The 63,606-nt window shown below is 37.1% G+C and overlaps 4 protein-coding genes and 1 non-coding gene across 5 annotated transcripts; 4 read left to right on the top strand and 1 right to left on the bottom strand.

The window, feature by feature from the left end:
- The first annotated feature begins 5,882 nt into the window (after window positions 1-5,882).
- On the top strand, window positions 5,883-14,073 carry LOC107777979 (putative protein S-acyltransferase 1). Its single transcript, XM_016598156.2, has 6 exons — window positions 5,883-6,393; window positions 7,146-7,340; window positions 7,525-7,833; window positions 8,738-8,959; window positions 12,511-13,170; window positions 13,652-14,073. The coding sequence occupies exons 1-6, from the start codon at window positions 6,337-6,339 to the stop codon at window positions 13,655-13,657; spliced, it is 1,449 nt and encodes a 482-aa protein (XP_016453642.1). The 5' UTR covers window positions 5,883-6,336; the 3' UTR covers window positions 13,658-14,073.
- A 905-nt stretch (window positions 14,074-14,978) lies between these two features.
- LOC107777980 (magnesium-protoporphyrin IX monomethyl ester [oxidative] cyclase, chloroplastic) lies at window positions 14,979-17,923 on the top strand. Its single transcript, XM_016598157.2, has 5 exons — window positions 14,979-15,500; window positions 16,220-16,284; window positions 16,386-16,713; window positions 16,845-16,943; window positions 17,478-17,923. The coding sequence occupies exons 1-5, from the start codon at window positions 15,042-15,044 to the stop codon at window positions 17,739-17,741; spliced, it is 1,215 nt and encodes a 404-aa protein (XP_016453643.1). The 5' UTR covers window positions 14,979-15,041; the 3' UTR covers window positions 17,742-17,923.
- Window positions 17,924-28,793: 10,870 nt separating this feature from the next.
- Window positions 28,794-29,955, top strand: LOC142178205 (uncharacterized). Its single transcript, XM_075247531.1, has 3 exons — window positions 28,794-29,258; window positions 29,400-29,759; window positions 29,836-29,955. Exons 1-3 carry the CDS (start codon window positions 28,794-28,796, stop codon window positions 29,953-29,955), a joined length of 945 nt encoding a protein of 314 aa, XP_075103632.1.
- A 3,189-nt stretch (window positions 29,956-33,144) lies between these two features.
- On the top strand, window positions 33,145-44,809 carry LOC107832196 (proteasome subunit alpha type-3). The gene is made up of 9 exons (XM_075248323.1): window positions 33,145-33,434; window positions 33,533-33,616; window positions 39,229-39,302; window positions 40,987-41,073; window positions 41,216-41,300; window positions 41,441-41,487; window positions 42,723-42,788; window positions 43,764-43,854; window positions 44,445-44,809. The coding sequence occupies exons 1-9, from the start codon at window positions 33,291-33,293 to the stop codon at window positions 44,514-44,516; spliced, it is 750 nt and encodes a 249-aa protein (XP_075104424.1). The 5' UTR covers window positions 33,145-33,290; the 3' UTR covers window positions 44,517-44,809.
- On the bottom strand, window positions 34,659-36,122 carry LOC107764725 (uncharacterized). The gene is made up of 3 exons (XR_012706861.1): window positions 35,477-36,122; window positions 35,277-35,392; window positions 34,659-35,187 (listed from the first exon to the last, which is right to left on the bottom strand). It is a non-coding gene; the product is annotated as an uncharacterized LOC107764725 (transcript).
- Window positions 44,810-63,606: the final 18,797 nt, after the last annotated feature.

Raw genomic sequence — 63,606 nt, 5'->3', positions numbered from 1 at the left:
CTAATGCCACTTAACAAAAAGGCTACTTAAGAATACTACAATATTTCTAGGGAAAATTTATCATCCAAACCCAATTTGACTATTTCTATAACCGAGAATTAACCAAGTTTAGAGTTGCAGCCGGACAAAATCACTATAAATTACGATATTTCATTTAGGACTAAACATAATAAAGAATTTGTTATAAAATAAAAACTGTAAAGTAAATAAATCGAAGACAAGTATAGAGAGAGTGATTGATATATTATTCAATTTCAAATTGATGTACATAATGAACAAAAATCTCCTCTATTTATAAAAGAAAGGAAGCAGTTGTGAGACTTTTCAGGAAGCAGCTGCAAGACTTTTCAGGATGCAGCTGCGAGGCTTTTCTTGAGCTGCTTGTAAGTTGTCTGTATGAGCTGCTCGCAACCTGCCGGTTTAACAAGAAGCTGCTGCAAGTCATTTCATTGAGTTGCTTGCAACCTGCCTGCATCAGCTACTTGTAGAAAAGCTTCAATGAAGTACTAAATGGATAGTCTTCTTCGGGAAGAGTATCTACAATGACGTAATAAATAGACATCCACAATAATATTTTCATAACACTCCCTCTTGGATGTTCATTATTAAGTGCCTCGTTAAAACCTTACTAGGAAAAACCCAAAAAATAAAAAAATTCTAGTCAAGAAAAAAGAGTACACTAATAATATACATTGCAATGTGCCTCATTAAAAACCTTACCAGGAAAACCCAATGGGAAAAAAGAGTATAGTGCATACTTTACTCTCCCTGATAAAGACGTTATTTCAAATAACTAAGTCTCCGCATTCCAATCTTCTATAGCATCTACTTGAAGGTTGTGGTTGGCAAAGACTTGGTGAACAAATCTGTCTGATGTTAGTTGAACGGATTTGTTGCACATCAATCTCACCATTTTTCTGAAGATCATGTATGTAGAATAATTTTGGTGAAATGTGTTTCGTTCTATCTCCTTTTATAAATTCTCTCTTCGATTGGGCTATGCATGCATCATTATCTTCATATAAAATTGCGGGTCTTCTATCACATTCCAAACCACATTTTTCTCGAATGAAATAAATCACTGATCTCAACTATACGCATTCCCTACTTGCTCCACATGTAAACAAGTAGCTGGTTTGGGATCGAGCTTTATAGGGATCAAATATATAACTTGTATCTGCATAACCAACAAGATCTGCACTATCTTTGTTTGCATAAAGCAAACTCATATTAAGAATCCCCTTTAAATATCGCAATATATGCTTAGTCCAGTTCCAATATCTCCATGTAGGAGAAGAACTATATCTTGCTAGTAAATAAACATAAAATATTATGTGAGGCCCTGTAGCATTAGAAGAATACATAAGCGCACCAATTGCACTAAGATAGGATATATTAAGACCAAGGAGTTCCTCATCCTCTTCTGGAAGTCGGAACGGATCTTTATTCACTTCAAATGATCAAATAATCATTGGTGTACTCAATGTGTGTGCTTTGTCCATATAAAAATATTTTAAGACCCTTTCTGTATAGGCAGATTGATGGATAAAGATTACATATGCTAAATGTTCAATTTGCATACCAAGACAAAGTTTTATCTTTCCAAGATCTTTCATCTCAAATTCTTTCTTAAATTATTCAATTACCTTTTGGAGCTCTTCTGGAGTTCCAACAAAATGTATGTCATCAACATAAATAACAAGTATAACAAATTTAGATGACATTTTTATTATAAAAATACATGGACAAATGACATCACTTACGTAACCTTCTTTCTGCAAATATTCACTGAGGCGATTATACCAATGCGCTCAGATTCCTTTAAACCGTACAAAGACCTTTGTAATCTGATCGAGTATATTTCTCGAGACTTTGAACTATATGCTTCGGGCATTTTAAATCCTTCAGGGATTTTTATAGAAATTTAAACAAATAAGGCATATAGGTTATGACTTGCATTTAAATGGCATGACATCTTCAGGTATCTGGACTGCAGGTCCGATCCTCACAATCTTTTACAATTTTTTGCACTATATTGTATCAAATATATCGTCGACGATCATTTTGTATCGGTTCGCAAGCGACATAACTTGTTGAGATCTCTTCACTTTCTTTATTTCAGGTACCTGAACTTCTTCTGGAGTTTCATGAAATGTTATGTCGTGAGCTCTTCTAGAGCTTATTTCCTCCTTATTATGATCATTTTGATCATTTGCTCCTATCCTTTTCAAGGATTGTTACCTTTGGAATCGATTGGTCTACCACGCTTCATGCGTACAGTAAACTCTATCCTTCAGGGACTTCAATTTTAATAGGAGCATTTGCAGCTGAAATGTGATATTTTATTTTGGATCAACAAATGCTTCTAGCATTTGACTTGAATTATCTTCTGAATGAGGATCACACTAATGATATAATTCGATTAATATAACATATTTTTTAACTGCTTATTCCATCTCCCTAATGTTAGAAAAACTAACATATATCCCAAATCTTTTTTGGGAAACCTATCTTTGTGCTTTGTGGTAGAGAAATTAATTATATACCACGCATCAAAAGTTATTAGATAGTAAAAATATTTAATTTCTGATCCTAAACCAATTATGAAGGGAGGACTTATCATATATTGTTGGTCCGATGCATACAAGTGCTGCTGCATGAAATTTAGAAAATCTTAGACCTAACACATGAATCTTTATTCTCATAAGCAATACTTTAGCTATTAATAGGAGGTATTCAATGCTAACCAGCTTGGATATAAACCAGCGTTATCAAGATGAACTGTCTTGATTTCATAATCTGAAAATTATGCTCTTAATTGAGAAAAGCAATTTCAAATACCAAACTGCAAGTTGACAATAATCGCGCATGTAACCATCTCATGTATGTATCTATAAGTGGTTCACATGATAGGTGAATGGGCCCATATTCACCTTTTATATATTTTAGAATTAGGGGTCTTAGTCCCAACTTTAGCTAGTATAATCATATTATTATGAGAACAAGCAACACAAGAAAATTCTTGAAGAATCTTCTAGTTCTTCAATATATACTTATCAGAATTCTCAATTAGCTCATCATATTTAAACCAGATGGCAAATAAAAACATCTAGTTTATTATGGCATGTGTTATCTTTTAGTAAACTTCTGGTTTACTATGGCATAAACTTTTATATCAGTAAACTTCTGATTTACGGTGGCTGTTTTGTATAAGTAAATTTCTAATTTACTGTAGCTACTTTTGCCTCAGTAAAAATTTTTGGTTTACTATGACTGCTATATAATATAGTACAAATTGAAGAATAAGGCGGGTAACTTCTCACATACATATTTATCCCTTATGATTGTGAAAATATGAAGATTTTCAATCTTTCAATCACTTGTAGTCTTAGTATGATTGTCATTTGTATTAGTAAACTTCGGGTTTATCATATCATATGTTTTGACCACAATAATGACAAATAAGCTATTCGGGAGCCTTCACTTTATTGTCCATAATCAAATATTATTCAGACACTACTTGTCTCATGTGTCTTCCAGACAAACAGTTAGCTCTTCAGGAGCTTTTGCTAAATTTTGTACTACCAAATATTGCTCAAATACTTCTGGTGTCATGAGAGAAAATCATAATCAAATGAACAATATAAAGCCAATTTTAAATTTATAAATGACAAAAATTAAGAATTTTAATATTTCTACTACTAACTTGGTGACAAATATCTCCTTCAAGGAGAAATACCATTAACATCTGAATATTTTATATCAATGCGGCAACCACATAGTCATTGCATCCTTTAAGGAAAGATACACGAGTTGTTATTTACTTCAGGAAACTCAATAACTAACCATAATATATTAATGTGGTTGTGGTAGAAAACAAGAATGCTTTTGCCTTAGAATGATACTTAATAAAATTATTCATGATGTTTTACGTACAACAATTACGTGCGGCAATGATCTTTATGCCACAAAAATAATATTTATATCCTCTGTTATTCTAGCTCTTCAGGAGGTGAGTTGTGATATTTTTTCATTCACTCTAGGGAATAAAAATGTGCTTAAAAAGTAACTTTGAATAGCTCATTTTTTTGTTTAAGCACAGAAAGACACAATTTCATAATATTTTCCTGCTTCAGGAGAAAAAAATTCAATTGTTTTACTACTTCAAGAGCAAATTTAAAATACGAAATATTGAGTACATATTCTTTCAATCATATTACCTCTTCTAGAGGTGAATCGTAATATATTTACCTTAAGAGCGCATTCATATTTACAAGCTTTATTAATATTGTCACATTCACTTTCGGGAATGGATTAATATTATCAAAAGTTCTCTTCCTTCCGGAGATGGAACATAATTATCTGGACGTGCAATAACCACATTAAATTGTGATGGCGTATGGCATCTTTTAATATATTTGCTACTTTAGGAGCAAATTGAGGTATGTATGTAATATAGAGAAATTTTCTCTAACTTATCTTCATTGTAACCATAGCAAGCCTAAATTATCACGTCTGGTGGTCATACGCATATACCACTTCTAGTGACAAAATTTAGTTACAATGAGATATACGAAACACAACCACTTCTGATGGTTGTATATTTCTTGCAAACTCTGCTGGAGTTTAAGTGAATCTAACAATGTTATCCACTTTGTAATCATTTATTAAGATAATTAGGATGAAAATAAAAACTAAAATAAGTATTGTATACGTAGCACATAATCAAGCAATCAATGATAAAGATATTAAACCAAATATAAGCAAAAGGCTCAAATTACTTAACACAAATTTGGCCACTTCAGACATAAGTGATATCTACAATACTACTGGTAAGAAAAAAAATTCACCACCTTAAGAATATAATCTACCTTATGATGCTCAGAATGAACAAGATCTAACCACAGACGTAAGAGCGTTGCCTTACATCGGAGATGAACACTGAAATAGAAATTAAATTCGAAGTAAGTGCTCAAAATGACAGAGTTCGTGCTGACAACGTGTTATAAAATAAAAACTATAAAGTAAATAAACCGAAGACAAATATATAGAGAGGGATTGATATATTATTCAATTTCAAACTAATGTACGCAATGAACTGAAATCTCCTCTATTTATAGAAGAAAAGAAGCAGTTGCGAGGCTTTTTAGAAAGCAGCTGCAAGGCTTTTCAGGAAGAAGCTGGGAGACGTTTCTTGAGTTGCTTGTAAGCTGTCTGTATGAGCTACTCGCAACCTGCCTGTTTAACAAGAAGGTGCTGCAAGTCATTTCATTGAGTTGCTTGCAACCTGCCTGCATGAGCTGCTTGTAGATAAACTTCAATGGAGTACTAAATGGATACTCTTATTCAGGAAGATTATCTACATCGGAGTAATAAATAAATATCCACAATAATATTTTTATAACAAAATTCCATTTATCACAATTAATGTCAAATTTACTATTATCACAATTTCTTATTTCCCAGTTAACCATGCATAAAAAGAATAAATGTCTCTAAAAAGATTTAATTTATATACATTGATAATGTAAATTCCTTTTACACCATCAATTAATCACTTTTAATTTAACATATTGCAGACTTGTAGCAAATTACTTACCTTATCAACTAGATTACTAATTCCACTAATTATCTGGAGTTACTTGTAATTATGTTTAGGTATAATAATATAATTTTATTTTGTTTTTGCATTGTTTGTTACTAATTCCATTTATAGCCAGGTTCAAAATAGCAGTAGATACAACCAGATAACGGAATATCGGCAGAGAGAGAGAGAGAGAGAAACAAAAGTTCGTTAACTGAAACCCAAAACATTTTTTTAAAAATTAAATTTAATTAGAGAAAAGAGAAGTTCAAGAGAGAGAAAGAGAAAAAGCATAATTGGAGAATTTCACACATTGGATAGGTACATTTCATTAATATTTTTGGAGAGAAGAGAGAGAGAGAGAGAGGAAGAAAGTAGAGAATAGGGGGAAGAATCCTTTCTGGGTAAATCCGTTTGACACATAAACACAACAACAAAAAGCAGCTGTTTCTTGATCACATATTTTGTGTCAAAACCAAAAAAAAAATAAAAATAAAGAGACTTTCTCTTTCTCTCTCTTTTGCTACATATTTTATGTCCAAACCCCATTTCTTGAAACCCTCCTCAAGACTTTTAATTGCCTAATGTTCTTGAATTTGATATGATTTCTTTACATGGATTATTGCAAGCCGATTAATAGTAGGATAAGAAAAGGAGCTTGATTCTTATTTTGGGATTGGAAGCATAGCAATCCAGAAAGTTGAAATTTTTTTGGGTTGTTTTGTTTCCTTATATTCCAAAATTTCTAAGTTATGGTTCGTGAAAAACATAAACCTCTGAGGCTTTATCAGGTTTGGAAGGGAAGCAATGTAAGTGCCTTTTCTTGGATTCTGCTGTATCCCATATGTATTACTTAATAGAAAAGAATAGTGAGAATTGTCAGAACCATGTGAAGTTTTTATATAAGCAATTTAGAAGTTTAGTCATGTTGAATTTGGATAGGGGTGTTTTTTAGCTGAAACTTTAAGGGCTTCAGTGTTTAGACAGCATGGACTAGCTAATTGATCAATTTTCTTTAACGCAAACATCCTCTCTACCCTCCAGGTAGGGGTAGGGGTAGGGGTAGGTACTGCGTACACCCTACCCTCCTCAGACACCACTTGTGGGAATCCACTGGGTTTGTTGTTGTTGTTTAACTATTTGATGAGTTGAATTTGATTCTTTTCTTTCTTCTCTTTGCTCTATCTGTTTTAAGAATGATTAATTGGTAATAAGTGAAGCATTGATAGCTATGATTTGGGTTTTACATAAATGACAATTTTCACTTAAAATCGTGGACTTTATGCAAGTTGTTTATATTTGAACTTGAAGATGCTGCTTTCATCTACTTATATCCTTAAACTGCTTGTTCATATGACAATTATCAGTAAAAGTCTGCTTTCATCCAGCTGAAATTTTGCAAAACCAAGATGATGCAATTTTTATATTCTTAAATCGCTTGTTTCATATGGTCAAGTTGTTCTTAGTTTCACAGTAATAGTATCTTTCAATATAATGAATTATTCAGACCTCTCTATACCATATCTCTTACCTTCACTTTTTTGCTTTTAAATGTTACCAGAAATTCTTATGGGGAGGAAGATTGATCTTCGGTCCGGATGTGTCATCTTTGTTTCTATCGACACTTTTGATTGCTGGCCCAGCACTTGCATTTTGTATTAAGGTCTCTTGTGTAATCAGACATCGCATCAAAGAGCACAAAGATGCTGGTCCTTGGTATCCTATACTTGGGATTGGAGTAGTTCTTACCATTATGGTACGGAGTTTCTTCATCATCCTTAAATTAGTAGACGTGGGTGATTCTGCATTCTGCGTTCTCCCTTTTTGGATAACTTATTATTTTCCCTTTGGAGTTAATTGTGAGTAAATGTATAATCTGTAGCTGACTGATATGACTGGAATGTTGAAGCTGTTGACCAATTCTTTAATATCTTATGCAGGATATAGTTTTTCTCTTTATGACATCTAGTAGAGATCCTGGAATCGTCCCAAGAAACACAACACCTCCTGAATCTGATGAAACATTTGATTTACATACCCCTTCCATGGAATGGGTCAACGGTAGAACTCCTCATTTGAAACTTCCACGAACAAAAGATGTAATCGTGAATGGACACACAGTTAAAGTCAAGTACTGTGATACATGTTTGCTGTATCGGCCTCCTCGTTCATCTCATTGTTCTATCTGCAACAATTGTGTTCAAAGATTTGATCATCATTGTCCCTGGGTTGGTCAATGCATTGGACTTGTACGTATAGCTGACTATGCATTTTTTCAAGCAAACTTGAACTGGATTTGGGTTGTTTTTGTTACCAATTGATAAACTGTCTGCTTGTGTCACAATTATGGTTATGTCTAAGTTGAAATAATACTTGCATTGTGAAATGAATAAAATTCCATGACTGCATAGCAAAAAGTAAAAGCTCATGCTAGCCAAATTTAATATAGCTTTTCCTCACAATTCAGCTATAGAGTCTTTTTTTTCAAGAGCATAATTCTGGATTTCTACTTAATAATTTTCGTAGATTAACAGGGAATGCTATTATGTTGAGGAAAAGTGGAGCGTACTCATATATTAGTTTGGCAGGAGATGCTAATCAGCCTTATGAAATGATATAAGTGATGGCATGAGATATAAATCAGCCATATGAAGTATGATTCTATTGACATTCATCACAAAATATTGTTGAATGGGAAAGAACAAATTCATTGATGGCGAGGAATATATGCAGAGTAATGATTATATCTTAGTGAATGCGTGAGAAATTAGATAATCCTTTGCTAGAGTATGAGTTGTACAAAAGGAGAGGTTAAAGAATTGGAGAATGAATGAAGAGGGTTAAGTGTAGTTCCTTTTATTTCATAGCTTGAGATATTAATATCATTGTATTTCCTTTCAGTTCTTGTTATAAGTGATCTAGTGATAATACAAACAAAATGGAAGATTCTTCTTTTCTTCTACTCTATCACTTGGGAGTGTAAGTTGTCATGCAAATTTATGTCCTCAGAGAAATGAAGTTACTTCTGTTACTCAAGATCATAAAGCACTGGATGCAGTAGGATACTAGACATCACTTTAAATGAGATATTATGACTTCATTCCACCTTTGTATAATTTTCTTAAATTTTTTCTATTTCTCACTTGGTTGCAGCGGAATTACAGATTCTTCTACTTGTTCATATCTACTTCAACCATATTATGCATATATGTCTTCATCATATCTTTGGTCAATATTCTTCATCATGGTGGCAACGTATGGAGAGCTATTTCACAAGATATCTTGTCAGATGTTCTCATTGTATACTGCTTCATTGCTGTTTGGTTTGTTGGTGGCCTTACTATTTTCCACTTTTACCTGATTAGCACTAACCAGGTGAAATTTCTAACCAAGATGTATGCTGACAAATCAGTTATGGCTCATCTATAATATTATCTGCAATATGAGTTGTCTTATGATGAATTGACATTTGTAGAAACTTCATCTTAAAATTGCATTTTTTCTATGGTGAATCATGTCTTTCCATTTTAGTTAGAGTATATTGTATGCGCGCCTGTTCATAGTTAAAATATATCCTGCAGTATGAATTACTCCAAGCTAGCAGGAATTTCTGACTGCTAGGACATCAGAGCACATAAATACCAAGCTTTGTTGATTGTCCATCTAAACATCTAGTTGAATCTCTGTGCTTTGTTTTGAGCTGCAACATCTATTAATATGTGAAAGTGAACCTGCTGACATGTCCAAGCGCGTAGAGTAATAATATGTGAAAGTGAACCTGCTGACATCTATTAAGACTATCCCCTTAAGTTTGTTTTGATATTTAATTGCAACCAGTGTATCCTCTCAACGTTCTTACTCCTGTTGTTCTTCAAGGTGTCGTTGCTTAGAATATTGACTTCCAAGGATTGAGCTCTTAAAATATCGGGCTATGATATGGATTTAACGTTAGTACAGAATTTATTAAATAAACCCCACTACCACCCCATCCAAAAGGTTAGGAGCTTACACTAAGGATGCACTTCCATAATTTTTCTTACTCTGCGGACAATAATCTACAACGCATCAAGATTATGAGAATCCCAGTATAGTGGCTCTAATACTCTCGGTGATGAATAGAGCATACTGCATTAATTGAGTTGTTCCGTGGACTATTTTCTTCATTTCACTCATGAGGTTCGTTACTGATTTGCCTTCTGGCTTGCTGGTCATAGTATTCTGAAAAACCAATTAAAATTCATCAACAGCAGAGGTCCAAATCTCATTTCTCCTTTATGGTTTAGGAGCTAGAGAAGTCCAATATATATGGTACAGTATGTTAGTGAAATTCTAAAGGCAATATCTTGAACTTTTTCTTCCCCTAGTTTTGAGTTCTCTAAACCCCTTCCCCGCCCCACCGTGCATAGATGCGTTAAGATATGCACTTACAATTGAATGTTTGCTTACAGTTCTCTAATGTCACGCCCCAAAACCGAGGAGCGCGACCGGCGCTCAACCGAGTGAACCCGACCGAGCAAGCCTGTTAGATTTCCTTCTACCCAAACTCATCCACAAATGGAGATAATACATATTTTCATTAATTAGACAAAAAGGTGTTCACGTCTACAATACCAATTCATTTCCAATAGTTTCATCATTTTTAAAGTTTCACAAATGGACAAGTAATACAACCACAACATAATATATCTTGACTTACCCAGCACCAATACACAACCCACACTATGTCTACGGAGCCTCTATAGATAAAGAAGAGTACAATGATAATGCCGGCAACAAGGCCCCGGCTATACCTCAAACAAAATACACGAAGTACAAAAGATTCATGACCCCGGGATGAAGTGGGGCTTACCAAGTCAGCTGGGAAGAATGTGTATTGCTATCACTGATTAATATCTCCTGCCGTGGAACCACCTGCAGCGCCCCCGGCAAAAGGACGTTAGTACTGTCGAATAGCACTAGTATGTATAACTAAACACCCTCTCAATAGAATGATAAATAATACAAACAAGATTATCATAATATCAATGAAAGCCTTAATCAACATCAAACCTCAATTTAGGATCAAGACAATGTTCAAATTAATTTCCATATCTCACATTGAGAGATTTTTAGTATCGATATACCATTGTCCACAATACTATTATTCACAATACCATTATTCACAAAATCAGTACCACCGTACTCTCAGCACGGAGTCCGATCACGACCCGATCGGCTAGGCTATCTCATTAAAGACATCAACCACAATTACTCTCAATATCAATACCACCGTCTTTAACACGGAGTCTGATCACGACCCGATCGGCTAGGCTATCCATTAGGGACATCGACCAAAATCACAATTTCAATTACAATTTCCAGCACAATCACCACCATTTGTGCGGCATAATGTCCGATCACGACCCGACCGACTAGGCTGTCTTATTCGAGACATCAACCTTTTTATATCAATCATCGCATTTCATATTACTTTCACATTTTTTCATTTCATTGGCACTAATGGCCATAATTATAAGATCATTCTTGGCACGTTGGCCATATTCAGTATTTTATGCTCACCCTTTTCAATTTCAAATGTCGTCGTCATCATCAACAACAAATACAATTCAAATCAAGGTGTGTAGCACACATGTGAGCAATTTAGAGTCTAAGGCACATAGAGATATTTCACAAAATTTGGCATAATAGCCTTCGTTTGAACTTGACTTGAAGTCGAAACATTATTAATGCACAACCCATATTTTAACACACCCTCAATTGATAACATAACATGAATAAAGCATTTGGGATATAAGAGAACAGTTTAGCCAACATACGTCACTTGAGCTTCCTTACACTCTAAATGTTCCGGAATTCTTAGCAACTTCAATCTATTGTAGAAATATAACAAATTGAATCAAAATTAGGAAGATGCTCATGGTTCTAGCTCATTTGAGCATTTTATCAAACACTAGGTGTGCATTAAGGTTTCAAGGTCCTTTTATGGAGGATTCCATCATCCCACAACCCAATCTTTACCATTTTTAGCTCAAAACTCTTCTTACACCCTTTGATAACACATGCATGTAAAATAAACAACTCTCATGCCCAAAAATTATCTTGCTAATTACCCATTTCTAGATAAAATTCGAAATTGAGGGTTAGGGTGCTGAATCTTACCTCTAGGATGAAGACCTAGTGAGTTTCCCTTCTTAATCTTCCAAAACTTGAGCAAGAATTGAACACCTTCTCACTCTAGGGCACTCTCTCTCACTCTAAAATGTCAGATTATAGCTCAAAAATGGTCCAAAACGTGTATTTAACGAAGTAGGGTCGGGTTTTAAAAACCCTAAAATGAAGATCCGGAACAGGTTCTGCGGTCGCATATGCGACCGCATAATAGTTATGCGGACCGCATATCGGTCGCATAATTGCTGACCAAAACGACCAAAAATCTGTTTGTGTCTGCGGTCACTATGCGGTCCGCATAACTGTTCTGCGGTCGCATAGTGCACCGCATAACAATTATGCGGTCGCATAGTTGACCGCATAATTGCTTCCAACTGGCCCAATTAACTGCCTCACTGTGCGGCCATTATGCGGTCCGCAGAGTGATTGTGCGGTCGCATAATGGACCGCAGAAACGTATTTCATTCCCAAACATTTTCCTTTACTCTCTGGTGCATTGTTCAACCCAAAAAGTCTGAGCCGCGACTCGCAAGCTCGCCGCGAAGAATTTCTACAATCCTCAAACACGTAAGCCTAGTCCGGCACCATGAAACATTATTTTCTTTGCAAATTTTACCGGGCTTTACACTTAAGTACTTCGAAATTTTTCCAGGGTGTTACATCTAATTTACCTGCTTGAAATATAAATCTGGTGTGTAGCTTCATGTTTTTTTACAGAACCGTTTCTTTTGTTTTTTCTTTTCGGTCACTTTTTGCAGACTACTTATGAAAACTTCAGGTATCGATATGATAAGAAGGAGAATCCCTATAATAGGGGGATGATTGAAAATATCAAAGAAGTTTTCTTGTCCAGGATCCCGCCTTCCTTAAATAATTTTCGAGTGATCGTTAAAGAAAATGACCTTGTAATGATTGAGCGACCAACTTCCAACTTTGTGGGAAATATCACTAGCTCAAAAGAGAAGATAGATATTGAGATGGGAACGATGTTTCCAGAGGATAGTGGACTTACACTTCCTGAAATTTTGCGGAATTTGGAATATGAGGAGATAGAGGATACTTTAAAAAGCAGGGAAGGAACAGGAGATACTTATTTTGATTCTGGTGATTATATACGAAGCATCTCCAGTTTAACGGAAAAAGTTGATATTGAGGATGGAGATAACTCTGCAGAAGATAAAGGAGTCGCACAGCCAGAAAATTCAGAGAATATGAATGGCAATAACATGAAGAAAATCTTCAAAAACAAGGATGACGACGGGAGAAATGATTATCATCCTTTTTGGTTTTCTCTTGAACAAGAAAAAGAAAGCGTAAAGAGCTCCACTCTAGGAAGTGGATCTAATGTAGAAGAGCACTCGGAAGAAGTAAATAGCTCGGCTCAGTATATGACACCAATAAATGAACCTAGCCCAAAGGTATCAATTTTTTTCATTTTCTTTCACTGTTTATTTTCTTTAAGCATATCCGTACTCTAGTTCTATGTAAAGACTAGGACCACATATATTGTTACTCTATTGAATGGTTGATAACACGAACCACAGTATGAATTAGATACACACACCAGGCACATGTGCAGTGTAGAACCAAGATTAAAGAGCCATTGCTTTGGCTTCATCGATGTTATACTTCAAGATGCATACTCAATCAGAAGGTTCAGGAACTGTAATGTGTTTGAGAGTGTTGGATCGATAATGTGATAATGTGTTTTAGTCTGTTGCTGGCGCTGTTCGTCTCTCTAAATGATCTATCACCCCCTTTAGTTATAAAAGATTAATGGTATTATTTGCTTTCCTCTTTCTTGATAAAGTTTTGGTTCTTCAACAGTAAAAATTGTCATCAGAGACTGCTGTAGTCTTTTGGATATTAATCAAAATGACATTACCATTTTTGTTTCAGGTCTAGCATACAGTACAAGGAACTCCCCCCTTGAGTCTTTTCCGTTTTACGTTGTGCACAAGCTGAGAAAATTTGCTCTCTTCAAGGATAGCATTTGGCAAGCTTGGGAATACTTGACCAAGATATGTGACTTGTCACATTTCATTGACAAGATCAGAAACGATTTGCAGAATTGTGTTTGAAATAATACAGGGTCTTGCTTGAGATGAGAGAGCAGATCCTGTTGGGGTTCAAAATTGTAGATAGATTGATGAGTAGCTCTTTTCTCTTAAATTGTTCATACTTTTGTCCAACTCCATGCAAAGTCTCCTTTTATTCTCTTAAAAACAGTGTGAATAGTTTGCAACAAGATGTGTAGCTATAGGGTTATGGAAAAATTGTTGGAGAACAAATAGATAGATGTGTGTAAATTTGATTTTGCAGCTTCTTATTCCACGTTTGTTTTCTATTGGAATGTTTTGAAATTTTTTTCCTTTTGGACCTTAGTCTCATGATAAATACCAAAGAAAGTTCCAATTGACTACTATTCATGGCATTTCCCTTTTCTTCTTGCTAGTTTGGCAAGATAAGAAGAAACAACAACTAAGGTAGGAAAGTTGCTACAAGTGGTGAAAGAAAAGCTATAAATTGTTAGTAACTTTCCTTCTTTATGTTATTGTTTTTTGGAGTGGCGTATCCAAGATTTAAACTCTATGGACTCAATATTAAGGTTTTTAGTATTGAATCAATTAAATTTTAAAAGTTATGAGTTCATATATATTATTCATTACAATTTTAATAAATTTTTATACATAAATATATGTCCCGGTGATATGTTCCCCCTGGGAGTACTAGATTACATCTGTCTCTTTTTCCAGCACAAATCGATTTGTTATTGTGTTTGGTACAGCTGAGATCAGAACATTATTAAATACTAATCAGTTAAACAAGATCCATTCATTTACATAAACTCTCTCAGACACACATAAATTACCAAACACAGGAGTGAGTAGTAACCAATCAAAAAGACCACACGAAAGAAACTCATAAAGATTAAATACAAATAGAAAATTTTTTCAACCAGTAGGAGCAGTGAATATCTTGAGAAATCTATTAAAGAAATAAAAGAAAAATCTTGAGAAATCTACATGGAGAAACATAGACCACAACTATTACTACTTTCCAATTGACACAAACATACAAAACTTACAAGGCTACCATGTAATCGAGCTGGCCCATCACAGATTGCCACGTGTCAAAAACCCACTTAATCCCCAAGATTTCATTGGATGAGATTAGATTCCATCACTGTCATCTAAATTCATATATTTCCCCTCCACCTCTCATTTCCCTTAGCTTCACTTCTTTCAAAGAACCACAGTTCCCTGCTCTGAAGTTATCGGGGGAAAAAATGGCAGCAGAAATGGCTTTACTAAAACCAATTACCAAGTTCAACACCTTTAACACCACCACTACTCCACGGCTGAGCAACCGCAGACTGCCGTTCACAGTGAGAATGTCAGCCACCACAACTCCACCAACTTCAAAACCAACCAAGAAAGCTCAGAAACAAGGAATTAAAGAGTCCCTTTTGACACCAAGATTTTACACAACTGATTTTGATGAAATGGAAACACTTTTCAACACTGAAATCAACAAGAACTTGAATGAAGCTGAGTTTGAGGCTCTCTTGCAGGAATTCAAGACTGATTATAATCAGACTCACTTTGTTAGGAACAAGGAGTTTAAAGAAGCTGCTGATAAAATTCAGGGACCTCTTAGGCAAATCTTTGTTGAATTCTTGGAGAGGTCTTGCACTGCTGAGTTCTCTGGTTTTCTTCTCTACAAGGAGCTTGGAAGGAGGCTCAAGGTATTTATTTCTTGTTTTCCTGTTTTTAGTGTTAATCATAGATATTATATGCAATTCTTGAGACTTTTTCTTTGGCTTGTTGTAGTTTGTGTTTTTATATTTGTGAAAATGTTAGTATAATTATTTGGTTCAAGTGGTTGAGCTTATCTAGGTTACTTTTTAGCTTCTGTTAAAGTGAAATTTGAATGTTTTCCAATTCTTTTTCTTTTTTCTTCTTTAGATTATAGTGCTTTGCAGCCATTGTTTGAAGAATAAGTTCTAAGTTATAGTTTGATTTCTAGAATGAAAAATCAAGTATTAGATGATTTGCTCATAGCATTCTCTCTAACACCTGTTTTTAGTGTTCAAGCTTCTGAAAAAAAGAAGAAGAAAAGCACATCTTCTGTTGCACATTGTTTGATATGTGACCAAGAAGGTTATAGTTGATTTCAGGCAGCTTACATCCTAGCTGTTTATGTTCATGTTCACTTATTATTATCATCTTTTTGCAACCATAAAAGAACACCCCAACCCCAACACATAAAACAAGAACAAAAGGTTTGTGCTTTTGCCTTCACTAGCAAAGTTTTACTTCTGTAATTCCGTGCTCAATCTTCAGAACGGAGACTTTAATCATGGTTAGAAAAAATAAAAAAAATTAGGTAGTTCGTTGCCAATATTGAATAGCTCCTCCTTCCCTCCCCTCCTATAACCAACTAATGCTTGAGTTATTTATGCAGAAAACTAATCCCGTCGTTGCAGAGATTTTCTCCCTCATGTCCAGGGATGAAGCTCGCCATGCTGGGTAAGCTCAAATATTACTCTCTCTTTGAGCATGGTTAATCAGAAAGGAAAATTACTTCAATCTATGAGTACTGAGAAGGTTTGGCTGTTGGGATTTTGCAGGTTTTTGAACAAGGGGTTATCTGATTTCAATTTGGCATTGGACTTGGGTTTTTTGACAAAAGCAAGAAAATACACTTTCTTCAAGCCAAAGTTCATCTTCTATGCAACTTACTTGTCTGAGAAAATTGGATACTGGAGGTACATTACCATATACAGGCATCTCAAGGCCAATCCTGAGTACACATGTTATCCAATCTTCAAATACTTTGAGAACTGGTGCCAGGATGAGAACCGCCACGGTGATTTCTTCTCTGCTTTGATGAAAGCACAGCCTCAGTTCCTCAATGACTGGAAGGCAAAGTTGTGGTCTCGCTTCTTCTGCCTTTCGGTAACCACCTGCATTTGAATATCCTTTCACTATGATTACCCAACTGAAAGGCTTTCACATTGCCTTCTATATAGAGATTATTTCACCTGTTTGACAATAATCTTACTTATATTTTGACTACCAAAATGCAGGTTTATGTCACAATGTACTTGAATGACTGCCAAAGAACAGATTTCTATGAAGGCATTGGGCTTGACACCAAAGAATTTGACATGCATGTCATCATTGAGGTGATCACTGGGCCGTATCTTACTCTTTCTTTATCGTTGCTTGATTAGCATGCTGTAGATTATGCAATTCTATATGTTCTATTCTTCATTACTCTTGGGCTAGAAAACTTTGGGATGCTATTTCAGTCACACTTCATTATAACAAAATTGAATGAGACTTCCATTTTTATTAGCCCACCTAGCATCTTAAGTGCTATATTACTATGTGGTTAGTGTCAGAAGTGTGAGGTTCTCTTAATGAACAGATGCTCCTACAGAAAACAAGATTTTTGAAAATCCCTTTTCAGTTTTCACCTCATGGAAGAGAACTATATCTTTCGGCTGTTACTACCCCGAATTATCCACATATTATTTAATTTTGCCCATTTGTATATTTACCTTGTCCACATTATGTAGTACCTGCTGTTGGTACCTCAGTTTACCTTGTAAGTTGTTGCATGCAATTAACTTGTTAAACTGTTCTTTCTAACGTTATCTTTTTTTCTTTTTGGTCGTGAGCGTAGCATATTCACTAACCTAGCATATCTTGTGCAGACAAACCGAACAACAGCAAGGATTTTCCCTGCTGTTCTTGACGTTGAGAACCCAGAATTCAAGAGGAAGTTGGACAGGATGGTGGAGATTAACCAAAAACTACTTGCTGTTGGGGAGACTGATGACATTCCACTTGTGAAGAATTTCAAGAGGATCCCTCTGATTGCAGCTCTGGCTTCTGAGTTATTGGCCGCATATCTCATGAAACCCATTGAGTCAGGTTCAGTTGATTTTGCAGAGTTTGAACCACAACTCGTCTACTAATTTCCTTTTCCCTCGTGACCTTGTGAAAAAACAGAGATCAGTTCTTTTCACATAGAGGTGCATGTTCATTGTTGTAAGTTATATAGCGTATTCAAGAAACACTCTCCTGCGTAGAGGACACCCCCTTGTATTATCTTGATAACCTAGAATGAATTTCTTGTGAGTACATCATTATGTTTTCATCTCGACTGTTCTCAGTTATTAGTCGCTTCAATTGACAATGGTTTCTTGTTGCTCATACTCCAGGGAGAGAAAGGGGCACGTACTTACAAATCCTATGAGCCCCACATTCAAGTTCTCCTTTAGATTTATATACTGTTTTGTGCAAAAAGAAATGGAAGACTTGAACATAAAGATCTGCAGATAAATTATATACACAACACAAAATTTAGTCTAGCACGTATGCAACACCTAACCATGAAGAGATTTGCAGCTGTAAAGCTAACACATGCTAATTCCATCATAAACTTCCCGATAACTAAGCACATACTTCTATTTCTTAGACAAACAAGAGTGGTGGAATTTCAGAATTTGCAGGTTATAGAAGCTCTTCTATTGATTATACAGATTTACAGACTGAAATTTAGTTACCTATTTCCTATGCGAATTGCAAGGCCAGACTCATCAGCAGTGCAGCCATTCATGAACCTTTTAATACTCCTGCAAATGCCATCTTTATCAACAACATGTTGAGAGAAATGGGATTTCTGTCAATACCCTTGGTGAGCCAAGCAGTTTACATGTTGACTAGCGAAAAACGCTTACAGATTTGTCACAGATAAGGCCTTCTGGCACCTTAGCTAGGAAAAGATTGTTGCATATACCCCCTCAAACTGACTTTTTTTTCCTTTCATCTTTTGCTTTTAGTCCTTTTGTGGAGGAACGAGCAATTTAAATGTCGAAAACGTCAATAAAATGGCCTCTAGGAGCAAGCCATAAACATGTATGTGTTCCTTGGTTATCTGATCCCCAAGAGTAAGCCCGCCTTGTACTTGCAAAATGTATATTAATCAACCATAATTAAGTTACAAAAGTTAATGTGCAAACACATTTTATGTATTTAATGGTTTGATGTAATCAACTCATGCGAGTAAGGTTTTCCATTCACTAGTCGTAGTGCATGTCCTAAGTGAGGAGATGCTGCAAGGATGAAGCTAACCCTCTCCATTGAAGCAAACACCTCAAAAGCAAGAAATTGGTGGGAAACTATGCTTAGAATCAAATGATTAAATAAAAATCAAATAACTAAATGATACTGACAATCAAGAAAATAAGGAAAGGAATGAGCCATATTGTCAATGTTCGACTTTGGTTGTGCTATAACTATACCTATATGGGTTCTCAAAATATTGCCATTATTTAGCTATGTTGAATGAAGATGGAGCACTGTATAGGGTAAAATATGTTTATATTAAATGATTGCATGAGGAAGTGACACGTGGAGCCGAACACAGAAAATAGTTGAATCCGAAGGCAACGATCCTATTTGTTACTGGAAAGAGAATGATACTCATAAAGATGAAATAAATGTCTGCCTCCCGATAGCATTTAATGAGGAATATTCTACAGCATTAAGTACACGGCCCGTTACAAGGAATATGACATTCATTGTCTATCGTTACACATTCTTCAATTGCCCTCATAATTGACATTAAAGAGGGGCTTGATCCTAGGACTTTGTTCCCTAGATGCAGCTATAAATAGTGAGCTCCATTATCATTGAAAACAACACGGATTTTTCTCACAAACATGCGCTACACTCTATTCAAAACTCAATATAATTTTATCTTCTTGTTTATTGATATCGTTGCTATTGTCCCCGGAAGCCCTCCTCCCGGAATTACAATTTCTGCTATTTTATCTCCATCTCAAGGCTAAGTATTATATTTTTGTCTTATTCATCTATTATTATAGGATCAAATTAATTCATTTGTCTATAAATCACGTATAATTTAAACTGTACCGTTTTACGAGTAAACGGGGCTTAGACATTTATATAATTAAGTTTGGTCCTTGCCTCTTTAACTAACGCATTTGATTATTTGTTCTTAGCAAAAAATCATAGAAAATGGCAGATAATGGTATTAACAACACACACAACCTTGAGGCCCGAGGAAATCAGCCTCAACACGAGGATTCAATCAGCGATACCCGCAGTGAGGGAACGAGGCCACATCGGTCCACGGAAGGCGGTACCCATGACATGTTCGAGAGGCGACTCTTGATGATGCTGAAGAAGATCACGTCATCGAAGCGGTAAGGGTGTTGGAGGAGCAACAACAGGCCATTTTAGGTTATCTCACACGGCAGGATAAGGTTATGATAGAACTGAAGCAGGCGTTATTGGGTGCTTCCAATAACGCGAATGAATGAGGTCCAGTTCCTCCTGGTGCTCCCGCAAATCAAACAACGCAAATAGTCGACAACAACACCCCGAGGGGCAAGGTCGGCTTCGATGGGATCGGGGGGAGCGTATCCGGTCATAACAACGAGAGTGATCCCTTCAAAAACGAACTCATACGGTTTATGAGGGAAGTGAATGCCCACATGGACCAAATTCCGGGTGCACCACCAATGCTGAAAGGGCCGGACTCAAAGAAGTACACTCAATTTCCGTACAAACCAAGCGTGGCACTAGAATTAATCCCGAAGCGGGTTTAAAATACCAGGCGTGCCGAAATATGATGGGACTTCAAATCCCGAGGAGCATATCACCACCTATACAATGGCGGTGAAGGGGAACGATTTAGCTCCCCACGAGATCGAGTCAGTTTTGCTGAAGAAATTCGGAGAGACTCTCACGAAGGGAGTCTTGACGTGGTATTCGCTTTTGCCCGAGCATTCCATAGACTCTTTCAAGATGCTCGCGGATTCTTTCATTAAGGCCCATGTTGGGGCCAGAAAAGTACAGGCCCGAAAGGGTCGATATATTTAGGATTGCACAAGGAGACTCCGAGTTGCTGCAGGAGTTTGTAACCAAGTTCCAGAAGGAAAGGATGTTGCTACCGGTTGTTCCGGATGAATGGGTGACTGGAGCATTCACCAAGGGTCTGAATCCGAGAAGTCTGATGCTTCCCAGAAGTTGAAAGAAAGTTTGCTCGAGTTCCAAGCAACAACTTGGGTAGATGTTCACAACCAGTACAAGTCAAGGATAAGGATTGAGGATGATCAACTCGATTTCCCAGTGTCGGTTAAGGGTCGGGACCGAGAGAAGAATAAAGAGAAATCAAAAGATGATTTCGACACAGATCGACGGTCTTCGAGGAGCCGGTTTTTTCCTTATGAATGGGCCGAAGGACGCAACAGAGGTTTCCGGTTGGCGGATAGGTTCATTACCAATAGAAGAACCGATCGCGGTCGGAACAACAAATCATTACAGGACAAGGAAACATCAGGTTCTCGAGATTCTTCCTACCTCAGACTTTTAAAATATAACATCAACGTCAGTATAGTAGAGTTGGTATCGGCTATGAGGAACATTAAAGAGGTACGGTTCCCAAATCCAATGAGATATGATCCCAGCCAAAGGAATCCTAACTTATGGTGCGAATACCACGAGACAAACGGTCATCGGACCGGGGACTGCCGGCATCTGTGCAAAAAGGTGGAGACACTGCTGAAAAATGGCCATCTCAGGGAATTTTTAAGTGACCGGGCTAAAAATAATTACGCTCGCAGTCGTGATAACATAGAGCCCTCAAAAGCAGGAGAAGATTCCTCGCGCCTGACAATTAACATTTTCAGGGGAAACAAGATTAACGGGGTTACATTCTCGGCGGCAAAAAAGACGAAGGTGTCAGTAACCCACAGCAAGAGGCTCCGGGAAGTCGCAGAAGACGACATCACTTTCACAAAGGAGGGACCAGATGTATTGTTGCTACCGAACAACGACGCATTGGTAATTTCTTTAAATATATTAGATTTTAAAATTAAACGTGTTCTGGTGGATCCAGAGAGTTCGGTCAATTTTATACAATGGAGAGTATTGGATCAAGTGATCACGTCCAAAGCATACCTCAATAGAGATGAAATGGTCGTATGCAGTAATAAATACCCAACTAGGAGTCGGGGTCGAATCCACTGGGAGCTAGGATGAGAGTTATGGGTATATATTTCAAATGAATAATTAGATTGCCTAGATTGCACCTCCACAGCAATGATTTGTTTCCTATTTCTACTGTTAATCTAATGATTGCAAGATAAAGAAAGTAGAGTAGAGATAATTGTTTTTAAGGTTTTTCCAAATGGGTAAAAGGCCTAGAGTTGTGACCATAACCTAGTTGTTTGGCTAATGGGATAAAAACGTTAATGCTTATTTTGTTGATTTGGGTGTATTATAGCTCTCAACTCTACATTACCCACTCAATACCTCTCGGTCAGAGAGTGATTTTGTCCAATTTGGCTTTCTCAAGACCAAATGGGAATCACCCGAAACAGTCGATAAGAGTTCAAGTCGGGTTATTACTATCTCTAGATTGAACCCTTTAATTGGGGTAATCAATCTCTCAATTGACCCAATTCCTTGTTAGTTAAGTTATCCTAGACTAGGTCCCTCTTTCTAAAGTAGAGACTAAGTCAAATAGGCATGAAATAATGTTTGCAACCATTAATTCTACGATTAAAGCATGAACTAAGCTAAATAATCAACACCCAATCATAAACAAGCACTAAATTAGATATCTGTAAGGTTTACACACTAGGGTTGGGTCACAACCCTAGTAAAAGTCTAGCTACTCATAATGGGATTTGAAGAAAATGAGGAAGAAAAACTAATTAAACTCATAATGGAAGTTTAAAATGATTTAATCTAATGTAAATACACCAAAGTAATGTGAAACTTCCTAAAGTAGTAAAGAAAAATGGCTACAACAACTTCAGATGTTCAAACTTAACATAATTTTGTGAAACTCGTCTATTTATACAAGGCTAAAAATTTCGGATAAAAATGCCCCTCGGGAGGTTCTGCGGCCTCATAATTCCATGTGCGGTCCGCAGATTTCTTCATATGGTAGGGAGTGGAGTCCTGCGGTCGCATATTTCTGAACTGCGGCTGCGAGGAAATCTTCTGCGGCCACACACTTCTGGACTGTGGCCGCAAGGTAACTCTTCTGCGGCCGCACAATTCTTGTGCGTTCCGCAATTCAAAGAGGCTCCTGGACTTGGTCTTTTTGCATACCCTCTCATCTTCGACTCTTAGCCCAGTTTTGCGGCCGCACAATTCATGTGCAGTCCGTATTTCAGGCAAAGTTCTGCTAAACTTTTCTTCTTGGTTTGCGCGCAGATGGAATTTTGATGTCCGCAATTTCTTCTGCAACCGCATAATTCCTTCTGCGGATCGCACATTTATTCTTATGTGCCCTTTATTGCCTTGTGATTCAGAACACTCTTTTTTGAGTCAGATTTCATCTCGGGAGACCAAACTTCCAGCATTCCTGCAATTTTGCACAATTTTATTAGTTTCGGGAACATAATTCAATGCTTTTCGACTAAAACAGAAGCTAAAAGGCGCTAATAAGCAGTCAAAATCCCCACTTATCAGCAAGCCAAGCTCACCGGAAGCATTATTCCGACCACAAAACTCATTGCCAGGTTTAACCTAGCAAGTGTGACAACCCGATGAGAGATCCTGCTGCCCACAAATGCCGAAAGGGTGATGAAGACGACCCTTTTCGAGGTGGTGGATGGTGATATGGGCTACAATATTATCCTGGCAAGACCATGGTTGCATGAGATGTAAGTTGTGTCATCGACATATCACCAGTTGCTGAAATTCCCAACTCCTGAGGGAATTAAACAAACAAGAGGTGACCAACTGGCGCCAAGAGAGATGAATGCAATTTCGGTCTCCAGTAGCAAAGGGAAGGAGCATGCGGCATAGCAATTATAGGAACCGACGCCTGTTCCCGAGTCAAGCGAAGTCAACTAGGGGGAAGAGGCATCGAAATCTTATCAGGTGCCAAGGTATTTCCAGGTACCAGAAGAGACGGACGCAACAAAATCCATAGCGGAAGAGCTTGAGCAAGTAGCATTATTCGAAAAGTTCTTGGAGAGGAAGTTCCACTTGGGGACATGACTGCATCCCGAACTAAGGTCTAGATTTATTGAATTTCTCAAATTTAACGTCGATTGTTTTACGTTATCACATGCGAATATGACAGGTATCCCGCCAGTAGTAGTCGTACATAAGCTAAGCTTGGATCCCATCATTCATCTGGTAAGACAGAAAACACGTCCTATTACCAAGGCCAGAAACAAATTCGTCAAAGAAGAGGTAACTCACTTACTTGATATCGGTTCAATCCGAGGGATAAAGTATCTAGACTGGCTAGCTAACATAGTAGTAATTCCAAAGAAGAAGAATAAATTTTGCATGTGCGTAGACTATAAGGACTCAAATAAGGCATGCCCAAAAGACTCATTCCCATTGCCGAGCATTGATCAAATGATTGATGCAATGGCCGGGCATGAGTTAATGCATTTCCTCGATGCTTACTCCGGGTATAATCAAATTAAGATGAACCCGGAAGATCAGGAAAAATCTTCGTTCATAACAAATTTCGACATATATTGCTATAATGTGATGCCCTTCGGGCTAAAGAACGCCGGAGCCGCTTATCAGCGGCTCGTGAACAAAATGTTTGAAAAGCAAATAAGGAAAACCATGGAAGTTTACATAGACGATATGCGTGTTAAGTCTTTGAACATATGTGATCATCTTAAACACTTGCAAGAAACTTTTGACAACTTAAGGAAGCATAACATGAAACTTAACCTCGAGAAGTGTGTGTTCGGGGTCAGCTCCGGCAAGTTCTTGGGATTCCTGGTGTCACAAAGAGGGATTGAGGTTAACCCTGATAAAATATCGAAGACATCCTGAACCAGCTATCAAGCGTAAAAGAGGTGCAATGGCTCACGGGTCGATTGACCGCTTTGAGCAGGTTCATTTCCCGGTCTTCAAAATAATGCCATCATTTCTTCTCGTTACTCAAAAAGAAGAACAATTTCGAATGGACCCCGGAATGTCAATAGGCTTTCAGGGATTTGAAAAGATATTTGTCAAGTCCTCAGTTACTATCGAAGCCGGAGGAAGGCAAAAAACTGTTAATCTACCTAGCAGTCTCGGAGGTAGCAGTAAGCGCTGTTTTGGTCCGTGAGGACGAAGGTACGCAATCTCCCATTTATTGCGTTAGTAGAATTTTAACGGAAGCAGAAACTCACTACCCACATATGGAGAAGTTGGCCTTATCCCTAGTAGTCGTCGCTCGAAAGCTAAGGCCTTACTTCCAATGTCACCCGGTAGTTGTAGTGACCACCTTTCCCCTGCGGAATATCCTTCATAAACCTAAACTTTCAGGTAGGCTGGCCAAGTGGGCCGTCAAAATGAGTGAATTTGACATAGAATATAAACCCAGGACTGCGATTAAGTCATAAGTTTTGGCCGACTTTATGACCGATTTTAGTCCGGGATTGTTACCTTTGGCAACCAAAGAAGAAGTGATGGTATCAAAATCGACATCAGGAGTTTAGACCTATTTACGAACGGAGCTTCCAAAGTAAAAGGGTCCGGGCTCAGCATAGTATTAACCATGCCTTTGGGAGAAACCCTAAGGCAGGCCATAAGAACGGTTCCTCTGACTAACAATGAAGCGGAGTATGAAGCTTTGATTGTAGGGCTCGAATTGGCCCGGGGACTAGATTCTGAGGTCATAGAAATCAAATGCGACTCCTAGCTGGTGGTAAATCAGGTCTACGGGATGTTCACGGCCAAAGAGGAACGCATGCAACAATACGTAGTGAAGGTTCAGGTTCTGCTTGCTCGGTTCTGTGAGTGGTCAATTACACATATCCCGAGGGAAGAAAATGCGGAAGTGGGCGCATTGGCTAACCTTGGCTCATCTACGAAAATGAAGGGATCGGACTCTGGTACTGTTGTACAGCTTATGCACTCGGTTCTGGACGTAGATAGCTGCTACGAGGTAAACGCGACTAATTTGATTTGGGATTGGAGGGATGAGATCATTTATTACCTCGATCACGAAAAGTTGCCTGAAGATCCTAAGGCATCCCAGGTGCTGCGCATTAAAGCATCACGATATAGTTTCAAAGGAGGTCAATTGTACAGGAAATCTTTCCAAGGCGCGCTGACCCAATGTTTTGGAGCCTCCGAAGCTAATTATGTTATGCGAAAAGTCCACGAAGGAATTTGTGGAAATCATTCGGCCACAGATTCCTTAGTACTAAAATTAGTAAGGGCAGGATACTATTGGTTCCGATGGAACAAGGCGCTAAAGCTTATGTTCAAAAATGCTATAAGTGCCAACGCTACGCATCGTTGGTACATCAGCCAGTAGAACCATTGCACTTAGTTTGTTGCCATGGCCGTTCATGAAGTAGGGAATGGATATCGTCGGACCACTACCGCCGGCCCCTGGTAAGGTAATGTTTCTTTTGATTTTAACTAACTATTTTTCTAAGTGGGTTGAAACAGGTCTTTATCAGAAGATTGTTGAACGTGAAGTGGTGGATTTCTTGTGGGAGAATATAAGTTGCAGAGAGACTATTTGTTAGAGTAAAATATGTTTATATTAAATGATCGTATGAGGAAATGACATGTGGAGCCGAAAACAGAAGATAGTTGAATCCGAAGGCAACGATCGTGTCTGTTACTAGAGAGAATGATACTTATAAATATGAAATAAATGCCTGTTTCCCGGTAGCACTTAATGAGGAATATTCTACAATATTAATTACACGGCCCGTTACAAGGAATATGTCATTCATTGCCTGCGATTACACATTCTTCAATGACCCTCATAATTGACATTAAAGAGGGGTTTGATCCTAGGACCTTGTTCCCTAAGTGCAGCTATAAATAGTGAGCTTCATTATCATTGAAAACAACACAGATTTTCTGACAAACATACGCTACACTATATTCAAAGCTCAATATAATTATATCTTCTTATTTATTGATATCATTGTTATTGTCCCCGGAAGCCCTGCTCTCGGAATTATAATTTCTCCTATTTTATCTCCATCTCAAGGCTAAGTATTACATTTTTGTCTAATTCATCTATTATTTTAGGATCAAATTAATTCACTTGTTTATAAACCATATATAAATTTAACTGTATCATTTTATGGGTAAACAAGCACTAGGTTGACAATGTAATGTTTAATTTGGGAGTTTAAGGTATATAAACACTAGAGATAATTTGTCTTATTTTTAAAATTAAAATAATAATTTATCTTATTTTTAAAATTAAAACAATAATTTATCTTATTTTTAAAATTAAAATATTATATTTGAAGGAGGCTTATTTATAAATATTGAGTGACCTCAACAAAGAATGACAACAAAAAGATATATATTTTCGAATCCAAAAAATTTGAAATTGAGATAGTGGGAGTATATTTTATTATAATTTAAAATAAATTATTTGAATTTTTCTTGTATAATATTTAGTCAAAATTGCGTGATTTTTTTATTATAAAAAGAGAAAATGCATAAAGACCTCATTCAACTTGTCCTGAAAAATTATTTACACACCTAAACTTTACGGTGTCTTAACACCCCACTATTGTTAAAATAATTATATTTATTTACTCCCTCTTAAGCCCTGGCCCAACTATAATAATTTGAGTGGAAAACACGCGCTTTATTACGAAGCCACATAATTAAAATGTCCAGTAAATAAAAATAACAGCCTTCCCCTATTCACTTTCACTCTCATTTACCCTATCAGTTAAAAATTCCCAACTTGAAGAACCCTAATGCCCAACCCTCGAAAATTCGATTTTCCTGACCAAAATCGAAGGGACCTATTGCAAAATCCTTCGATTTCATTGTTCTTTAGGGTTCATTTTGTTGTTATTATTTAATATGATGAGTTGGTGGAAGACCCGTTCGAAGCTAAAGGTCTTTGAAGAATCAAGTTCAAATATTGAAGTTGAATTATTTGTGAAACCATATCTACGTTTGGAGGTAAATCCATCAACCCTAGCCTTTTCTCTTATCAACCCTAAATATTATCTCTGTTTTAGTTTGTTTAATATCGTCCGTAACTAGAGTTTTGAACTTGCTTCAAATTTCTTCACTGTAACTTTTTCAATGTAAAATCCAATAACAGAAATACAATTTTTAAGGTGTAATAATAACCAAATTTCAGTTTTTTCTTGTTGCATGTGTTATCACTTGTTACGTCAGGGTATAATATTAACTGTTAATCCTTAATTAGTTTATTTTCTGCTATATTCAGGCATTTCAATGTCTTTTGTACTTGTTACACTGAGGTTTTTCCATGGTGAAAAAATCTCCATGGATAAGTTACATTCCTTTTCAATTGAGGATTATGTTGGTAGGATGATTACTGATTGTGTTGATGTCGATGTAGATATGTTCTCGTATTTTGAGTTTCTAGGTTATGTGAAAGAGTTTGGGTACAATAGTTCTTTTGTTGTTATTTATGTTAGACCACTTAATTATCCTGGTTTAGTAGTAATTAAAGTTAGTAGGGACCTTATGGGCATTTGTGAATAGTTAAAAATGGGGATATTGTGGAGGTATATATAGATCACATGGTTGATGATGTTGTAATGGTTTCCCCTCCATCAAAATATGTCAGCCAAGTGGGAGTGATAGTAATGTTACTTTTGAGAAGGAATCTGGTCAAGATTTGGGGGGCTGTGAGAGTTTGGGAACTTCTGAAAAGGCATCCAATGCTGCTGAAAATAGTGCCAATAACAATGTGCCTACAACTGTTACTACTAATGATAATTCAAAATCCTCATCTGAATCTAGCAGCAACACTAATAATAGCTCAGATTCAGAGCATGAGGAATTATTTGAAGAAGGAGAAGCTGATTATGGCAGTGATACACATGAGGAGTACATGATATTTAGGGCAGAAAAAAGGACTGTAGAGAGAAGGAAGGGGAAAGAAAGTGCTCGTGAATAAGAACATGTTAAACTAGGTAGGAGAGGGCCAAATGTGGGGTATGATGAATATGAATCTAGGAAGAAGAAGAGTTTGGAAGGTAAGATAGGTGGTGATGACCCTTATTACCCTTCAGATGATGCTGCCAACTTTGAGACAGATCCAGATGATGTTGATGATGAAGGTAAAGGGAAGGTTCAACAGAAAGTTAAAGCAAGAAGAAGAAGGAGACAAAAGAAGAGTTATCTTTGACAAGACTTGCAAGCAAATAGTTTGGGAAACTGGACTTGCATTTGCAAGTGTGAGAGATTTCAGAGAAGTTGTAACTAAATATGTTGTTCAACAAAAGTTTTTTATAGAAAAATATATAAATGAACCTACAAGGGTGAGAGTTAAGTACAAGAAGACATCATGTCCTTGGCTTCTAGTTGCTAGTTATGACTCTAGGACTAAGGATTTTGTAGTCAAGAACTATAATTCAATTCACAAATGTGACCCTACTAACAGAAACAAGTTATGTAATTCAAAGTACTTGGCCAAAAGGTTCAATGAGAGGATAAAAGAACAACATAACATTAGAGTAATCAAGTTTCAGGAGATTATTAGAAAAAAAATTGGGATTCTATGTTGGGAGGACTATTTGTAGGAGGACAAGAAATATTGTGTTGAATGAGATAATGATGATCATAAACTAGACTATGGCAGAATATTAAATTATAAGGATGAGTTTCTTAGATCAAATCCAGGGAGTACATATATAGTGAAGCTTAGTGATGAAACATTTGAAGGTGGGAAGAAAATATTTCTTGGGTTCTATATTTGTTTTCATGCAATGAAGAAGTCCTACTTGGCTGGTTGTAGGCCATGCATTGGGTTGGATGGATATTTTTTAAAAGAGGTATGTAGAGTCCAACTACTTGTAGCAGTTTGCAAAGATAGAAATAATCATATGCTTCCATTTGCTTGGGTTGTTGTTGAGATTGAAAATATGCACACTTGGAGGTGGTTTGTCAACCTTTTAAAGGATGATCTTCAGCTTGGAAATGGTACAAATATGACCATTATAACATATATGCAAAAAGTAAGCACTTGTAGTTTATTGCTATTTTTCTACTGCTAATTAGCTTTAAAACTAACTATCATTATTCATTTTGCAGGGGTGTGAGAATGCTATAACAGATCTACTTTCAAAATCTGAACATAGTATGTGTGCAAGGCACATCCTAGCTAACTGGTCTAAGAAATGGAGGGGCATAGAGAGAAAAAACTGCTTCTGAAGGTATGCAAGGTCTACCTATGAGTGAGAATTGACGAAAAATCTGGATGAAATGAAGAAATTGGGTAATAAGATAGTTGATGAACTGTTGTACTACAACATAGAAAGATGGAGCAAGGTGTATTTCAACACATTCTGCAAGTGTGACAATGTTGACAATAATATGGCAGAATGATTCAATGCTTTGATTTTGGCAGCAAAGCAGAAGACTATAGTGACGATGCTTGAAGAAATAAGGGTGAAGATGATGAACAGAATATGTCAACTCAGATAGTTTGGAAACATTTGGATTACTGATTTTTCACCAATGGCCATGAACGTCTTGGAAGAGAACACATAAAGATCAATGAAATGTAATATTTTCTGGAATGATGAGTTTGAATTTGAAGTGAAGCAAGGATCAGGTGCAGCTAAAGTGAAGCATCTGGTGGACATCAATATGAAAACATGCACCTGCAGAGCTTAGATGTTAGAAGGCATACTATGTGCTTATGCAGTTGCTGCTCTCCATTATAAAAATCTGGAGCCATTGAACTATATTTCTCACTAGTACAGTAATGCCACTTACATGAAAAATACAGTTACTTTCTTCAGCCTGTTTTGGGTATGAATATGTGGCAAGAGTCACAAAATACAACTGTTATACCACCTCATATCAACAAGATGCCAGGCAGGCTAAAGAATGTGAGAAGAAAAGAGCCAAGTGAAAATAAGACATGAAAAATTGTCCAAAAGTGGGGTGAAAATGACATGTAGCAATTGTCATAACAAGGGTCATAACAAAAGGGGATATCATAAAGCTGCTGGAAGTAATATTGCTGCTACTTTAGCAAGTTATGTGCCTGCAAGTGTTAGTAGTTCAAAGCCACCAAAGCAAAGTACCGGAAAAGGGGGGAGGGGGGGAGGGGTAAGCCAAAAGGTTCTAAAGAAAAGGTGAATTTCTTTCCTTTAATGTCATCTTTCTCTTTTTAAATTATTAACAAAACTCTTACTTTTAATTGGTTGATGTAGTATGTTGGTACTAGTAGTGATGTAAGAACACAATATAACAAGCCAAGGATGGTTGGGATGGGAGTTTTACACACTCAAAGTGGCTTCAAAATTCAAAATGTAAGCTTTGAGACTACCTCTCATATTTAGATGAACTCATTCTCTGATTTTCTGTTGGATTTTGGCAGCTTGGAATGTTCTCTACAAAATTTAAGAATGTGAGGTCTTCAGTAGAAGTAACTGGAGATCTAGGCTATCAACCAACAAGAGGAGTTAAATAGAAAGGCAAAGAAGCTATGACATTAAGGCAACTTCAACAATTGAGAGGCAATAAAATCATTCAAACAAGGTCTATGGCTGCTAAGTTGAGCTAGAAAAGCACCACTACAAAACCACCTAATTGATCAAGAGACTATTTTGTGGCTGACTGTACTGCAATAGACTTCATTATGATAAGGATTTTTAGGCAGCTATAAATTGTATTTTTTTTAATTATGATAAGGATTTGTAGGCAGATATAGACTGCATTTCTCATTTTGTTATCTTATGATGTCTGTTTTGCTGCTGCTACAATGAGATTAAAAAGTGTTTATGCACTATTTATGCAGCTGTGACTGTTTATTAGGTCTGTTTCTTTTAGGTCAATGAGACAAAGTATGTGTTTTTATATTGTTTATGCAGCTGCCGTATTAAGTCTCTTGTGTGGTGTGTTTCATAACATAATCACAGATGCAACTGTTTCTTAACATATGCACTGTTTATGCACTTGTCTATTGTTGTGATTAAACATTAAAAATAGTTGTATGAAGATATACACTTGATTGATTGCCAAGTTTTGGGCATACAAAGAAACAACAAGAACACATCTACAATACTTCAAACATTCAAAATGACACCTACAAGTAACAACTATATACATATTGAGATGAATAAATTAGATTCAAAATGGACGCCTTACTGCATCTTCTTTCAAATCCTGGAAACCTACAAGCAACAAGTATAATACATATCCCAAGATAATGAACCAAAGTATATTTTCCCTAGCCTTGGACCTAGCCAATTTGCTCTTCCACTTCTTTTTCTTGTCTTTCATCTTCTTCATATCAGCTTGCAATTTTACCAATTGAGCCTCAATCTTCTTCATCTTCTCCCCTTCTATGGTGTTTTCAACCCTTAAAGCTGCCCTCAGCTTGGCAAGATTTTCAAAGCCTTCTAATATAGTCTCAAGTTCACCCATTTTGTCAAGCAATTTTGGAATAACAAATTTTGACCTAGGATCAATTTAGGAATCCTTCCATACCCAAAAATCACAAGATCGTGTACCCCAAGATGAATAACAAAAGAAAATTAATCAATGATAATTTTTCACAACTCAATTATTGAAAGAATTTTCACTATTATTTACCCCATAGTATGGACAAACCCAATATCTTCTTCCTGGGTTCTAAGGAGTCCAAGCTGTTAACAAAGGCAGCACATACCCATGGTTGCATCGAATTTCTCCACTTGACTCGTTTTCTTCCTCTTCCGTGCAAAGCCTTGTCAAATTCAAGCCTTTTGAAGGCATTGCAACAACTACAACACAAACAGACGATCCCAAAGTGAGATAATTTGCCGACGAAAAAAACTAAAAACATCAGTCACATTATAATGTTTAACCGAGAGAAATTGGATTTTAGGAGAAAGACATAACAATAATAAAATAAAAAAATTAGGGTTCTTAAGGAGGAGAAAGATTAACCTTTACTTTCAAAGATCAAAATTTCAAAGGGCAATTTGATGCAATTTCGGCAGAATTTAGATGAAGAAGAAATTTGGGTTCTTCACTTGGGTTTGGTAAAAAATTGGGGAAGAATGAATATTATCGTTGGTTGAGGGTTATATTAAAGTTAAAAATTTAATTTTTTCTTTTGGATGTTTTTAAAGATTGAAAGAGATCAAAGACGCGCTCATAAACGTTGTCTAAGATGCGCGGCTGGCCGGGGCTTAAAAGGGAGTCAATAAATATAATTATTTCAATAATAGTGGGATGTTAGGACACCCGTAAAATTTAGATGTATAAATAATTTTTCAGTACAAATTAAATGGAGTCTTTATGCATCTTGTCTTGTAAAAATAATTGAGTGATTTTTATGTAATAAAATAAAATAAAAATTGAGGTGGGTAGAAATTGGCCCAAACATCCCCTAGTGCTATTTGTGAAACTAAATTCTCTTCTTTCTTTTCCACTCTACTCTGTCTTGAGACCAAAGAAAACTCCTTTATTTATTTGGGTCACTACACTACTCCTAATTGAACTCAACTGAATCAGTAGAAGCTCTAGTTAGAGAAGAAAAGAAGTGAAAAATGGCCAGCATAGGAACGGGATATGACCTATCGGTGACGACATTCTCGCCGGACGGCAGAGTATTTCAGATCGAATACGCCGGCAAAGCAGTCGATAACAGCGGCACTGTCGTCGGCATCAAATGCAAGGATGGAATCATCTTGGTTTGCTCCTTAAAAATACCTTTTGTTATCCATTCCAAGTTACCTGTTTTGTTCTCTGTATTAAAGTTAGGGTTTTTCTTATATGAATTGTATTATAGGGAGTGGAGAAGCTAATAGCATCCAAGATGATGTTGCCTGGATCAAATCGGAGAATTCACTCCGTTCATCGCCATTCCGGCATGGTATGTTAAGCATTGATGTCAAATATTTAAATTGGAGGAACATTATATTTTGGTTGACAATAGTTGTTCTGATTTAGTTATCTCAAATATTTTTAGCTAAAAAGATGAGCTCTTTACATATGTGTCTTTCTAGGAATCAGGGTTTGAGAAAGCTTTTTTATTATCAAGTTTAGTGATCTTTCTGTTAGTGGGCCGGCCTCAGCATAAGAAAGTTTGGAGCTTTAAAGTAACTGAGGATATAAAATTAAATATTAAATGGTGTGTATAGTGAAAGTGTGTGCAATGAAGCTTCAGCATAAGAAATTTTGGTGCTGTAACGTAACTGAAGCAGTCCAGAATTGAAAATAAAGTCAAAATAAACTTTGGTGAATTAGAGAACTTTGGAGTTAGGGGGAGTTGAGAAGTAAATAAATGGAGAAACTTTAAAATGGTTCTGTTTGTTTTCTTTTTCTTCTGCGGTCTTAACTCTTACCACTATTTGAAAGCACAACACGAAGTAAAATTGCTTCAGCTTTTATGGAAAGTCAATATCTTCACCCCTAGTCTAGAAGTGCTTCACTATCGAAAGACATTATCAAAATTGTGATTCTTAGCTAAGTTTTTGTCATTACTATGGTTGTCAGCGGTAGCTGTTGTTTACATTTGGATGGAGTAGTAGACTAGTGTGATCTTTGTATAAAAGCTGGATCTTTTAACCTTGAGGTTATGGAAGTTTGATATCGTTCCTAGAGGTTCTTTATCATCTCTCATATACAAAACAAGAATGACAGAGATTTGGCATAATTGAGCTTGATTATAGGCAGGAGAATTTCTATGGCTTCTGCTATCAATGTTCTGTACTGTCTGTCATCGTGTTTGTTTAAGGTGCTTCTGATTAGCATCTAGATACTTTGAGTTCTAGTGATGCTTTGATTATTTTTGGGGGGTTGGAGCAGTGTTTTGGATAGCGTGCGGCGGCAAATAGCGACGAGGGTCCGATTCACTGAGGCGTGAGGCGTGCAGCGAAGCGCTCGCCTTTTTGATGTGAAGCGACAATTTATACAAAAACATAAAATATTATATATATTAATAAATATATCAATTCAAAAGTTAAACTCAACAGATAGTCATAGTAGATTCATAAACTAAAGTCTAAAGTGTAAAACACGCAACATCTATTCTTCTTCAAGATTTTCAAATTCTAGAACTTCATGAATGTTAGCATTATATTGGCTATCATCTTCTTCATCCTCGGAGTCTTCATCATTTAGGGACCGGCTTGAACTTGCTACTCCTTTTCCCTTGTAATTTGAACTTGAAGAACTCCCTCTAAGACCATAGATATTCTCCTCAACACCAGCCGCCATAGAAACAGTACCCCAATCAAGATCATCTCCTACATATACTTGTTCTTCTTCATGATTTTGTGGGGCTCCAGTTAACCATTCATTTGCCTCGTCAATGTTATCCAACAAAATTGGATCAATGGTATCGCGAGCTTCATAACGTCGCCTCAATGTTCTATTGTATTTAATATACACTAGATCATTGAGACGCGATAACTCAAGCCTATTCCTTTTCTTGGAGTGAATCTGCGCATAAATTGTTTAGATTAATTAATAGATACTAATAATAATACAATATAGAATATTTTAATATAATAAGTCTGTTTCTTACATGCTCAAAATACGCTCCAATTTCTCTCGCATCCGGATGCACTACAAGTTAGGCTTAGTATTTTGATGGCAAACTTTTGCAAGTTTGGAGTTTGATGTCCAAATTGCATCCACCATTCAACTATAGAAAAATATTTTTAAAGTTAATAAGTATAAATCAAATAAATTAAATTAAAGCTATAAGGATATCCATATTAAAGTTAGTTACCTGGCGACCTTATATCTCTGGCTCTAATGGCCGCCTGTAAACCAAAAAGGCCATCTGCTTGTGAGTACCTACCAAACTCCTCCCCTATTTGATCTACCATCGCTGAATCAGGGACCAACTTCTCAAGACATTGATGGTATCCAACCCAAACCTCTGAATCCAAAGTGTCATCTCTAGTGTTCTTGTAAAATAATCCTGGGTTCAGAAGATGGCCTGCTGCATGCAAAGGTCGATGGAGTTGATTCGACCACCTGCTATCAATAATCTCAAAAACTTTCTCATATTTCCTAACATCTCCCTCAAATGACGCTTCAATAGTCTCTTTGGCTCTATCCATAGCTTCATAAAGATAGCCCATTGGTGGTTTTCTCTCCCCATCCACCATACGAAGCACCCTAATCAAAGGACCACCAACTTTAAGAGCCCGAACAACGTCATTCCAGAATGATGGAGAAATAAGAACTTTGGCAACTTTTTTCCCCGCAGCTTCCTTTGCATATCTATTATCTTTCCATTCATTTGAAAGAACTAGCTTTCTCAAGTTTTTCTTTTGCAAGTAAAAACTATGCAAAGTTAAGAAAGCCGTTGCAAATCTAGTCTTGGCCGGTCTCACCAAATTTCTTTCATTTGTGAATTTCCTCATCAAATTCAACAACAACGGCCTCTGACTGATGTAAGAATATATCTTGACGGCCTTAGTGAAAACTATAAAAGTAACAATAACAATTTTATAGTTAATACTTAATAGGACATAAGTATAAAACTATAAATAAAGTTAAAGCTTTAAAGATAACTATATTAAAGTTACCTGAAGCATATGGGTTTTACTTCAATATGTCACCAAACATCAAGTTGATACAATGGGCAGCACATGGAGTCCAATAAATGTGTGGATACATAACTTCCATCATCTTACCCGCACTAACATTCTCACTAGCATTATCGGTAACAACCTGTACAACATTTTCCTTTCCAATTTTATCAATAGTCTTTCTAAACAAGATGTACATTTTGCTTCCATCCGTAGAAGAGTTGCTAGCATCGTAAGATTCAAGAAAAACACTCCCTTTTGGAGAGTTCACCAGCACATTTATGATCATTTTCCCATTCCGCGCTGTCCATTTATCCATCATAATGGAACATCCAAACTTGTTCCATTCCACTTTATGCTCCTCAATAATTTTGTCTATCTTCTTCACCTCTTTTTTAAGATGAGTTACTCTAACTTCATGATAGCTAGGAGGCTTCATTCCTGGGCCATATTGTCCTACGGCCTCAATGAATTTATCAAAAGTTTTGTAGTTAACACAGTTGAAAGGAAGCCCTGCATCGTACATCCATGCTGCAAAGGCACTTACGGCGCGATCCCTCAAAATTTTCTTGGCTTCTAAACCTGAACTAGAATCATCTTTTCCCTTTTCTTGTTGTTTTGCCGAGAAATAAAGATTGAGAGGACCTTTTGTCACAGTACGTGCCGTGGATGACCCACTAGAACTATTAGAAGATATCTTTTGAGTTTTTTGGAGGGGAGGTCCCATTTGATCATCTTCATCCATTTCATCATCTTCATCAATTAGATTCACCGATGCTTCAAAATTCATTTGAGTTTTTGTCACATTTTTCTTATCAACAAATGCTTTTACTTCCTCCCTAACCTCGGGCGGACAAAGAGGACATTGTACTACATTTTTAAATTCACCTATCAAATGTTGCTTGTGACGAGTTATTCCACCATGATATGTTTTTTCACAAAATACACATTTAATTGCGGATCTTGATGAGCCTTTTATAGCATAATTCCAAGCTATATCATTTCGTTTATTACTATCGGATGACGCCATTTCAATACTGTTTTATAGAAAAAAAATTATCACGTCAGTATGCAATTAATTCTATTCTATAAGACTATAAGTTTATAATTGAAAAAACATAGCAAAAAAAAAACAGAGCCTAAAAAGAGACTACTGCAAATGCCTCTGCTGTCAAAAAACAAACCCAAAAAAAAATAAGAGAAGAAGAAAGAGGAAGGGAAGAAAGAAAGAAAGAGCCCCTGCTCTGCTCTGCCTCTGCTCGAAAAACAGAGCACCAAAAATAAGACAAGAAGAAGAAGAAGAAGAAGAAGGAAGAAAGAAAGAAAAAAGAAGGAGTTGATCGCTGAACTGAAGAAAGAAGAAGAAGAAAAAGAAAAAGAAAAATCGAAGTGTTGACTGTCGAAGTCGAAGAAGAAGAAGAAGAAAGGAGAAGAAGGAGATCGCTGAACTGAAGAAAGAAGAAAGAAGAAGAAAAAGAAAAAGAAAAAAGAAGATGACAGCAATGGTCGAATCCAAGTGTCGACTGTCGAAGAAGCAAATTTCAGCAATCGTCTCTTACTATCAACCCTAACCACATCACGAAAACATTTCATATTCCCCAAACAACCATTCACCACCACCTGCTTACGCTCCTGTCTATAACACCCAGCCATATTAACACCCCCAACCTCAATACAACCCTCCTCGAGCCCACAACAACCCGAACCCATAATGACCATATGCTCTTGTCCAAATCACTACCCACCAAAACTGACCCACTTATGCACCACGCCCTCGTCGCACTTTTGAAGAAAGGGGTCCCATAAATTATACCTTGATTGCTGAGCCTCTGGTCCAATTTTACATTTCCCATCGATCAGAGCCTCGCAGCGCCTCTCGCTACACAGGCAGAGGCGTACGCTTTTTCAGAATCGCACCGCAACAGCCCAAAATAGCGCTACTGCCCCGCGTTGCGTCGCCACACGCTATTAGCGACGTAGCGCTCGCTATTTACAACACTGGGTTGGAGTGATACCTTTAGGCCTATCTTTATCCCTCTTCCTTATGGTGAGTCTTTTATAATTCCTAAAACCCTTTCTGGGTTGAGGTACATAAATCATTGACAAAAATAAGGTTTAAATCCCATTTGAGGCAAATTGATACTAGGTGGTTTCTTCCCATCTCTCTAGAACCAACATTACTTTGGGGGGGGGGGGGATATTGTTCACAGGCTTATTTTTCCTAAACATTCCAATGTGTTCGTGCTGCAAATGATGAGTTTGATTTTGTAACGAATAGGCTGTATGGAAACCTGTATTTCTTGAGCTAATGGTAGCTTCAGCAGAAGAGTCTCCCTAGCTTTTCCTCAAAGACATGTATTGTATGTGGTACATTTCTTCTGTAACTGTTATGTTTATTGTGGGAGGATGGTTTAGAGAAAAGTTAGTCATGATAGAATTTTCACGGAAATAAAATTTAGTTGGGGAATCTGTTGCATTCTGTTTGTGATGGTTTGTTTTGGGGATTTTCCGAGTTGTAATTCCAAAAATTTCTGTTTTCTTGGTTAAGTTCGAATTGCCAGTTTTCAATTCATTGTCCTTATCCAAAAAAAAAATTGTCATTGTGATACTGATCGATGGGAAATGTAAAATATTTCTGTAACCTACTGGATATATCACTAGAACATACAAATTTAGGTATGATAATGATTTGACAAAGAAATGGTTTGATATTTCGAGCTCATCTCAGAGAAATGGTTTGATGTTTCGAGTTTGTAACATATACTGTAAAGAATACCATGAGCTTCTAGTTGATTTCTCTGCTTCTGTTTGCTATCTGTCAATTTTATCTAGCTGCAAATGTTTTCTTTGGATACTTACGTCTACCTTCCTTGCCACTTCCCCTCTATTCTTGAATGGTGATTCACTTTCTTTATACTGCTTTATTCTTTATATGCAGGCTGTTGCAGGTTTGGCTGCAGATGGGAGGCAAATTGTTGCCCGGGCTAAGTCTGAAGCAACCAACTTCGAAAGGTTTGCTTCTAGTCACCATGTCTGAGTACAATATAAACATATGTATTTACATCTCTGTGCTTGACTTTTGTTGGGCCTTCTGGTTCTCCTGCAATACAGTATTCATGGGAGTACTTATACATTGTGAAATCATGCAATGACAGCTATGAAAAAATATAAAGAAATTTTAGTTTATTTCCCGCTCATAACTAAAATATATGAAAGGAGTTATCTCCTTTGACTTATCAAAAATAAAATAAATATGTGTACCGGAATTATCAATTATGATTTTGAGTCGCTAGCAGCATTTAATGAAATTACACATGAAAATATTTGATGTGCCTATGGTATCTTAATAGTGTTAGGTACATAACGTCCAGTAAGCGTCAAATAGAATAAAAACCTAATGAAGCGCCTGTGCATTGAATCATGGTTTTTCGGCCTAGTGATAGCAGATAGTATTGCAGAAGTAGTATCTTACAGCCAGCTACTTGAGACAAAGAAAATAATAGAGAAATTTTAACTCTGGTGGTGCTTTTTCTATTTTGGAAGTGTCTTCCTTTTACTTGTGAGATAAATGGATGGTATTCACTATATCCGTTCCCAAGGTGATGGCTGAGTGGTTGAGGCATAGGAGCTAGGAGTAACGTCTGGAGATCTTCAAATCCCGGACCCCAGTTACAGCACTCAGCATGAGCCCATTTGCTCAGCCTTAGTGAGCAGATTTAACCCGAACCTGTGTTGGTGTCTGGTTAGATTGTCCGGTGGATTAGTGGAGGTGCTCATAAAACTGGTGTCTACACCACCGTCCTTACAGAAAGATGGTATTCGGTATCTTCTGTTGCCATGATTGCAGAAAGAAAAAGGGGCGCCACTTGACTACCTTCTATTCTCATTTTCTTGAAAAAACTTACATCTGCTTGAGCAGATTCTATTGTTAAGTGTTAACTACCTTTTCCTAAGCAAATCATAGAGTTACAATAGCAAAGACTAACTCGATAGCCATCATGAATATGCTCTTGGCTTTTATATTAAGCTCTGCTATTTGTTTTATTAATTAAAGGTTTTTTAAGTCTCAACTTGATAACAACCAAAATGCAAGAACAAGAAGTGGGACTTGAAAAAGCAATAAACAAAGGGAAGCAAGACACAAATATTGATGAGATATTAGCAATAACTAGAATTAAATTCTAATCACCCCTGGTATAATCAACAAAAGCACCTACACTAATAGAATCCTCAAGAGGAAGACAAATCTCTTGCAAATTCTAGGGCTAGTTCAAAGGCAACCACAAGTCTACCTTCAAGCTCACAAAATACATAGCAATATTCAATATAGTTTAAGAAAATAAAAGATGACCTAATATTTTCTATTTATACGAAGGTTTACATAATGACTAAAAAGACCCTTAGCTGTTTGGGCTCTCCACTTGTAATTGGGCTTCTTCACATGAACTTGGGCCGCCAACTTAGAATACCATTTGGATGAAATTGTAGACTCTATTAGGCTTTTCCAAAAAAGATCGTTCAAATCTTCCAACTTTATCAAATACATCCCAATAATTTGATGGTCCTTGGCTTGATTCCTAGTGAACGGTCTTGAAGGCATAGGCATAATGTGATCGCTACTTAAGATCCTGCATAGTGCTGGAGAAGTAATTTTTTTTCTACTGACGGCTTGTTGGCTGGTTTTTGCAATTTGCAGTGCATATGGTGAGCCAATTCCGGTGAAAGAACTTGCGGAACGCGTTGCTAGTTATGTGCATTTATGCACACTGTATTGGTGGCTCAGGTTTGTTGGATTATGTACAGCGGTTTGTATATTGGAGATTTTTCTGTTTAATTGCTTTCTATATGTGTGAAACTTAGCAAAGAAACAAATAAAAGAAAAAATTGCTTTATATGTGAAATTTTTGGTGTACAACTTGCTACAGGCCTTTCGGATGTGGGGTGATTCTTGGAGGTTATGATAGAGATGGACCTCAACTATACCTGGTTGAGCCTTCTGGTGTCTCATACGTGAGTTGAATCCTTCTTTCAATTGCAAGTGATGTTTTTCCACTGGGCTCTGCTCTTAAATTCCCATACTCTTTGGTGTGATCTGGTCCTATAACATTTGATTTTTTGAGAATGTGAATATATTTTGGCATTTGTTGTAGAGGTACTTTGGTGCTGCTATTGGAAAGGGCAGACAAGCTGCTAAAACGTAAGTGTAGTTCTCTTCTCAATATCCTAAATTCCAGATTCAAATGGTCATTTATGTCTTGTCATGACAGATGAAATCTGCATTGACTGTCCACTAACTCAAGTTTAAATTACTAATAACTCAAAAATTAATTTTTTTTGGTTTGTAAAGTAGGAGGATATGTAGAATGATAATCCTAGATTTAAACACAAAACACTAGAGCACAGAGATATTTTTCCTACAGTGCAATTTTTTAGGAAGCTGTTCCCTTTGCCCTTTATTTAACTTACTAGCCAGCTAAAGTCTAGGAACATAAATCCTGGACATTGTGGTTGTTGGGTCTTTACAGGTCCGTGGTTTTCAAAGTAAAATTAGAAATCAGCATATTATTGTCAATGACAGCTCATATCCAAATTCCAAACTATTCAATTTTATCAGTAAGACAATTTTGGGTTAAATTGTTTGGGAGTATTTTGGTAAAAGGTGAGTTATACCACAAGTTAGCTATCTAGAACTCGATCGCAATGGAATTTGATTTTTACAAAGAAATTGGGTGCATTGAATTGTCAATTGCTACAGCAAGGACAAGTTGGTTGTCATATTATTCTTCTCTGCGGCATGGAAGTTTGAGAAAGTGATTTGCCCTCCAAACATATTGGCATGGCACCATAAGTTTTTCACCTGGTCGCTTAAGTAAACAACACATACTTCCTCTCCTCTTTAAAGAAAAAACAAGATTAGAAGTGTTCGTCTACCTTATCCCAAAAAAAAAAAAGATTAGCAGTATTTGCATGCATAAAAGACATGCATGGTCAGTCCTAAGGGGATGACGAGTAACAACCCAGAGATCTTAGGTTTGAGTCCCAACTACACCAAGTGCAATTCTTGGTGTAAATCCATCTATTATAGCCTTGGTGAGCATGATTTCTTTGGCAACCTGTGCTTGTGGACTGGACAGACTGATAGGTGGATTAATCCAGGTGTGCTTAGCTTGAACACTATCAATATATTGAAAAGGACATACCGGAACACCCTGAAAGGGTGAACTGTTGCTATAACTTTTTTAGAGTTATCAGGTTTTGTTAGGTCTGTGAATTACTATTAAAATTTTTAGAGTTATCAGGAACTGATAGGGTGGGTTTATTCAATTACGTGTTTCCTTATTTACTAGCATTTTAATATGTTATTCGTTTGGCTTGCTTTGGGCTAAATTTTCCTTATGCTGATATGACATAATATTAATGTGATATATTCAGAGAAATTGAAAAATTGAAGTTATCGGAGATGACCTGTCGACAAGGGGTGATTGAGGTGGCCAAAATGTAAGTAATTCTTCCTTTTTTTTTTTTTTAAATGTCTTTTTATGAAGTTAGAAGGTTTCTTTCATAAGGCAACAAGAAGATGTAATAACTACAAAAAATATGTAGTAGTTAGCTCCGATACATGAGTGAACTTCCTAAGATCAGGGAGATAACAAAGTCCAAATAATTTTCAGTATCTGCAATTCTTCTCTGTCCAAATACACCTAAAAGTAGCTGCTAGGATCATTTTCCAGACCCTTTTGATGGCCTTATCAACTCTCCAAAGACACCAGCATTCATAAGCTTCTTTGATTGACTATGGCATGGCCGAACTTAGTCCAAAAATTGAATAGAAAAAGCTCCAAAGGTCTGTTGCAACTATGCAGTGAAGGAAGAGGTGACTAATCCTCTCTGAGCTTTGCAGGCACATGTAACCTTTGTTGACGAGCTGATAGTTTCTTCGAACTTTAAAATTCATGACATAATTGTATGTATCAGCAAGATCTGATTGTCAGCATATATTCTTGTTTTTGACATTGAGAACTACCTGCAAATGATAGTACAGAATGTGTTGTGATTTGTGAATTTGCTTTATGCAGGTTAATCTTAGTTCTGCCTAAAATAGTATTAGCATTCCTTCTCGTAATCCGGAAGACTTCAATAGTTCTTCGACCAAAGTGGTTATAAATTTTTCAAAGATTTTGTTTTTTTTGAAATGTAAATTTTTTCAAAGAATTAAGAAATCAATTTATGACTTTAGCATGTTTCTTTCAATTGGCATGCTAGTTGTACAAAATTTGATCTCTAGAGTACTGTGATCCATATGAGAGTTATTCTCGGAAATTTTCAACAATTTTAAAGGGTTTTCCGCCGATTCGATTGACTACTAGAATTTAACTCTTCAGTGCATCTCATTGAAATTTTTAAGTGTTTGGTGCTATACTGCTATATACTTTTTCCTTCACTGTTTTGACAATATGTTTTGTTTGCAAGCAGAATTTATGGAGTACATGATGAGGCAAAGGACAAGGCATTTGAACTTGAAATGAGTTGGATATGTGACGAGTCCAACCGCCAACATCAGAAGGTAACTCGGGATTCTTTTAGAGCTCGTGTTTAATAGATACTTCTATCTTATGTTTAATTTTTCTTCTTACCTGCTCATTTTGTTGTTTCGCTTGTCGGCCAACTTTAAAACAAAAAATAAAATATGATGTCTCAAAGTTTAAGCTGAATCTAACCAATGTACTTACACTTTTCTCTATCCAGTTTCAATATAGAGAAACTATTCTGATGCTTACATTTAATTTTGCCAAGCATTTTGGTGAAGTATGATATGTGCGGGGTCCTTATGGTAAAGTAGTCTATATCTGAATCCATATATCAGCTTATGCTCACAAGTATTGCTACATCAGTATTCCTTAATGTTTGCTTCATCAATTTTATAGTGACTGGCGTCTTAGGTTAGTAGTTTCACAACAGTCAAGAATCCACATGATCCTTGCTCCATTTGATTGATTACCTTAATATATCCCATCCCCCCCCCCCCCCACCCCACCCCCACCCAAACCACCACACCTGTACCTTCGTTGTGTATTTAATTATGGTGCACCAGTATAATGGGGCATCGTTTGATACAAAATGTCTAGGTTCGTAACTGACTGGCCTTGTTTGTAGGTTCCTGATGATATTTTAGAGGAAGCGAAGACTGCAGCTAAAGCTGCCCTTGAAGAGATGGATGCAGATTAGTGATCTAAATAGACTTGGTGCTTTCTTTCTTGCATACATTTCTCTTCTCCTTATTGAATGGTCCCTCTGTGCCGTGTTAACTTGATTTGGCACCTGTGCGTTGATTACTGTTGGTGATGAAAGCGATTTACAATTTATTGTAACTTTGTACTGGAAGCTTTACAACTGAAGTTCAAAAAAATCGAGAGTATTAGTTTGCATTATAAAACTATGAATTCTGATCTTTGATAGGTTTTATTGTTGTAACCGGTCTTTAGTTTATAAAATAGGTTTAAATGCTCCTGGTTAGAATATACTTGTTTCCCTCTCCTGATATTGCAGAGAGAATGTTATCCTACCAGCACTATATCATTTCACTTTTGTACCTACCTTACATACATATTAGGAATAGTTCCTCTTGTGTGTGAGGGAGTACCTTCATATGTGGCTTAAAAGTTATCTCAATGCAAGTTGAAATTACAAGAAAGCTTCCACTAAGGGGAAGGGAAAAGATAGATTGAATTAACATTTTTAGGTGAAGATGGGAAGCACACAGCTACTTACAGTTTTGCTTGGTATGATTTTAAAGCCAGTAATTCTGATATTCAACAAATTCGACTTAATGATTCAAATCAAAATTACCCATTTCATGAAATTTGGTTAAACAAATAACGAACACGGTGCAGACAAAGATAAAAATTAAAAGAAGATTAGAATGATTCTAGACATAAATTTACATTCTGGTAATGTTCTCATTCTTGTAATTGTTTGATAACTAGAGTACAAAGGTGGTTATCATTGGTATTTATTCTCTCCCAAGTCCCACAGTGAGCAGTACATATTTGATTGAATTTGTGTCTTCAAATGCAAGCCAAAAGAAGAAATAAGAAAGAGAAACGAAATAGAGGAAAGATAAAGAAGACATTTTTTGCCACATCCTTTTAGTGTTGGAGGTTGCATGTAATCTTCTTGCTGCGGTGGACGCATCTGTCAACCTTTTCTACATCTGCAGTGCCAAAACATTTTAGTGAATTGCAGGACATAAACGTCTTGAAATTTAGATTAAAATTTCTTATTTAGACCTACAAATCTATATAAATATAAATATATAAAAGAGGGGCCTAACAAGTTGATGGCACATCACATCAATCAGAATATACATTTTGTTTTTTTCTCCAATTTTTGACTTTTAACCTTATTTTTCATCCTATTTTAAATAATAAAAAACAGTTTCTAATCTTTTAGAACCGTCATGTTTTAATTGTAACGTTGCTTCTACATAATTCCTCCTCTTAATTAGGGCTTTATTGCCTTCCTCTTTTGCCTTTCTAACATCAATCTCATCATTTCATTACGTATTTTCTTTTACTCTTCTTCCTCCCACTGACCAGCGGTAAAACTCTTCTTTTCATCTTCGATTATTTTTTCTTCTTTCGTTTCTCACTCAGCTTCTTTCTCAGAGCTAAGTGATTTGTTTATCTCTCATGTTTCGTTGGCCTTTTATTTATTTCTGTATCGGAATTCTTGGTTCTTCTTACTTGCCAAAGATATATCTCCTCTTTTCAGGTTTGAGATTTGTTTGTTCGACTAAATATTTGGCGAGTATTTTAACTATCTGTGTATCCAGTATTCTTGATTTCTTCCTGATTTTAAGTTTGCTGTAGCACTGAAGTTTGCATCTTTTGGTTGTTTTATTTTTCTTTTTGTGATATTCAATTAATTTCCATCGAATATACATAAAAATCATTATACAGTTATGTGGACTTTTGAGATATATAATGCCTATGCTTGACGCTCTGTGTTGAGGTTTTATTTTAAGATGTAATATTCTTAAAATGAGGGTGAATGGGAAATGGAGGGAAAATGAAATTTTGAGTAAAATTTTAAGTTTCCCCCTCTTAACAATAAGACATTGTCCCATATTGGAAGTGGAAGACATTTTTGGTGGGTATATATATGATTGCTCTTCTTGTAGCTCTTAAAGAGTTAAGAAGAAAGCAAGCCTCGCGCCGTCGTCGTCGCTCGCTCGGCTTCGGCTTCGGCTTCGGCTTCGGCTTCGGTCAAATGATCGATTGATTGATTAATTTTTTGGACCAAATTTATTTGTTAATAGTAAATATTAACGTAAGATTATCCGTATTTGTAACGGATATTTTCCAATCCGTGTATTGATAATTGGCAGCCGGATAATGGTCTTCCCACCATGAAGTGCTTGCTCCACACACCATGAAGTGCTTGCTCCACAAACACTTAATGCTTGCTCCACCATGAAGGGTGGACGTTTTGGTCTTGCACTCCTTCTTGGTTGCTATATAAATGAGCAGCAATGTTGAAGGAAAAAAAAAAACAAGAACTCAACATACTGGCTATACATTGCACTCCTTCCTCTCAGAACTTCCATACGTTTTTTTGAGTATATACTCCTTCGTTCTGCATTGTTTTTTAACTTCAAACAAAGCAACTGTAAGTGTGATTTGCTACCGAACTTTGTGTTCGCCGAAACACTGGGGTTTGAAGTACCGCTACACCAGTGTGTAATTCGTTCTATCCTGGGAGGAAATAATCCATTACCTTGGGTACTAGGAGGGGAGTAAATTCCTTAAGGAAACACTGTGAATTCAGTGGGCTCGAATTCATTATTATTGTTTCATTACGTTAACTTATATTTTGCAGAATTAATATTTACAAATACAGGAATATTGACCGGGAATAACAATCTTAAGGAATTTAATATTTATTTCTGTACTTGTGTTATTCTTATTATTCTGCAAACTAAAACCTTTGTGGTTTTGTGTACTCCCGTTTTGGAGAGTAAAGCCTTCGTGGCGTTTTGTTGGATATTAAAATCTACGTGATTTTTACTCCAGTTTGAAAACGTGTATTAAACGTTTGTTTGTGTCATTCTTTTACAGAAAAGATGATGACTGAAAACGAAAACCAAGCTGTTCCGATGGCGACTGCCAACGCAACGACAAGCCGAACACCGGCGTTGGCACCGGCAGAAAAACCCGGAAAATTTTCCGGGATTGATTTCAAACGCTGGCAGCAGAAGATGTTCTTCTACTTAACTACGTTATGTTTACAGAAGTTCATCAAGGAAGATGTTCCTGATCTGCCGGATAAAACTCCAGATAATGAACGCTTTCTCGTGATTGAAGCGTGGAAGCATTCTGATTTTTTATGCAAGAATTATATTCTTAGCGGACTGGATGATAATCTGTATAATGTATACAGTAGCATGGAGACATCCAAAGAATTGTGGAATGCGCTTGAAAAGAAATATAAGACTGAAGATGCCGGGATGAAGAAATTCGTTGCCGCAAAATTTCTGGACTACAAAATGATAGATAGCAAGTCTGTTATTACTCAAGTCCAGGAATTGCAAGTGATTATTCATGATCTACTTGCTGAAGGTCTTGTAATCAACGAAGCATTCCAAGTAGCAGCAATGATTGAGAAGTTGCCTCCGTTGTGGAAGGACTTCAAAAATTATTTGAAACACAAACGAAAGGAAATGTCCCTTGAAGATCTCATTGTTCGGTTGAGAATCGAAGAGGACAATAAAGCTGCTGAAAGGAGAGGCCGTGGAAATTCAACAATAATGGGAGCAAATATTGTTGAAGCTAACAAAAAAGAGGAAGAAGGCTTCTGGTCCGAAATACAACCCAAGCAAGAAGCGGTTCAGTGGAAACTGCTACAACTGTGGGAAATCCGGACACAAATCTACGGAGTGTCGTGCTCCGAAGAAAGACAAGAAAAGGGGTCAAGCAAACATGGTAGTAAACCATGATGATGTTGATAACTTGTGTGCCATGCTCTCTGAATGTAACTTGGTGGGAAATCCTAAACTGTGGTGGTTTGATTCAGGAGCCACTCGCCATGTTTGTGGAGTTAGAGAGGCTTTTGCTACCTATGCTCTTGCTGAACCCGGAGAGACAGTTTATATGGGAAATGCTTCAACAGCAAAAGTTGAAGGATATGGGAAGGTATTTCTAAAAATGACTTCTGGCAAGGTCATGACTTTGAACAATGTCCTTCATGTTCCCGAAATGAGAAAGAATTTAGTCTCTACTGGACTTCTTGTTAAGCACGGTTTTAAGTGCGTTTTTGTATCCAACAAGGTTGTAATTAGTAAGAATGGAATATTTGTGGGAAAAGGTTACCTCACCGAGGGCCTTTTCAATCTCAATGTAATGGTTGTTGAAAATAATAATAATATTCCAGCTTCTTCTTACTTACTTGAGTCAAATGATTTATGGCATGTGCGTTTGGGTCATGTCAATTATAAAACCTTGCGGAAAATGATTAACTTGGAAGTACTGCCCAAGTTTGAATGCGAAAAATCAAAATGTCAAATATGTGTGGAATGTAAGTATGTTAAACATCCTTATAAGTCAGTTGAAAGGAATTCGAATCCTTTAGACTTAATTCACACAGATATTTGTGACATGAAGTCAATACCATCTCGCGGTGGAAAGAAGTATTTCATAACTTTTATTGACGATGGTACTCGATATTGCTATGTTTACTTACTGAATAGTAAAGATGAAGCAATAGACGCATTCAGGCAATACAAAAATGAAGTTGAAACGCAACTTAACAAGAAAGTAAAAATGATAAGAAGTGATAGGGGTGGTGAATATGAATCTCCTTTTGAAGAAATATGTTTAGAATATGGAATTATTCATCAAACAACAGCCCCTTACACGCCCCAATCTAATGGGATTGCGGAAAGAAAGAATCGCACATTAAAGGAGATGATGAATGCGTTGTTGATAAGTTCTGGTTTGCCACAGAACTTGTGGGGGAAGCCATTCTTACGGCTAATCGAATATTAAATCGAGTGCCCCATAGCAAAACACAATCCATTCCTTATGAACAATGGAAAGGAAGGAAGCCCAACTTGAATTATTTTAAAGTGTGGGGGTGTTTGGCAAAAGTGCAAGTTCCTAAACCCAAAAGGGTAAAGATAGGACCGAAAACCGTTGATTGTGTTTTCATAGGATATGCGACAAATAGTAAAGCATATCGATTTCTGGTTCATAAATCAGAAAATCCCGAGATTCATAATAATACGGTTATAGAATCAGATAATGCTGAGTTTTTTGAAAATATATATCCGTATAAAAAGGAATGTGAGTCGTTTGGTGAAGGATCTAAACGACCTCGGGAAGAAACAAAAGAAAGTACATGTAATCAGGAGAATCCAAGACGTAGTAAACGTCAAAGAACGTCTACTTCATTTGGACCAGATTTTGTGACTTTCTTATTGGAGAATGAGCCTCAAACATTTAAAGAAGCTATGACTTCTTCGGAATCATTGTTTTGGAAAGAGGCAGTCAATAGTGAAATAGAATCCATATTGAACAACCATACCTGGGAATTGGTTGATCTTCCTCCTGGAAATAAACCTTTGGGTTCTAAATGGATTTTTAAGAGAAAAATCAAAGATGATGGCACTATTGATAAATTCAAGGCAAGGCTCGTAGTCAAAGGGTATAGACAACGAGAAGGTCTAGACTACTTTGATACATACTCTCCAGTTACAAGAATTACGTCCATACGGATGTTAGTAGCATTAGCTGCAGTGTATGGTCTTGAAATTCATCAAATGGATGTTAAGACGGCCTTCTTAAATGGAGAGTTGGAGGAAGAAATTTACATGGAACAACCCGAAGGGTTTGTGGTTCCAGGTAAAGAAAAGATGGTATGTAGACTTGTTAAGTCTCTTTACGGACTAAAACAAGCACCCAAACAATGGCATGCGAAATTTGACCAAACAATGTTGTCAAATGGTTTTAAGATAAATGAATGTGATAAATGCGTGTACATTAAAAATGTTCCAAATCACATAGTCATTGTTTGCCTATATGTGGATGATATGTTGATAATGAGTAATGACATTGCCAACATAAATGCTACTAAGCGTATGTTCAATAGCAAATTTGATATGAAAGACTTGGGAGTTGCTGATTTAATTCTGGGAATTAAGATCAATAAGACTCCTCAAGGTCTGGCATTGTCACAATCTCATTATATTAAGACAGTACTTGAAAAATTCAAGCACTTGGGCTTTAAAGTTGCAAAGACTCCAATTGACGTGAATCTTGCATTAGCAAAGAACAAAGGCCAAAGCATATCACAATTGGATTATGCTCGTGTATTGGGATGCTTAATGTATATCATGAATTGTACACGACCAGACATAGCTTGTGCTATAAGTAAACTGAGTCGATATACGAGCAATCCAGGTCAATCTCATTGGATGGCAATGAAACGAGTTTTGGGATATTTAGAACATACCCAGAACTTTGAATTGCACTACAGTAATTTCCCTGCGGTGATTGAGGGATACTGTGATGCAAATTGGATCACCGGTTCAACTGATTCTAAGTCCACGAGTGGATATGTTTTCACTATTGGTGGAGGAGCGGTATCTTGGAAGTCGTCCAAACAAACATGTATTGCCCGCTCTACAATGGAGGCTGAATTCATAGCCTTAGATAAAGCCGGTGAAGAAGCTGAATGGCTCCGGAATTTCTTGGAAGACATTCCATTTTGGCCCAAACCGTTGACATCAATATGCATACATTGTGATAGTCAAGCGGCAATTGGAAGGGCTGGGAGCGTCATGTATAACGGTAAATCTCGTCATATACGACGAAGACATAAAACCGTTAGGCAATTACTCTCTAGAGGAATTATCACAATTGACTATGTAAAGTCAAGTGATAATGTGTCGGATCCACTTACAAAAGGCCTAACTAGAGAGGTAGTTGAGAAATCATCAAGGGGAATGGGGCTATGGCCGAGAACAAGTCATTGTGGCGGTAACTCTACCTAGAAGACTGGAGATCCCAAGATCTAGGTTCAAAGAGATCAAACAAAGTCATTAATGACGGTTCAACATTGTCAAATAAAATTTTAGTCCATTCTCGTGATGAGACAATGTTCAGTACCAAGGATAAAGCATTAAGGCTTTTTAATGATTTCTAAATTTGATACGGGGTATATCAAATAGTGTATCTACAGGATGACACGTTTAGGAATCACCTATTTAAGTGTGAAGTGTGAGCCGCTTCAAGGAGAACTTTGTAAGGCCAGTTCTCTACGCACTTATGAACCAGGCGGTGTTCATGGCTGAAACGAACACAACAATGAGAACCAAAGACGGTTAAGGGTTGATTGTGTGACTTATGGTTGTCTAGGTATACACCAAAGATCGACGGTTCAAAGATATCAAATCTACCGATTGACCGAGTATATCCGACATAAGTTTACTACGGAAAGTTCAAAGGGAAACCTACTTATCCAGATGCAATTAATCCTTGCTTGTAAATCACACAGTTTTTCATGCATACTTCCGTGATATAGCCATTCCCCATTCATGTGGGGGATTGTTGAGGTTTTATTTTAAGATGTAATATTCTTAAAATGAGGGTGAATGGGAAATGGAGGGAAAATGAAATTTTGAGTAAAATTTTAAGTTTCCCCTCTTAACAATAAGACATTGTCCCATATTGGAAGTGGAAGACATTTTTGGTGGGTATATATATGATTGCTCTTCTTGTAGCTCTTAAAGAGTTAAGAAGAAAGCAAGCCTCGCGCCGTCGTCGTCGCTCGCTCGCTCGGCTCGGCTTCGGCTTCGGCTTCGGCTTCGGCTTCGGATTCGGATTCGGATTCGGATTCGGATTCGGATTTGGATTTGGATTTGGTCAAATGATCGATTGATTGATTAATTTTTTGGACCAAATTTATTTGTTAATAGTAAATATTAACGTAAGATTATCCGTATTTGTAACGGATATTTTCCAATCCGTGTATTGATAATTGGCAGCCGGATAATGGTCTTCCCACCATGAAGTGCTTGCTCCACACACCATGAAGTGCTTGCTCCACAAACACTTAATGCTTGCTCCACCATGAAGGGTGGACGTTTTGGTCTTGCACTCCTTCTTGGTTGCTATATAAATGAGCAGCAATGTTGAAGGAAAAAAACAAGAACTCAACAAATTGGCTATACATTGCATTCCTTCCTCTCAGAACTTCCATACGTTTTTCTGAGTATATACTCCTTCGTTCTGCATTGTTTTTTAACTTCAAACAAAGCAACTGTAAGTGTGATTTGCTACCGAACTTTGTGTTCGCCGAAACACTGGGGTTTGAAGTACCGCTACACCAGTGTGTAATTCGTTCTATCCTGGGAGGAAATAATCCATTACCTTGGGTACTAGGAGGGGATTAAATTCCTTAAGGAAACACTGTGAATTCAGTGGGCTCGAATTCATTATTATTGTTTCATTACGTTAACTTATATTTTGCAGAATTAATATTTACAAATACAGAAATATTGACCGGGAATAACACTCTGTCCGGTGCACTATTAGCCTACATTGATTTTTTCCTTTGGATTCTTTGAGAATTAATTTGACCAATTTTAGAGTAAAATCAGATGAATTTATCATTTGAAAATAATTCTTAGATAATCTTTCAAAAATGCCTGCAAAGATTGTAATCAAATTGTAAATACAAAATGAACGGTTATATGAAAGCGATATAGTATTTTAAACAGATATAAAAGGAAGAAATTTGACTTGTTCAATGACCCAAATAACCAACACGGTAATATTGCCCTATAATATAGTCTATAAATACCAAACAGTTGACAACTTATTATCTTCTCTTCACAATTCCTTTTCCTTTTCCTTTTTTCAGCATTTTGCATGCTTCCAATTGTATATAGATAATGCTCAGCTCAAGTTCTTATCTGTGGAATAGACATGTAAGGTAATTACAGTCTTTTTCTCCCTTGTAAATTGCAACTAGTACGTTGTGACAACTGTTACATAGATTTTCAGATCGACTTGGGTGATGCCCAAATCTCCAACGACCTTTTTTCAGAGGCGGATGTAGGGTATTAGCTACGGGTTCAACAGAACTCATAACTTTCGACGCAGAGTAAAAATTTATATATAAAAATTCATTAAAATTGCAAAAATAGTAGATATGAACTCATAACTTTAAAAATATAATGAGTTCAATGTTAAAAATCTTAAAATTGAACCCACATGATTTAAATTTTGGATCCGCCTCTGCCTTTTTTCTTGTTACGAGTGATGCAACTTTACGAAGGAACTGAAGAGAATTTGGAAGCCTGCCAAGAGTTTTATGGAATGAAAGAAAGTAGATATTATTTTGAGGAAAAGTATAACGTTATACTTATACACTCATTGATGATCAAGTGTCTTAGTTTATTAGCCCTTAATTTGGTGTAAATTGCATTTTATAATGATGACAATACATTCCTTCTATGGAAAAAATATCTGCTCTATTAAGTGATTAGAGATTCATATATACGTTTTGAATTTTTTTTTTTTGAGATTTGGAATAGTATTTTTTGTCCACTTTTTTTTTTTCTTTCTCCGAAGCAATATCGTATTTGTCATTATATATGAGTTTGTTTCATTTCGAACAATTGCGTATTCTATAAAAGATTTAACCCATCGCGCAAGACAACTCTTATATTTGTTGAATTATACGCTCTGAGTTTATTTAAAAATTTACGTATAGTAAAAATGACAAAGAATTATGACAACAATAAAAAAAAGTATTAATATATTGCCATGAAAGATGCGGAGGAGGGGCAATAGAGTATGGAAGCAACAACCGAGTTTAAAAAGGGATGTATTACTATTGCCATACCTTTTGGAGCTCTCATATTGAAAAAATTGAGGTTAACTTTCGTCGGTCGATTCACGACATGTCTTAAGTCTTCCGACATGCTTTTAGCCTTTTTCAATGAGCTGTAAGTTATACGACGATAAACTCTATTTTAATGGTTTTAAGTAAATGGAGTAGTTTTAATTCCTTTTTAAAGTTTATTTTGTTAAATAGTTTTTAACTTCGAACGTCTCCTATTTCGGAGTTAGTAAAGTGCATGATTAAATTTTGAAATTGGTGATATTATGAGTGTTGGAGCTAACGAGAGGATATTTATATTGTGTATATTAATGCATAAAAATTGTATTTCTCTCCGCTAAGTTTATAACAAGATCATATGGTTATACTAACGAGATATCATTAAAGTTCAACATTAAAAAGTTATATTATTCACTAAATTTTATGTCTCCCATACTCTGGAGTCTATGGTTTTATTTATTGAGTCTTAAATGATGACCTATATATAACGAGTCCAGAACCTAAATGTGGTTCTTTTTGCCAAGTAGGACGGAAATAAGTGTAAAAAAAAAGAGTGACTTATCTATGTATAACGCTCTTTAAAAGAGCGCTATACATATAACGCCTTTAAGAACCGCGTTTTATATGAAAATTGATAAGATATGTAAGTATAACACTCTATATAAACGCGCTATATGTATATCGCTTTTATATACCGCGCTATATGTATAGCGCTTTTATATACCGCGCTATATAAATAGCGCTAGTTATATTTACATAAGTATCGTCCCTTTCCTTTCCCCCCACGCAGAACCCGAATCCCTCCCTCCATTTTCAAAAATCTTCAGCCCCCCCATTTTGTCGATAAAAAATTCGAGTGGACCCCATCCGTCCCATAAAAAGATAAGATTGTTGGTCCCACATCCTAGCCATCCATTCCTATTGTTGTGGTTTGCTTGTTTCAGACTCAAATATTCAATTCTTCAACTTTTCGAAAAACATAAATCGAGGTATTCCGATTTAGTTTATGTCGAAACTCGTATAAATGATGCATATTAGGTGTTTTGAATATGTTCCATGTTGTTTTGTATTTTTTTTTGCGTTTAAACTGATATGTTATTTTTATCCGGACTAAGATATTAGTGTTCTAAAAAAATATGTAAAAATTGAGAAATCTTTATTAATTGTTAATAAAAATGTTAATAAATTACTTTTACTGTTTTATATGTATTTTCGTGAATGTTTTGTGATTAAAATGTATTTGTTGATTTTATCTAGTTTAGATTATTTATTTGTTTAAAGACTAGTAATATAGTGCCCTTTTAGCTTAGTAAAATGTAGAGCCTTTTAGCGTAGTATCCCTGTTGTTTAAGTATATCTTATACTGATAGATCAAACACAAACTCTGTCCAATATACAAAAATTAATTATTTAATTTACAAGCAAACATATAAAATTATGAAACTAACATGTAAAATAATAAAATTTACACACATAAGAATTCAGGATAGCTTGATGCTACTGTGCCTCAAATATCGAGCCTGGAACCCATATATGAATACTTTGTCCAATTAAATATTGTATAATTATAAAAAATAATTATTTAATTTACAAAACAAACATACAAAATTATGAAACTAACATGTAAAATAATAAAATTGACACATACAAGAATTCAGGATAGCTTGGTGCTACTGGGCCTCAAATATCGAGCATGGAACCCCATATGTTAATATTCTATCTAATTAAATATTATATAATTATAAAAATTAATTATTTAATTTACAGAACAAACATACAAAATTATGAAACTAACATGTAAAATAATAAAATTGACACATACAAGAATTCAGAATAGCTTGGTGCTACTGGACCTCAAATATCGAGCCTGGAACCCATAGATATGTACTCTTTCCAATTAAATATTGTATAACTATAAAAATTAATTATTTAATTTACAGAACAAATATACAATTAATGTTGTTTAATTTACAGTAGACGATCATAGGATTTTATGAAGGACCTTTCTGCGATGAGCTATTAGTGTTACAAGGCGATCATAGGTCCGCCCACGTCCGGGAGGGAGAGTTACTGGCCCAGACTCTCAGCGCTAGGAGAGTGAACGACATGTGGGATTTTATGAAGGACAGAGATCTCCATCCCCATGTAGTCCAGCGCCTGCGGGTTACAGACTTCTATAGGATTTTGGAGATCGGACGGTTGCAACTCGACTGGTCTTTGGTCACGGCCCTGATAGAGCGGTGGCGATCGGAGACACACACATTCCACCTTCCCATTGGCGAGGCCACCATCACGCTGCAGGACGTGGAGGTTTTATATGGGCTGCCCATTGATGGACTGCCCGTTGCACTGCCTCAGGCCATGAGAGAGATGACGCGTGAGCAGTATTTGGACATGCTGCAACAACTCACTGGTTTCAGGCCACAGGATGAGACTGCACACTCAGGGGCCAGTCGCATGAGTTTGACAGCTATTCGACAGCATTTGGAGATATTGCACCCCGACATCACTGGCGAGACAAATGATCTGCATTTTCACCGGTATACGAGGTTGCTGCTGCTCCTTATGGTTGGAGGGGTCTTGTTCCCGAACACTTCGGGGAACCTAGTCAGCTTGATATTTCTTCATCATCTTCAGCGGCTAGATGATTTACCCCAGTACAACCGAGGTGCTGCTGTTCTCGCCTACTTGTACAGGTAGATGTGCCGGGCGAGCATGGGCACCCAACATGACGTGTGTGGATTTTTTCCGCTGCTACATGTGACAACATATTCGAATACTCTATTCATTATAATATATCTAGTAAAAATTTATCTTAAATTTTACGTCAACTTTGTATATTAGATTTGGGCCTGGGAGCGGTTCCTGCAGTTGCAACCACTTCTACCCCCATTACCTCCGAATGTACCACCTCCGTTTCTTCCTCTATCTAGGAGGTGGGTTCTCCGGCGGTGATACGTACATATCTACGAGGCTCGACATAATTGCCCCCTTTGTAGGAATTTGTTGGATATGCTGGAGGGCGCACATGTAAATATATACCTAAGTTTACTTGGTATAGCTTCACATGTGTTGTGCATACTCACGCTTTCTGTTGTTATTTAATAGTTTATCTCGACGCCATACACCGACGACTTGATAGGTGGCCTGTCCGATTATTGCTTGGTCGATCGACTGATTTGGAGCACTTCCGTCCCGCTGATGTGCCTCGATATTATGGAGCATTATGCCACGGAGCGAGTACTTCGCCAGTTTGGCCGTCCACAGCTTGTACCAAGAGGGCCCACATGGGAGCCCACACATTATCAGCGGGATGATCGTTGCAGGGTGGACGACACATATGTGGCAAGGCTAGAGGCGCAAGTCGATACTTGGGACCGACGAGCTGACCTGATTCAGCCCCCATTCACAGAGCCGGACAGATACTATTCATGAGTATATGCCCTGGTACCGCTGCGTTACCCGACTTTTCGTCGGGAATCCCATTTATCAAACTGGCGGTAGTTACGTTCCATACGTCGGGCGACACGAGGCCTTGGTATGATTTCTGGTATTATTACTTATATAACTGTAACATAGTGTTCTATAGTTTATATTTTATACGTTGTGCAGGCTATTAAACTACATATAGTCTACCAGATGCGATTGCAGATGCAGCAGCATGCCGGCGAGAGAGCGACCGCTTTGTACGATTATGGCCGGCAGGTTACAGAGGTGGCTGCCCGGACACTGCAGCGAGCCCGAGAGGATCAACGCTTAGGACACGACCCTGCTTATGTGGCGCCAGAGCAGTACCAGCGAGGTAGGGGTGCCCCACGAGGCAGGGCTTCCCCATGGGGTCGTGGTGGGCGGCGAGGAGGTGGTCCTCAGCAAGGGGGCGTTGAGGCCCATGTTGATGATGTTGATGCTGATCTGCCGGGTGACCTTCATGAGCCGGACGAGTATCCCAGCAGCATGTCGTCATACAGCCTTGGGCTGCAGCTCACTCCAGGGACTTCGCAGGTTACCCCGTCAGGTCCATTATTGATCACGGGCACGGACATTACCGGAGAGCATTGGGATGCATACTTTCCAGGACCATCGACCACTGCTGAGGATCGGCCGACCCGAGATATGGATAGTGGGCGCTGACTGAGTTATGGCTCATCATCGAGGGGTGCTGGGGAGCTTTCACAGGCGCATGTATGTTTTTATTAGTATTTACTTTAAATTAGTTTTTCTTTTCTCATTTATTTTCCATAAATAACTTTATTAATTTTCTTATTAAGGCTTCATCCCCGCCCGTCACGGAGGCCGCTTTGTGCGATGCTGACCTGGCTGCGATGGATGATTATATTCAGGAGCCCGACAAGATCGTGGTAAGACAATTTAAATTGTTGTGACTTAATATATATTTTCCTATACCGAGCTGACTTATTCTTCTGTAGGTTACTATTGGACCGACGACCCCTTCTACCAATCCTGCCAGCACTACTGATGATCATGCTGCAACACATCCTGCTATAAAGAGGCGACGTGATGAGGATGATCCTAATAGCGTAGCCGGGCGGGATGGGATGCGCCTCAGGCCAGCGGCTGCATTGAAGCACACAGGCTGTGGAACACATTGATTTTTTTTGTATTTGATGTAAATATTATTTTATGTAAATAATAGCAACAATTTTTATTATTTTCGTTATATGCGCATTATGTATATATTTTTCGGGTTCTTCGTTATTTTAATACTGCAACACAAACACAAACACAACAACTTAACATAATTTAAATTCGGCACATAATGAAAATATATGACATGAAAAGCATAAAGATAAAATACAACACTCAACACATACATTGGTTTGTTTAGTCAACTATTCTCTTCTTCAACCACTCAAATTGATCCAACAACTTATTTTTTTCTTCTTCCACCTCTTTTAGTTTCTCCTTCAACGCCGCAATTTCTCGTTTATACATAACCTCATCACGTTCGTATCTTTTGTTCAAATCATGAATATACTGCAAAGTTTATTTGTAGTATTCCTGCTTATAGGGTTAATCAATCCATAACTCAAAATTGCAAAAAGGTTCGTCGGGAATCCTATAAAACCTGTTCACACACATCCAGTATCGGCGCCCAACTTCACCATCATCCCAACAGTCCGCCATCATACATTGTTTGCTGCACTGGCACCTTGGTACATAAAGGCGTTCAAACATTTGTTAAAACGAAAACAAACCCTGCTTTTATGGAGAGTTTTGCTATTGGTTATTGTTAAGCACAGAAAATAATAAGAATGCGCCCGTTATTTATAGGCAAGACAACACACATAACGTAGTATTTAACTGCGCTATGCTAACACATAACGTAGTATTTAACCGCGCTATGCTTCGCGTGTTAAAGATTCTTTCGGATACAAAACAACTTTTTCGCAAGCAGGCAACTTTTCAGTTCGACAAGACAACACACATAACGTAGTATTTAACCGCGCTATGCTTCGCATGTTAAAGATTCTTTCGGATACAAAACAACTTTTTCGCAGGCAGGCAACTTTTTAGTTCGACAAGACAACACACATAACATAGTATTTAACCGCGCTATGCTAACACATAACGTAGTATTTAACCGCGCTATATATATTCACATATTTATCAAAAATCTTCCTCCTTTGACAGTGTAGTTTTCTAATAATAATTTTAGCGTGAAATTCGAAGGTCTACTAAATTTTTTTTCGTTTTTTAATCCATTACTATTTTTGATTACATGAACGAGAGGGAGAAATTCATTAATTTATTCAACTGAAAAATGGACCATTATCAATAAGATTTAACAACAATGGAAACATAATTTTATTTGATACATCTTGCAACATAAACAAGTACATACACTTATTACAACTACATTACGAAACCCAGTTACTACGTGTATCCTTGATAGTTGGGCACATTAGAAGAACTTCCACCAGGAGCTGGATTACCACCGCCACCCAAATCAGCCGAAGGACATTTTCGACGGTCATGTCCTGTTTGCGAGCATATACCACATTTGCGCGCATAAACGGTATCGCTAACATCCATTTGGTTCCGTATACGCGTTCTCTTCTGCACCTGTATTTGACGCAAAAACTCCTTGTTACATACCATTTTAAATAGTTCCGGCGGCCAATAATGCTCATCATCCATTGGCTGCAACTGCTCACTATAGGTGTTTAAGTATGCAGCAACACTATATTATTTATCAACGTAGTTGGTTGGCCCTAAACCAACATGTTGAAAGCATCTGATGGCATGTGAGCACGGCATGTGGTAGATGGACCATTTTCCACAAGAGCATAACCTTGTAGATTCATTTATGGTATATATATTATTCCCCCGATTTTGATGGATAGCGGTGCGAACTTCAAAAATATTTCTGTCCTGATCATACTGTAAAAATGAATGCCAATGTGCTCGCCGACTGTATTTCTCAAATCTCTTCATCGACAGTGGCATAAATTCAACACCCCTTTCCATCAATGACGTTGCAGCTGCAGCCCTTTCAACAAACCTCCCCGCCATATGCTTGAACGACATGCGCACCATGGCAGTGACATGCAATCCTCTTGCCGACTTCAATAACCTGTTGAAAGACTCTGACACATTTGTAGTTAGAATTCCCCATCTTCTTCCACCATCCGCATGCAAAGTCCACTTGTCAAGCTCATGTCGCACCAACTAACGATAGGCTCTCTCGTCTTCCTACCTGATAGATTCCATGTGCCTCCGGAATTTATGCTCTTGGTGGTCTGTTGCTGCCATCTACATCAAATCATGTAGATCCTTGTTGGGATGTGTCTTCTGGAAATTGGCCTTCAGGTGCCTCACACAGTAACGGTGGTAGGCATAAGGTTCTTGCCATGCAGGCAAATTCTCTACAGAACTTAAGATACCACTATGCCGATCAGATATTAGACAAATACCGGAACGCTGTTTGACAACGTGCTCTTTCAAATGGTTCAAAAATAGCGTCCACGTCTCTTGGCTTTCATTGGCACAAATAGCAAAAGCTAGAGGAAATATTTTTCCATTAGAATCTACTGCAACGACGATCAACAATTTGATATCATACTTTCCATAGACATGAGTGCCGTCTATGGATATTACCGGCCGGCAATGCGGAAAACCATCAATTGCTGGTTTAAATGCCTAGAACACGTAATTGAATATATATTCTGGTCTTCTCGGACTCCGCTCAAGCTTCCATTCAACAATCGTTCCGGGATTTAAGTGTTGCAGTGCCGCCATGTACCTGGGTAGAGCTGCAAATGACTTATCCCAATTACTATAAACAATTTCAAACGCACGTTTGCGCCCGAGAAATGCATTTTTTTTTGGTAATGGTATGGCCATATTCCTGGTGGACTAATGTAATGCACTCTTTGACTTTATACCTTATGGACGCTTCAAGGTGTGGAATAAGGACAAGAGAAATCAAGTCAATATCCAAGTTGTAGTGATTCTCATTGAATGTGTCCATTTCACATATGTGGGTGGGAATATATTTACCTACTTTCCACAGACCTATGTTCTTCTTGCTCGCACGCAGTATCCAATGACAACCCGTAAACCATCTGCGACAAACAACCTTGTATACATCCGGACTTGACTCCCATACCGTCATCTCATGACACTCTTTTACGCAGTACATTTTTGCCGCCCTGCTTAGGCGCGCTTTATCAGGAAAAAATATGCCCTTTGCCAGCACCGTTGGTCTAGAATCATCCCACATTGCTGTCCGAATTTCATCAAAATCCCTTGTGAGAGCATCCACATCCGACATACTTGGAAAATGATCAAGGTAGGGAATCTTCCTTGAATGAAACGACATTTGGGACTCGTACACTCTTGGTCTAACAAGGGGTGGAGCATACTCCCTCGTCAAATCAGGTCCTTCATTCTCTTCCTCCTCATCACCATCCTCACGAGGGAAGGGCGTGTCGTCTACGGAATCATCGACATTCTTGTCATAATCACTGTTCTCTTCCTCACTCTGTGCATCTTCGAGATCCCGATTTAATATATCGTCTTCGGGCAATTAAGTCAGGACAGGTGGATCAACTTGCTCGTTTTCACTGCACAAACAATAAAATAATAAGCTACTCAAATTAATAAATACTTTCCATATAGTTGTATCACTTCACTTACAAGTCATAATGTGTTAACATTCCTTGATGGACATTATCCTGTTGGTGATGACTCCCAGATGGACCACCATGATCCAACACACCAGAACTACGCATATTCTAACTGGGCGTGGGTTCATAACTTGTAAAAGTCATATCTGGCCGGTACCCCCTGTGAAATATATGAGTGTTAATATAAATTTAATACAAAAAAATATACATCGTAACACTAAGGAAAATTGAAGTTTACTACTCATCTTGTGGATTATGTAAAGCAGGAGAGAAATTATTTTCTCATTCCTCATTCACCAGTGGTGATAAGTTTAAATCAGGCCAAACTCTTTCAGCCGGAACCTGACGGCAAAAACTGCTCCAGAATAACCACCCGACGACTGAGGGTTATCCCTACTATGCTCAACCTCATTATTGCGAACGTCTTCGACCTTGACGTACATGTCCAACATTTTTATCACAAGAAATTTCCGATATTCATCCGGAGTCCTCAAAAAATCCCTCAAAGTTTCATCATCGTCGATGTTAAACTCAGCGTAACAAGCAACCCCTTGTGGAGTAACGGAATACGGATATCTTCCGGTTACTTTAAGGTTTACCGAACGTTTTCTCACACTCATTTTTTTCACATAACAACGGTACCAATGTATCGTACTCCATTGTAAGTGGCAACTTAACATGACACTGTGGAGATAAACTATAGTTCACAGTATTATTCGCCACCACAACCTCACCCCCCTAATATAATGAAACCCTTACTTTTCGCTCTTCAAACATTATGAAAAAATGCTTGAGAATTTAACAAGAAGAAAAATTTTAACAGGAGTTACGAATATTTTTGAATGGATTTTTGTAAAATCCTAACGCCTTTAAATAAGGCAATGCCTAGCTCAGGGGGACTGAATATTTTTAGGTATAGCGCTCTTTTAAAGGGCGCTATATCCATTTGAATTATTGTTATGTCAGTTAAATGCATGCGACTTATTGGTGGGCCCACAAAACAGGTATAGCGCTCTTTAAAAAAACGCTATACATATAACGCCTTTAATAACAACGTTATAGATGTATAACGCTTTTTTAAAGAGCGCTATACCTTAACGTCCAAAACGTCCGTTAATGTATAGCGCTCTTTAAAGAGAGTTATACATAGATAAGTCACTCTTTTTTTTTACACTTATTTCCGTTCTACATGGCAAAAAAAACCACATTTAGGTTTTGGACTCTATATATAACCCATTCCTTAGATTAGCCTGTCACACTCT

Source organism: Nicotiana tabacum, chromosome 24 (genome assembly GCF_000715075.1).
Source record: "Nicotiana tabacum cultivar K326 chromosome 24, ASM71507v2, whole genome shotgun sequence".
NCBI classification, from domain to species: Eukaryota; Viridiplantae; Streptophyta; class Magnoliopsida; order Solanales; family Solanaceae; genus Nicotiana; species Nicotiana tabacum.
This window is presented reverse-complemented; position numbering and strand designations above follow the sequence as displayed.

Coding starts and splice junctions, on each gene's coding strand:
- LOC142178205 (XM_075247531.1), top strand. CDS start 28,794: ATGACCCTTATTACCCTTCAGATGATGCTGCCAACTTTGAGACAGATC. Junction 29,259..29,399: donor AAGAACAACATAACATTAGA/GTAATCAAGTTT, acceptor TTAAATTATAAG/GATGAGTTTCTTAGATCAAA. Junction 29,760..29,835: donor TTATAACATATATGCAAAAA/GTAAGCACTTGT, acceptor TTCATTTTGCAG/GGGTGTGAGAATGCTATAAC.
- LOC107777980 (XM_016598157.2), top strand. CDS start 15,042: ATGGCAGCAGAAATGGCTTTACTAAAACCAATTACCAAGTTCAACACC. Junction 15,501..16,219: donor AGCTTGGAAGGAGGCTCAAG/GTATTTATTTCT, acceptor TTATTTATGCAG/AAAACTAATCCCGTCGTTGC. Junction 16,944..17,477: donor ACATGCATGTCATCATTGAG/GTGATCACTGGG, acceptor TATCTTGTGCAG/ACAAACCGAACAACAGCAAG.
- LOC107832196 (XM_075248323.1), top strand. CDS start 33,291: ATGGCCAGCATAGGAACGGGATATGACCTATCGGTGACGACATTCTCG. Junction 33,617..39,228: donor TTCATCGCCATTCCGGCATG/GTATGTTAAGCA, acceptor CTTTATATGCAG/GCTGTTGCAGGTTTGGCTGC. Junction 41,301..41,440: donor AGCCTTCTGGTGTCTCATAC/GTGAGTTGAATC, acceptor CATTTGTTGTAG/AGGTACTTTGGTGCTGCTAT.
- LOC107777979 (XM_016598156.2), top strand. CDS start 6,337: ATGGTTCGTGAAAAACATAAACCTCTGAGGCTTTATCAGGTTTGGAAG. Junction 6,394..7,145: donor AGGTTTGGAAGGGAAGCAAT/GTAAGTGCCTTT, acceptor AAATGTTACCAG/AAATTCTTATGGGGAGGAAG. Junction 8,960..12,510: donor ACCTGATTAGCACTAACCAG/GTGAAATTTCTA, acceptor CACTTTTTGCAG/ACTACTTATGAAAACTTCAG.